General features: G+C 40.2%; 2 protein-coding genes across 4 annotated transcripts; both read right to left on the reverse strand.

The window, feature by feature from the left end:
- Window positions 1-19,219: 19,219 nt before the first annotated feature.
- On the reverse strand, window positions 19,220-31,981 carry LOC147863327 (synaptotagmin-5-like). 3 transcript variants are annotated; one of them, XM_087320879.1, is made up of 14 exons: window positions 31,734-31,981; window positions 29,764-29,868; window positions 28,758-28,808; window positions 27,815-27,935; window positions 27,605-27,726; window positions 26,037-26,138; window positions 25,874-25,948; window positions 23,918-23,997; window positions 23,682-23,832; window positions 23,295-23,528; window positions 22,684-22,986; window positions 22,489-22,602; window positions 22,134-22,307; window positions 19,220-19,571 (listed from the first exon to the last, which is right to left on the reverse strand). In XM_087320879.1, the coding sequence occupies exons 1-13, from the start codon at window positions 31,836-31,838 to the stop codon at window positions 22,155-22,157; spliced, it is 1,716 nt and encodes a 571-aa protein (XP_087177005.1). In that variant the 5' UTR covers window positions 31,839-31,981; the 3' UTR covers window positions 19,220-19,571; window positions 22,134-22,154. The 3 variants fall into 3 exon arrangements, with proteins under 3 accessions (XP_087177005.1, XP_087177004.1, XP_087177006.1); XM_087320878.1 differs by lacking the exon at window positions 19,220-19,571 and adding an exon at window positions 20,180-20,649 and having other exon boundaries at window positions 31,734-31,880; XM_087320880.1 differs by lacking the exon at window positions 19,220-19,571 and adding an exon at window positions 20,180-20,649 and having other exon boundaries at window positions 29,764-29,906; window positions 31,734-31,857.
- A 5,242-nt stretch (window positions 31,982-37,223) lies between these two features.
- On the reverse strand, window positions 37,224-39,832 carry LOC147863328 (uncharacterized). Its single transcript, XM_087321896.1, has 3 exons — window positions 39,315-39,832; window positions 38,584-38,713; window positions 37,224-38,046 (listed from the first exon to the last, which is right to left on the reverse strand). The coding sequence occupies exons 1-3, from the start codon at window positions 39,412-39,414 to the stop codon at window positions 37,341-37,343; spliced, it is 936 nt and encodes a 311-aa protein (XP_087178022.1). The 5' UTR covers window positions 39,415-39,832; the 3' UTR covers window positions 37,224-37,340.
- Window positions 39,833-72,089: the final 32,257 nt, after the last annotated feature.

Genomic DNA, 72,089 nt, shown 5'->3' on the forward strand with positions numbered 1-72,089 from the left:
GTACTCAATGTATATATATAGTAGATCTAACTAAGTAAGTATAGTTAGTATTAACTAAATAAATCTAAGTCAAAGGTCTAAAATTAAGTCTAAGTTAATTTCTTAACTCCAAGTCTATAGTTCGTTAATGGTCAAAATATATTTGTAGTTAGTTATAACCATAGTTAATAGTAACTCACCCTACCCATTCCCTATAAATAGGCACACCCCCTCATTTTTTCCTCCTCACACAAAGCACGAGACCACATAGAGAGCACGATCCCACATGAGCATTCCACCATGTCCACCAAGAAGACATCGAGGACCAAGTCCCGGTAAGTGCACATCAATTGTATAGACAGTTTTCATTTGCACTGTCTTTGCTAGGTTGCACTCGATACAATGCATCAAGTTTCTACTTGTATGTACACAAACTCGATACATTGTATCAAGTTGGTGAACTTTCTCTCTCAACTCGATGCAATGTAATGAGTTGAGAGAGAAAGTGCACCAACTTGATACAATGTATCAAGTTGGTGCACTTTCTCTCTCAACTGGATACATTGTATGGGACCCGAACTCGATACAATGCATCGAGTTTCTACTGGTATGTGCACAAACTTGATACATTGTATCAAGTTGGTGCACTTTCTCTCTCAACTCATTACATTGCATCGAGTTGGGGCCCCAACTCAATACATTATACCATTTTGGGACCCCAACTCGATACAATGCATCGAGTTTCTACTTGTATGTGCACAAACTCAATACATTGTATCGAGTTGGTGCACTTTCTCTCTCAACTCGATACAATGCATCGAGTTTCTACTTGTATGTGCACAAACTCTATACATTGTATCAAGTTGGTGCACTACCTCTCTCAACTCGATACATTGTATCGAGTTGGGACCCCAACTAGATACAATGTATCAAGTTTGTGCATATAAATGCTCAAAACCATTACTTTAGAGACAAAATCGTAGAAGAAAATGTGTTCTTAAAACTAGAAAAAACATGTCATTAAGTGGGTAAAATAGCCATTTAATACCTCTAAATGACTGGAATTCATTGGCCAACTTAATTTTTTTGGGGTATATTAAGCACAAATACAGTTGTCCCTTAAAGTAACATAGCCATGTTTCTTGAATTTTCATATTAGGTCTATGGAACATTAGGATGAATGGCCTATCAAGAAAATACGTCTCAAATATCAAAGCTCCCCTATAGAGAACCCTAAACTCCATGTAATCACATACACCCAAAAAGGCAAAAAATTGTTATTTGACGATGAAGTCGGTAGGCAACCTTCTAACGAGGTCAGTCAAATGAAAATGGTGGGGGCATCAGGAGGGGAAACATTAGCTGACAAAGATATGAATGAATACGAGTGGGCAATGCAATATGTCAACTCGAATAAGAAGGTGGTCCTCTTAACAGGTCGGAATAAGGGACACAGAAAACTAGAGAAAGAATGACCCTTTGGATATGATCATATCTTAAGATTAGACTATGAGGACCCCGACTCCCAAAATTTAATTCTTTTAGTAGATTGCTCAAAGGGGGTTTGAAAAATGTTCGTGTCTTAAGACCGGCTAGTAAAAGATTCGTGTGGTCCTAAATCTTTCAAGGTTGCCATTGAGACAGCCAATAACTTGATAACTACATTGCGGCCATACATACAAGGTCATGTCTCATTAAAGGAGGCTTCTCCCTCTCCCGTAAAGTGACCAAAATGTCTGAATTAGATTCCTCGAGTTCAATAGACGATGAAGACAAACAGAAAACACCAGGGGCAGAGTTGTCGTTCGGTGTCCTTTCTACTAAAAAAAAAAATTAGAAGATAGATCATTCAAAGAAAGGTCGTGAGGAAAGGACAAGTCTTCAACCTTCCCATCACTCACATTCATCGCCCACCGGTCGATAAAAAGATGGGACGTGGACCACTAGAGATAAGAGAGCCTCACAAACTACACGTCCAGAACTTGAAAAAGAACATGAAGATTAATCCCCATGCTAAAGTTGTTCCATTCATCATAGTGGTTGATCCAGATGAGTGTTCGTCTTTAGGGGACTTCGATGTTAGAAAACATGATCAATACTACTATTACGTAATTGGGCGATCACACTCAGTAGAGGCTAGGAGAGAGTTGGTCAGAGAACATTCCACCACATTTTTTTAAAATATGCAGAATGTAAAATTTATGTGGGGCTAACAACAGAAAAGGTGAAGTTGTTAGCATGGAACCATAACAATGACAACGACTACCGCCAGAAGATGTCTTCAATTGAACAAATAAGGTTTTTCCACCATGAATACTTAGACGTCAAACAGAAGCATGGAGCAAAGTTATATCTTGCTCTTCAACGTCAATGCCTTCATGAGGTCAAAATTGTGGTGGACAATCAAGTGAAGTTTGAGGGCATTAGAAAGTATGAGTCGTGGTTCCAATTGGCCTTTGGAGATGGAGAAGTATGGGAGTTACAAGTCCAGATTTTCACAACGTGGGAGAACAAAGAGGTCAAAGGTCAAACTAAAAAAAAATCGAAAGTTGACCCTCAACTTGAGTTGAAGTCAAATGCTGCAAAGAAGATTGAACTAACCATTGAGGAAGCAGCAAACGACATGAAATTTTCTCTATGGAGAGCGATGCAAGGAATTAAGGATGACAACTACTTGTGTTTGTTTTGTCACGAGTCGTGGCCAAAGAGCTTAGCCTAGAAGAAATGGTCACTAAGTTTAACAAGTAAGTATTAACAATTTTTCATGTTGTATGTGATTTACCATTATTTTATGTAATAAGTGCTCTAAAGTTAGCTTTTGATTTTCTAGTCACAAGGTCTACATGAAAATTCAGGAGGTGATAATGAAGCAATTTGGTTGCTTAACTTGGCACCAAGTGACCGAAGACTCCCCCTGACAACTTCAACCCTAAACCCTTGTCGGAATATTTTATTGCATTTAAAGATTGGGTTAGTATTTCTCTATAGTTGGGCTTATAAGTATAGTTTATGGTAAAGGTATTAAGTATCGGTTCCAATGTTTGGTTGGTATTTGTAGAAACCTTGTCAAAGTAAGAAGGCAAGACAAACAAAAGATATACACGACTTCCCCACTTCCTTTATTGCACACCTTGAAAGGGTATGTAAAGAAAAGGACTAGCGCTTAATCAAAGCATACAACGTTGAAGATGACGGCACTTTCAAGAAATTTAGCCGCAAAAAAGATATCACCCGTGATTTATTTTATAATGTTTATTGCGGTGATGTGGCAGATATGGTCCAGAAGCTGCCGAAGAAAGAGTACACACTCATGATCGCAGATATACCATATGGCTTTCATATGGCTGGATCATCGTACGATGATGAACCATTTAGGTTCAAACAACTCGAGAAAATGGTTAAGGATTTCGCATATTTGACCACAACATCCTTGTGGAGAATCGTCCTGTTTCATTCGATGGATCAAGGATACTTTGTGGCTCAAGCCTTGAGATGTCGTTGCCATGGAATTGAGAACCTTGCTTGATAATATGTTTTACTCGACTCCTCCATTGTCTAATTTTTGCTTTCCATTGTTTCTATTACAATTGACATGCACCTTTTGGTTTTTTAATTCTACTTGGCAAGATTGAGACCAATGTCGATAGACGACCGACATTTCAGTTTGTGAATGCCATAGAATATATAATTGTTGCTTATTTCAATGAAATTAAGAAACAACGGATAAAGGAGCACTCAAACGAGGTTGGGGGTTCAAATATGTTGGTTTATCCAGCAGTCACGCGTAAGTTATGACATGTCACCACAACAAAACATGAACTTGTCAAGCCTCAACATCTGATAATGCGCCTTATCAAAATGTTTGGAAGCGAAGGTGATTGGATATGTGATCTATTCTCCAACATGGTTGGTATGTTTCTTTATCTATGTTGATTGTGCTCTACAAAACTAAAATCTTCCCATGAGGCTAAGGCATTTTTTATTTTTTTTTGGTACTAGGTACTACATCTGCATGTTCTTTGAAACTCTTCCGAAATACTGTGGCATTGGAGATGGACGAAGAGCAAGTAAGCTTCATTAACATGAGGATAAACTGCCTCTTGTGAGCCTATTCCTCCATTGGTTGGTGAACCTGGGAAACTTATAGAACTAGATGATGAGCTTTTAGAGGACCCCACGGTAGCCAACCTATCTGGAGTGGATATCCATGCACATTATTTGGATGAGATTCATGAAAAGGATGATGAGGAAAACAATGAAGACACCCTTATTTCCATGTAGATTTTTATAATAGCCCTACATATACCTAAACCATATAAAAACATTCTTGTATAATCATTCTCGTTATAATTATGTTGTATTTTTTTTCTTTATAAGTTTCTTCCTTTTAATTGTTCCTATCTTTTACATTTTAATTGTAAGTTTCATTGTCTGTCTAAAGTTTTATTTTAGAAGAAAGAATTCATTTTTATTAGATTGTCTACCTTCTGCATTTCAATGTTACGGTGTGCAAATATGATTCGTAGTTTGATACAGTTGCAGTGTTGTTAACACATTTAAATGTAATTATTACATGTTTGATACAGTTGGATGTAGATTACGTTTACTTTAGGGCACATCTTACTTTAATTGGAACGATTATCCTTTTCACTGAGCGGATTAATACATTGCTTCATTTTAGAGAATTTTTTATACCCAAATGTTTATGACACACACTGAAGAACATGTAAAGTTGAACGTGCAGAACTAACCTGAAGTTTAATCTAGGGACTCTAAACTGAAGGCATATAATCACCATGGATTACATCCTCTAATAGAAAATCGAATACAACAAATATCAATTCAAAAGCTAGTACCCAAAATGCACCATGAATCTTGAACCTAGTTATCAAATGCGTATACCATGTTCATATGTTGGGATTTGACTACATTTTATATCTAGGCATAATTGACATACTTTCTTTTCCGAAAAGTTTCCTAATTTAATAGTGAATCGAAGAAATTTTAACATGTCTCAAATGCCCAAATGTTTGATTGTGATTGGATTAATTGCATTTGGCCTTTTTAATTCATCAACTTCAAAAATGTTCTAGAAATTACATGTTAAATGGATTTCTACCAACTTCTTGAATTAATAACTCATTTGTGATGTTGTTGCTCAGAAAAACATTTCGTTCCTAGAAACATCAAACTTATAATTAATCATTCCACACTCAGTTTGATTTCAACAACTTGTTAAATGTTATATTAAATTTTGAGTATTATCAAACGTCTTCTTGACAAATGGATGTCTTTCCCTAATCTCTATATTGATTTGACATGCCTCAACTATGCACCACCAACAAAAAGCGCTTCAATCACTGGAAAGGAACATGTGCTTGATTATAGATTGCATGGATCAGAAAAAGACTTGTTTGCCACACTTTTGAAGGTTGCCAAAGGATATTGGAGATGAATTCCTTGTACAAATGCATTTAGTAGCTTCTTTGTCGTATTGTCAGACAATAAGGCCTCAAGTCTTCTTAACTTGTCCCAATATCCACAACGACCCTAATCTTATAGTCAAGGTCATGCAAAGAGTGTTACAGTCTTGGCAAGGTATTCTCTGTTAGATATAATCAATGATCAGCCCCAAGTTGTAAATCTACCCCCATATGTGCTCTTAGAGTGCACATTTTGTGATAGCGCCGCAAATGAGGAGCGGCTAGTGTGCAACTCGACCATATGGGTCGATAAGGTGTTAATCTAGGAAACCGTAGATGCGTAGGACACAATGGATTTAGGAAAGAATGAAATAGGTAATAGGATTGGCTAATCAAGTCAACTAAAATATTTTGTGGGCAAGTTACAATGTACTTAGTCTTGAAGTATGTGCCATTGACTTCAAGATAAGTACTATCTAACACTAGCCTATATCTAGGGAGTTGGGTCATATTAAATGACAAGTCAGTTGACAAAAAAGGAATATCTCCACTACTATCAACTGACATGCACATTTAATGTTACACTCAGACCAAACAGAGAATATAATCCACTCTCTTACACAGTGGTGTATTGAGATCATCAGTCCCCACTAATTTTGTAGTGAGTTGGTCCAGATCCCATCTAAGCTCTAAGGTGTGAGCGCATGGGTGAACTACCATTGTGAGCTACTCTCATATGTAATAGAAGTTTTGTTTTCATATATCTATCTCTGTGGTTGTAACTCTATATACCTATCTAATCGATTCTCAATATTTCTAACATGGTATCAAATCTGAGAGGTTGATCTAGATTAGGTATATACGGGTAGTTGTTGTCTAGCAGCACACACAGAGAGAGACAAAGAGAGAGTATCAATGGCCTTGTCCACGAATGTTGTACCTACTCCATTGCGCATTCGTCCACCTCCATTGTCTGATGGAAAGCTAGATGGAACCAACTACACTCTATGGAAGTTCAAAATGTCTGCCATTTTGGACTTCTACGAGTTGTTGGAGACAATCATGGGACCCACAGGAGGAGACCCTAAGCCCATGGTGACCTTTGACCCTGCACACCCTACTGCATCAATCGCTCCAAATGCTAATCTACTTTGAGCCTGGAAGAGAAGGAATGTTGATGCGTTGTGTACCATAGTCACTGGTGTATGTGACTCTGTACTAACATTAGTGCAACATACAACCAGGGCACATGAATCTTGGAGCATATTGGCCAGCCAATATGAAACCAGAAACTATACAAGGATACAAAACCTCGAAAATCAGCTTGTTGCAGCGAAGCTTGCTGATGGAGAGAAAGTAGAATCCTTTGTAAAAAGGATTGAGGATCTTCAAGATCAGTTGGCAGTTGTTGGAGTAGTTGTCTCTCCAGAGGATATGGCTCGTCGGTGCATTCGAGTACTTCCTTCCAAGTATGATGGCATTGTGACAACATTGAACACTTAAGTTCAACCCACTCCTTTAAAATTTGATGAACTAAGTGCAATGTTTCTTGAAGAGGAGCTTCGGCTGAAGACAAGAGAAGGAACGGAAGATTCGGCATTTGTCTCTAGGACTAAGAGTAAAGGAGCATCCAATTCAAACAATGTGAATAGGATACCAAAGAAGAAGTTCAATGGATCGTGTTTCTACTATGACAAGAAGGGTCACACAATCAAGGATTGTCGGAAGAAGATGGCGGATGAGAAGAATGGTTTTAGTAAGACTTCTTGGAGAGAGCCCGAGTTCGCCAACAATGTCATAGATGAGGTTGAGTTATGGGTCGCAACTGAAGAAGTGTGTTCTTTAGTTGACACTCAAGTTGTCGACGACTCTTGGATTCTCAATAGTGGAGCATCCAGACATATGACCAATAATCGTGACTAGTACAACTCTTGGACCTCTACAAGAGCCCATCAATGTTGCGGTCGGGAACAATGGTCGATGTCCAGCCAAAGGAACCGGAACCGTCTCCCTCAAAGCAACGATCAGCGAGACAAAGCATCTCTCTCAAGTGTTGTACGTGCCAGATCTCAAGAAGAATCTATTATCCATTTCTGCACTGATGGACAAGGGTCTTGATGTTCGATTCAAGAAGTCGGGTGTAGAAATAACAAATTCTACTGGCAAGGTTGTAGGAATAGGGGTAAGACGCAACAATCTCTATGAGCTGAGCACGTTTACAATTTCTACTAACCACAACACAAGTACTAACACAAAGCAATGGCATGAGCGATTTGGGCATCTCAATCTTGTTGTGTTGAAGGAGATGAAGAAGTCGAATATGGTAGTTGGGTTGCCAACCCAATCTAACTTAAGTCATGTTTGTGATGCTTGTATGATGGGCAAGCATCAAAGATCAACCATTCCAAAAGAGAGTCAAAATCAGACAAAGGATCCTTGACAACTAATACACATCGACCTCTCTGGAAAAATGGTGACTCCTGAAATGGGTGGATCTCTCTACTATATGCTAGTAGTTGATGACTTCAGTAGAAAGATGTGGGTTTACTTCCTTCGGGAGAAGTCTGAAGCTTTTAAAATCTTCAAAAGATGGCATAAGTTTGTCGAGCGGGAGTCCGGAAAGTTAGTGAAAGAGTTACGCTCTGATCGAGGTGGAGAATTCTTATCAATAGAATTTTGTGAGTATTGCAAAGAGCATGGAATTAAGCTCCAACTTACAACTACCAACACCCCACAACAAAATGGCGTTGTCGAACGTCGAAACCGAACAGTTGTCGAGATGGCTAGGTGTATGTTGAAGGCACAAGCGCTGCCCAACCCATTCTGGGCTGAAGCAGTGCATACAGTAGTTTACATCCTCAATCGGAGCTACACGAAGGCACTTCAAGGGAAAACACCCCAAGAAGCTTATTCAGGCAAGAAACCTTCAGTGCTGCACTTCAGAACCTTTGGGTGTACGTGCTACGCACATGTTCCGGATGTGAGCAGAAAGAAGTTGGATGATAAAAGCAAGAAGTGTAACTTTCTCGGATATAGTGAAGAGTCAAAGGCCTATCGATTCTACGATCCAGAGGCAAGAAAGATATTGACAAGCCGCGATGTGGTGTTCGATGAGGAACGACCACAGCTAGCTGAGAACAATGATTCTCAAGTTATCTCATCAACCGAAGAAGTATTCCCCCCAATCCCAACCCATTGCCCAGAAAAGGAAGTTGAACCATCTGATGGTAACGGCTCACTAGTTCAGCCTATGCCAGTGCCACATGTAAAGAAAATACCTAAGTGGGCTCAACAACTCTTCAATGACCGTACTTCTAAAGTTGAGTTTCCTGAAACTTCAACTGATGGATTACAAAGATCAAGAAGAATACAAGAGCAAGGGAGAACCTCTGACCACATTGTTAACATGGCTCTGATGGTGGACATCATAGGTTCAGTGAGTGAGCCGACCTCGTTGGAGGAAGCCATGGCTGACCCGAAGTGGCGATGATATCAGAATACGATAGCATCATGAAAAATGACACATGGGAGTTGATAGAGAGGCCAACAAAGAGGAAGGTGATAGGCACCAAGTGGGTTTGGAAAGTAAAGTATAAAGCTGATGGTTCTTTGGAGAAATTTAAGGCCAAGCTAGTAGCGCAAGGATACTCCCAAATTGAAGGGTTCGATGTACAAGAAACATTTTCCCTGACAGCTCGCATGACAACAATTCGAATGGTCATAGCGTTGGCTGCTTCAAGAGGATGGCCGATTTATCAAATGGATGTCAAATCGGCATTTCTGAATGGGCATCTCAAGGAGGGGGTATACGTGACACAACCACCAGGGTTTGAGATGCCGAATTCAGAAAACAAAGTTTGCAAGCTGAAGAAGGCGTTGTATGGTCTAAAGCAAGCATCGAGAGCTTGGAACAAGAGGATAGACAGCTTCTTACAGTCAATCAACTTTAAGCAATGTGCTTCAGATGCAAGTATGTATGTCAAAATGAAGGACGGGAAACAAGCCATCAAAATGAAGGACGGGAAACACTAGGCCGGATATTTGTTTTGTAGTCGGTGTTGTGAGTCGATTCAGCAACAAGCTGAAGGAGACTCATTGGAAAGTTGCACTACATGTATTAAAGTACATTGTAGGTACTTTAAATTACGGAATCTTCTACAAGCCAACAATTGACGAACTTAGTGGATATTGTGACTCCGACTGGGCTGGAGATAGTGATTCCAGAAAATCAGTTTCTGGATATTGTTTATCAATAGGCTCTGGAGTTGTTTCATGGAGTAGTAAAAAACAACCAACAGTGGCACTATCTTCAACGGAGGCAAAATACAAAGCAACATGCATAGCAGCCTGCGAGGTAGTTTGGCTAAGAAGAATCCTTATGGATGTGGCGGTTCCAATAAGGACGGCAACGGTATTGAGGTGTGACAATCAGAGTTGCATGGCCATTGCCAAGAACCTCGTATTTCATGCACGTACTAAACACATAGAGATTCAGTATCACTATGTGCAGGAGCTAATAAATGATGAGACTAGGGAGCTTCAGTACTATCCGACATCAGAAAATGTTGTGGATATCTTCACAAAGGCGCTTGGAGCAAAACAACTACAGCAACACCTTCGACGACTAGGAGTTAGCCCAATTCCAAGTGAACTCAATGGGTTGACCATTGAGGAGGCGTGTTAGATATAATCAATGATCATCCCCAAGTTGTAAATCTACCCCCATATGTGCTCTTAGAGTGCACATTTTGTGATAGCGCTGCAAATGAGGAGCGGCTAGTGTGCAACTCAACCATATGGGTCGATAAGGTGTTAATCTAGGAAACCGTAGATGCGTAGGACACAATGGATTTAGGAAAGAACGAAATAGGTAATAGGATTGGCTAATCAAGTCAACTAAAATATTTTGTGGGCAAGTTACAATGTACTTAGTCTTGAAGTATGTGCCATTGACTTCAAGATAAGTACTATCTAACACTAGCCTATATCTAGGGAGTTGGGTCATATTAAATGACAAGTCAGTTGACAAAAAAGGAATATCTCCACTACTATCAACTAACATGCACATTTAATGTTACACTCGGACCAAACTGAGGATATAATCCACTCTCTTACACAGTGATGTATTGATCATCAGTCCCCACTAATTTTGTAGTGAGTTGGTCCAGATCCCATCTAAGCTCTAAGGATTGAGCGCATGGGTGAACTACCATTGTGAGCTACTCTCATATGTAATAGAAGTTTTGTTTTCATATATCTATCTCTATGGTTGTAACTCTATATACATATCTAATTGATTCTCAATATTTCTAACATCTCCTACCAAATTTATACATGCAACTCAACAATGCGGCTAGAGAAAACAAATCCTTGACTGTGTTTGGTTATTTAAGCATGCTAGTAGAGAGGGGCATATTAAAAAAGATTAAGGTCAACTTCTTACTAGTTGGTCATACCCATGGTCATATAGATCAAATGTTTAGTAGGTTCTTAAAGAAATTAGTGAGATGTGATGCTTTCACGCTTCCTACGTTATCAAAGTTGATCATTGAAGCTTATACCCCAAAGCTAGAAGTACAACATTTGAATAAATTTTATGATTTTAAATGCTTCTGCATGGATGGTGATGGGACTGAAAATAGGGATCTTGCACCGTTAATAATATAATTTTTAACAACGTCTTCCTCATAAAAAGAAGTTCTATGAGTCACAACCAAACAATACTCATCTAGTTCACAATGGGAGCCACAAGAGGGTTGTACGCTCTTATTGCATTTTCCAAATGCAGAAATCCATGGTGCAAAACAAATGTCATACGAGGACCATAAAAAATTGGCCTCGATAGTTTGATTGATGAGCAAAAGATATATTGGATGCAATGCCTTGAAGAGAAACAAGAAATTATTGAGCACACCAAGAAGTACTCTAGTGATCAGAATGTTGAATGGTGGGGTAACTTCTTCAACCATCAGCATACGATTTTAGATAACCACTTTGTCGAATACTGGCCACTCCAAAATCCATTCACATGGAATATTGGAGTACCATCAATGGTGTCCATGACTCGTTATCAGTCACTAGATAATACTAAACTCAATAATCCTGTTCACCCATGACAAAGAGAAATGTGTCGCATGAGCTAGGCAAAGTGCATAACAAAAATACACATTTCAGTTCATCATCCATAGTCATTTTCTAAGGTTGTAATTGTGACCATAGTGCATCAAAATCATTCAAATGAGAGGCGACACTATCAGTGTCCTTCATTCGAAGATCATAAAGTTTTCTCATTAGATAAACTTTATTTGATGCGGTCTCTTTGTTGTAAGTACTACATAGTTTCCATAACTTTTTGGTTGAGTCTCAGTCAAAGACCGTGAAGTATACATTTTCAGCTAGGTGCAATCTTATAGTAGACATTGCCAAGAGATCCAGCTCTTCCTAATCGTCATTGGACATGCCCTCGCGTCTCTTGGCTTCGCCATCTAATGGCCTTAATTCCCTTCTTTGAATCAGAACATCTTTCATCTGATTTTTCCACAAGACGAAGTTGGATCCGTAAAATTTACGTATTTCAAGGTGGTATTTTCCACTCATAGAGCGATTTCTATGGGAATTAAAGGAACCACTGCATGAGGTACTCGAAACCTCTGACATTTCAGAGGCCATTAAGTGGTAAGTAAGCCTAGTTGATTGCAACTCTAAGCACCTAATGATAGTTGGAACGCTACTCACTAGGTGGTCTCAAATACAACTATCACCTTGTTCAAAAGATAATATGTACTATTGTGGGCCCCAAGAAATCAAGAACTATCAATGTTTCCCTAGAAACCACCTCACTCATATTTCAGCCAAAGGTAAATGGAATGTGACTAAGACACAACTTCCAATTTCACAATCTCACATCAAGTGAGCAAGCATTGAAAATGCAAGTCCTCTCTTTTGTAAACCAGAAACGCGTGAATCCTGTCTGTGTCTAGGTTTAGAGAAGAAAAAATACCTTTCAACGGTATATTTCTCACTATCTATCAATTGGTATCAAAGCGAATGTTGGGTATTCCCCAACAATTATCCAGATGGTGCAAAATGAATGCCTTGCACCATTTGTAGTATTGAGGTCGTTGTTGTTGTAGGTGTTGGTATTCGTGGTCTATATAGTGGTATTCATGGTGTGTTGGGAATGTCCCTCCAGTGGGAGGATGATCCGACTGTTCGGAAAGCCAACAATCGAAGAGTCGGAAAATGGGAGCCAAGTTGATAAGGAACTCGGCCGAGGCCGAAACCGGAATCGTGTAAATAGCCAACTCGGGAGACTATATTATGCAAATAGTCTTAGTGTGTGCCCCATGAGGGCTACGTATGTAAATAACCAGAAAGTTGTGTAAGTATATATGCAACTAGGGCAAACATTTGGGATGTGATGAAGGTGCAGAAGTTGCGTATAGTGTGAGAGAGAGTGAGAGAAGGTAGAGTCGCGCCATAGATGTGTGTGTAACAGTAGACGCGAAGAGCCCTGTGCGGCTGATACACTCGACAGAGTGTTGTAACTTTCTTGGTGTTGTATATCCACTATTTGTATAGTGAAGATTCTGTTCACCCATGGTTTTCCCCATTTTAGGGTTTCCACGTAAATCTCTGTGCACCATTGTTTATCTTGTCTACTCTGTCATTTCTGTGTGATTCGTATTTCAACGTAGTTCGTCTATTGTGAATTGAATTCCCAGACGATTTCGCAACAAACTGGTATCAGAGCTTGAGGTGCAAGCATGGAAGGAGGTGTGAGTGGATTCCCAGGCATGATAGTTCTAAACTCTTAGAACTATGCAGACTGGAAGATAAAGATGGAAGACCTTCTCATAGTTAAAGACCTGTACGAGCCAGTCGACAAAGCAGAAATACCCAGGGGGGTATTGGAGTCGGACTGGAAGCTTCTGAATAGGAAGGCGGTGGCCACAATCCGACAATGTGTCGATGTAAGTGTGCTTCAGCATGTGGCGAACGACACGAATGCCCACGAGATGTGGCAGAAGCTGTCGGGTCTGTACAAGAGGAAGAACGCACTAAACAGAACCTCGCTAATGAGAAAAATCGTACGGCTAAAATACAGAGACGGTGAGAGCTTCGTCGAACACATCAACACATTTATGGGGTATATAAATCAACTTGTTGCGACCAAGTTTCCCTTGGATGATGCAATGCATGCCATTCTGTTGATGTGCACACTGCCCAGAAAGCTAGGAGAACCTAGTGGTTGCTCTCAACACCTCATGTCAAGAAGAGAACTTGTCTTTACAGACGGTGAAGACAAGCATCCTGAATGAGGAGGCAAGGAGGAAAGACAAAGGAGTCCTGTCCTAAACAGAGTCGAATCTTACTCAACATATGGACAGAGGAAGGGACTGGCGAAGAAGAAGTCCGTAGCGAACGGACAAATCCCACGGCAGATCGAAGTCCAGAGGTAAGCCTGCGTGCTTCTATTGCAGAAAACCTGGACACTTCCAGAAGGGCTACCGAAAAGACTAGAGTGTCGGAAATAATGTCGAACCCCGGAAAATTCCGGATGAAAAGAACACTTTGGCCATTGCTACGAGCAATGAGGAACTTCTGTTCATATGTGAACAAACAAGTGCAAATATTGCAAGCGAAGAGTGCACTTGGGTGATCGACTCTAGTGCATCCTTTCACATTACTCCGTCGAGTGAGTATTTCTCGACTTACATAGTCGGGGATCATGGCTATGGAAAGATGGGTGATAGTGGAGAGTGCAAGATAACCGGAGTCAGAAGTGTGTGCTTAACGACGTCGACAGGGTGTCCACTAACGTTGAAGGATGTTCGACACGTCCCTGATATCATATTGAATCTGATATCAACTGGAAGGCTTGACGACGAAGGCTACAGTGGTAGTTTTCGGAATGGCAAGTGGAAGTTCTGCCGAGGGAACCTCATAATGGCCCGAGCATAGAAAGAAGGCACATTGTACATTATGCATGCCCGACTATGCAAATTGGAAGTAAACGTGGTAGCCGACTCGGCAGGGGAGATATGGCATAAGAGGCTAGGCCACATGAGTGAGAAAGGAATGCACATGTTAGCAGACCAGAAACTTCTACCGGAAGTCAAGGGAGTTCACCTGGAGAAGTGTTTCGACTGCTTAGCCGGAAAGCAGAACAGGACGGCATTCCACACAAGGCCACCGAGGAGAAGAGATGTTGCACTGGAACTAGTGCACACGGATGTGTGCTATGTGGATGCTCCATCGCATCGAGGAGGACAGTACTTTGTAACGATTATTGACGACTATAGTCGGAAGATATGGGCCTTCGTACTGAAGTCGAAAGATCAAGTATTGTCGGTTTTCAAGGAGTTCTAGGCAAGAACTGAAAGAGAGTCGGGTCGGAAACTAAAGGTTGTCCGAACCGACAACGATGGCGAGTACAAAGGGCAGTTCGAGGAATACTGCAAGTGCCAAGGTATTTGAATCGAATACACAGTGCCAAAGACCCCAGAGTTGAACAGGCTTGCAGAGATGATGAATCGAACAATCATGGAGAGAGTAAGGAGCATGGTCTCCCATGCAAAAATGTCGAAATCCTATTGGGCTGAGGCGATGTACACAGTTGTTTATCCGATCAACAGGTCTCCCTCAGTACCATTAAAGGGTGATGTCCCACCGAGGGTGTGGACAGGTAAGGATGTCTCCTACCAACACCTAAGGGTGTTTGGATGTTTGGCGTATATGCATGTACCAAAGGATCAGAGGTCAAAGCCCAACAGCAAGTCAAAAGCATGCATACTCATGGGATACTTGGAAGATGAATTCGGCTACAGGTTGTGGGACTTAGTTGACATGAAGGTAGTGAGAAGTTGGGATGTTGTCTTTCTTGAAGATAAGACAATTGAAGACTGGAAGCAACAGAAGTCGGGATCGACTCCCCAGTCAACCTCGACTACCATCAACTTAAGGCCAAGTGAGTCGTCACCGACAGCTGTAAGGAGACAGCTGGCCGTCAGAGCCGAATCCGAGTCGGTCGACTTGAAAAGACCGACAGACTATGAGTCAGAGTCGGCAGACCTGCTAAAATCAATTGAGGAATAGGAGTTGGAGTTGTCCAACCTGGAGATGCCGATTGATGAGCAGAATCCCGAGCAAAGAGAAGAGTTGGCAGAGACATCCGGAATAGAGCCAACTGCGAGTGGACGAAGGTACCCACTCAGAGAAAGAAAGGCACCGACTACATATGCTAGTCAATACGTCCTCTTGACTGATGACGGTGAACTGGAGTGCTATGAAGAAGCCATTGCCGACGAGAGTAGAGAAAAATGGTTGAACGCGATGCAAGAGGAGATGGAATCCTTGCACGTGAATTACACCTACGACCTAGTAGAGCTGCCAAAAGGTAAGAGAGCACTCAAGAATAAGTGGTTCTACAAGGTGAAGACTGGAGAAGTCGACAACGAGCCCAAGTATAAAGCCTGCATAGTGGTGAAGGGTTTTCAACAGAGGAAGGGCGTCGACTTTGACGAAATATTCGCACCAATCGTGAAGATGACATCGATTTGAACTGTTCTGATTATAGCGGCTAGCATGGATCTAGAGATCGAACACTTGGATGTCAAAACCGCATTTCTACACGGGGAGCTAGACGAAGAGATCTACATGCAACAACATGAAGGCTTTGAGGAGAAAGGGAAAGAGAATCTGGTGTGTCAACTGAGGAAAAGTTTGTATGGATTGAAACAAGCTCCACGCCAATGGTACAAGAAATTCGAGTCCTTCATGATGGAACATCGGTTCTAGAAAACACAGGCCGATCACTGTGTGTTCGTCAAAAGGTACGAGGAAGGAGATTTCTTGATTCTCTTGCTATATGTTGATGATATGTTGATAGTCGGTCAAGACACAAGGAAGATTGGAAGCTTGAAGAAAGCTCTCAGCAAATCTTTTGCCATGAAACACCTTGGACCGGCAAAGCAAATCCTAGGAATGCACATAACCCGAGACGGAGCTCGAAAGGTGCTATGGTTGTCACAACAGAAGTATGTGACAAAGATCCTAGAGAGGTTCAACAGGTCAAACACAAAGCCAGTCGGCTCCGTGTTGCCGACAAATTGCAGATTGAATGTGAAGCAGTGTCCGAAAGGATAGAAGGAAAAGGCTGAGATGAGGAAGGTACCATATGCCTCAGCCGTCGGCAATCTAATGTATGTTATGGTCTGTACGAGACCAGACATACCATTTGTTGTGGGAGCAGTAAGCCGATATATGAGTAATCCAGGGAGAGAACACTGGGCAGCGGTGAAATGGATACTCAGGTACTTGAAAGGCACCTCGGAAGTGTGCCTAAGGTATGGTGTTGAAAAACCTGTACTGAAAGGTTTTACCAATTCAGACATGTCAGGAGATGTCGACTCGAGCCGATCCACGTCAGGGTACATGATGACCTATGCAGAGGGAGCAGTATCGTGCCAGTCACGACTGCAAAAGTCTATTGCCTTGTCGACTACAGAGCCAAAGTATATGGCAGCGGTAGAAGCTGGAAAAGAGCTGATTTGGATGAGAAATTTTCTCACCAAACTAGGCATGAAGCAAAAGGAGTTATTACTTCATTGTGACAGCCAAAGCGCCATACACCTAGCCAAGAACGCGGCATACCACTCCCGGACCAAGCACATACAGAGAAGGTATCACTGGTTGCGGGAGAGAGTCGAAAATGGAGAGTTTGCTCTTGTGAAGATCCATACTGACGACAATGGATCCGACATGCTGACGAAGAACCTACCTATGGACAGACTCAGAACCTGTCGACAAAATACAGGACTAACAGATTTCCTCCCACAGGAGTGAAGGGGGAGTTTGTTGGGAATATGTCCCTCCAATGGGAGGATGATCCGACTGTTCGGAAAGCCAACAGTCGAAGAGTCGGAAAACAGGAGCCGAGTTGATAAGGAACTCGGCCGAGGCCGAAACCGGAATCGTGTAAATAGCCAACTCAGGAGACTATATTATGCAAATAGTCTTAGTGTGCGCCCCATGAGGGCTACGTATGTAAATAACCAGAAAGTTGTGTAAGTATATATGCAACTAGGGCAAACATGTGGGATGTGATGAAGGTGCAGAAGTTGCATATAGTGTGAGAGAGAGTGAGAGAAGGTAGAGCCGCGCCATAGATGTGTGTGTAACAGCAGACGCGAAGAGCCATGTGCGGCTGATACACTCGACAGAGTGTTGTAACTTTCTTGGTGTTGTATATCCACTATTTGTATAGTGAAGATTTTGTTCACCCGTGGTTTTCCCCGTTTTAGGGTTTCCACGTAAATCTCTGTGCACCATTGTTTATCTTGTCTACTCTGTCATTTCTGTGTGATTCGTATTTCAGCGCAGTTCGTCTATTGTGAATTGAATTCCCATACGATTTCGCAACATGGTGCATATGGTATTCAGTACAAGTGCGGGAGCGAATGTTGCCCAAAGTTGCAATATAACAACCCAAAAGCCTTTAGTAATTGGGCATGTCATGAACCTGTGTCTGCCATCTGCCTTAATCATTGTATAGGATAAACATGAATCATACAAAATATGTCATCACCCAATGCAACCCACCCACCATCACATGCCAAAGAAACACATTCGCACGAAATGGAAACTGAGAGTATTATCCTGCATCTAAAACTTGACACTCCCATGTATCCAAAACCTTTTTCAGTAACCAACCTCTACCTTCAACCAACTTATGGTTTGCATGATTAGCTTGCACTACAAATATCTATTTTTCACTATCAAATGACCAACCTTTTTCGTGATTTCTTTACCATCAACTTTGGAATTGGGGAATCTAGAATAGGCAATGTCATATTGATCACCAAATATAACCATATCCATTTGGTACAGAAAACCTACTTTGCACTGTCTACAAGCACCATCATTTGTCAACATGACTCTAAAATAACACCTCCCCACACTTATCAAGCCAAGCCTTGCCATTCAATTGAACTTTAACTTGACACTTTCTTTATCATCCTAATGTAATAGACTAAAGGTTGTCACTACCTCTATTGCCATACCATTACTATCTTTTCTGCATTTAGGGGTTGGTAGTTGAACAACTTTGAAACAGTCGTTAAGAGAGCATTAATTTTTGAAACATAAGTGATTCTAAACATTTAAAAGCCCAAGTATTATTTTAACAATATGCCACCACGAAACTATAATCTTCATTTTTCCCATGGTATATACCCACCTCCACAAAATGACAATTTATCTATACCCAAGATTGATTGCCTATGCACATACCTTTTAAGATGTTAAATCTTCAAGCAACCATATGATTATCCAAATTTAGTAAGGTTTCTCCCCCTAAATATTTTGAGGTATATATATGGCTCCATGAAACCCTACTCATGCCATGGTAACAAAAAAAATGATCAAGTGACTTCTTTCATAATTCCATAATTGAACCCAACATGAAAACCACCCAGAACCACAGCATTCATTTTCATAACTTGCTTGAAACTTCTAGAAAAACTTCTAGAACCACAACCTGAAGATAGGGATTAACTCCTATTTTTATCAACAAGCTGACAATAACCACAAGAAATCTAATCTCATAAGTCCATGACCTTTTATCTCTACCCTAGGAAAAACTAATTTTACAATCCTTGACTTAATGTTTGAGTGAATTGTTGAGAATTTGGAACCCAACTTGTTCCCTAACAATTTGCCTATTTAAATAAAGCCTCCTAACTTGAAACCTAAAATGTTATTGCTGCTACCAATTTATTTCTAGCTTCATACAAACCATGCCGAAACTTCAGCCCCAGAGAACCAATTTTTCAAATTAGTAACACTGTTTTTTGTCATGATTACACCTGTGATAATCAATTCTTTCATTCCTAGTATTCCAGCATATTATTGATATCAGCATGCTTGAAAATATTGCTACTATTTCTTTACATACAATTGTTTTTTATAAAGGATTTGAAAATCTCAAAAGAATCACCTTTGAATTTCAAATAACAGACAATTTGAAATTCCTACAATCTACAGTCAAATTTACACCCACTCACATGGACATATAATGTCAATACTTATTGGGATTGCTAATTGGGTTCCGCATTTATGCGACTTCAAAGAGATTGTCCAGATTTTTGTGGTTGCTTATTGTGATCACTGCATTTTCAAAACAGTTACTGATCAAACATAAATATTCAAGAATGTGCATAGCTGGATCCTCACAATCTTTCATGGTGACATGTAACTAGTCACAATCTTGCAGCAATTACAGTAATGTTCTTCATCAGATACAACATTCAAGAATGCTGCCCAGCTTATGAGAACATATTGCAGTTCGACATTTCATGTAGTTTTTTTAACAGTTCCATTCAACTACGTGGAGGGTTAATTTTTCACCTCGGAATCATGATTTTATAATGCCAGCATAGATAGAGGTTAGAGAAGACGATTATACAGGTTTCAGGAAAGCAAATCAATTATATGCATTTACTATATCTACTCAACAAAGAGAATTGATGTAGTTTTGGCAAATCAATGCATCAGAAGGGGCATTATCTTAGTCAATAGAATGTGAAATATCTGCTAATTTTCTGTTGATGGGTGTGGTTAAAGTTCGGGCTTCTGATGGATTAATAATCAGTATTGATTGATTATACTCATAGATTCTCTTAATGCGTGATTTTTCCATTTGTCATTAGGATGGGCAAGAGTGACGCTTCCTATATGGCTTACAAGCAAGAACCCAAACCACAAGACCAACTACATTACATTGAATCCTGCCATTAATTATTAGTGTACAAATTAATAAAGTGAATTCAAACTTTCAGCCAGAAAAATGGAACTAAGAAACCACCATTTTCTACAACAATACATCACATGGATTACAACAAGCAAAGGGGATTAATGGCTATATAATAATCATATATGAAACAGTTACATTTGAGTAAATTGTGAAACTTCTCCTATGCTTTTCTATCTTGTATTGAGTTGTTCTGTTAATAAAATATAAAACATTCCCATGGTAGGAAGGGGGAATGTTTTACCTGATGCTGCAAACTTAGTACTCATCGCTGGTATTGTATCCTTTTTCCATTACTTTACTTGAATTTGAAGTACAAAGAGTCAGCATATCTTGAAAACCACACAGAAGCTTATGGCTCAAGCTGCAACAGCTTAATGGTAAAGTTTCATATATGAGCTATTTGATACCTTCATTATTCAAGGTTATTGGTACCTATTAACAAGTATTCCCAAATTTAGCAACAAATTGACATAATAATAATGACTTCATAGCTTTAAATAACGCAGATATTTAAAGTGTCTCAGTGCTTCAAATTTCCTTGTCTTGGGTGACATGGGAAATGCCTTTGAAATGTTCTGAATTTAAGGGGATATTTCATAAAGAAAGAAAGAAAGATATATTAATGTTTAAGAGGCCAAATGGCCTATAAGAACAAACAAAGATTACATCTTTAGAATGGTGTCTGATCTTTGAGGAAACCAAACCAAAAATTAAATTATGGAGCTGCCTAAGATATCAAAGAATCTCGTTAGCTAAAAAGTTTAACATTCTGAACTTAATGGATTGAAACTTATTTTCAAACGGTCTTCAACATGGGCCAATCAGAGATAGATAGATAGATAGATTTTATTATCGTCTTTGAAGGTCAAATATGAGATATAAGACCAAAAATATAACAGAGAGTGAGAGAGAGATTTTATTATCGTCTTCAGAGGACAAACAGATCATCGTTGAGATGGTTGAGTCACATGTTTGAGAACCATGAGGTTATGAGTTCAATACACAATGTGGCATGTGGTTTAAAGGAAAGTGAAATATCGTTTAACAAAGATACATGGAAATCAGGATTTGAACCCAAGCCCTGTTGATAGCCTATTCCAGAAACTATTCCTATGTACTTTTTATTGTGAGACACAAGATTATAAGCCATATACACCAATTTTGCCTTTTGGTAATTACATTTCTCCAATTTTTTCTTCTGTCTTAAGCATCCCACAGGATCAAGTGATTCTGATACTAACTCTAACTAAATGATAGTGACTTTTCAATTCTAAAGCTTTAATGGATGTGGAGAGATGTAAACATAACCTCAAAATGCACTCATTTTCCATGTGCATGCTATGAGCATTAAGCATTTGCTCAATGGTATTCTGCTCTATACAGAATAATGGAAATTTAATCTTGAACGACTTTCTATTTAAGTAAATACATGATATGAACTTTTAGGAGGTCAGAATGTCCAATGAGACCAAATAAAGAGATTACATCTGAAAATTTTGTCTCATCTTGGAGCAGCATGAGCCAAAATAAAATGAGAAACTGCCGAAGCTATCATGGCTATCCCTCATGCATTTGGTTAACAGTATACTCTCTTAGATAAAAGCATCCATGAAACTACTTCCAGTCAGAACATCCATCGTCAATCCACAGACCATAATATCCATAGACACTTCACAAAGAATCATACCTAAAAACCCCCCATTTGTAAACATTATCATCCTGATGATAAATTTCAAAAAGGTTACACAGGGATAGCACAGTTTTAGGTGAAGTATATGTAATATATTGATGATATCGATGCAATTTGATAACAATACAAACATTGTCTACCAATCTAGAAGAAACGGAGCAAAAATATCAATCCAGCAACATCACCCATCTTCCAAGGAGACCATAGGTTATGGAAACAATTTTACCTGAGGTATACATGAGGGCATTTAAATGTATTGAAGATCTGGGGGAAGAGGTTGTATCCATTTGAGATTAAGAAAAATTACACCATTCTGCCCTCCAAGAAGTTTTACTTGTACCTCATATTCACCTTCTCTTAATACTCTAGTCAATGTAAGAGCACATTTACCAAGACGTTTCTGCAAAGCAACAGCTTTAGGTTAGCATGTTGACTACAATCTAATGATATGATCAGAACCATTCATAAAATTACATATGAGTTTGACCTAGTTGATGTAGAAATCTAGAATAGAGAGCCAAATATAAGAACATGTTCAGCATAGAAATGCATAAGATATAACCACATGTCAACCATCTTACTTCAAGAAAAGTATCGTGATCAAACACATCTACCAAAAGCATGTCATGCAGTGCATCTTCAACCATGAAATCAAAGCTTTGATTCCATTCTGGTTTCAAACTTTTCGAAATCACCTGGCAGGAAAGCAAAGCGAATACAAATTACACACTCAAAGATCAAATTTATCAAATCCTGCAAAGAAATACGTTTCTTACTTTGGTTGTCTTACGAGCATCATTTTTCTTCATCCTTAGTAGCACATATGGATCACACTGGTGATTCGAATCGCTTGGAACCAAGTCCTCCGCGCGTATCACAGTAACTTGTAATATACCACGGATGATGGCACCTTCTCGCATGTATGATCTTAATGTTGTGTGCCTTAAACCGTTTGTATTTGATGTGATAACCTTTTCTAAAGACGTGAGTGGCATGGAGGCCATATTGGTTGTATTTAATGTGTCGGCTGCATGGCTTACTTCTTCATCCAGAGTATGATATATAAGTTCAACATGCACCTGCAAGTACTTGAATAGTTTCATACCAACTACAAATTAAAACTTCCAGTTTTATTTCTCAATTTTTTCTTTTTTCTCGGGGGTTCAAGGGATTATAATTTTTCAAACTTGAATATCCCGACCATCTTTCCTTCCTGTAATGGTGAGTACATAAAGTGAAAACTAGCAAAAATATCTGAAGATCATTTCTAGAAGTTGAGGCTACCCAACTACACTGTCAATTTCTCTTTCTTTCTACTTCATATGTTGTGCTTGCAAAAGCTATGATAAAAAACGACTTTCCTTTCTTTGAGAAAACAGTGACATACCTCGCCTCTCTTTGAGGAAGGATCTTTTCCATTTTTTGAGTCCTTATACAGAGCAAGCCACAAGTCATCCAATCTCTCTGGAACCAATGCATTCAGCTCTAAATGAGTGGAGCCAATAAGTTGCGGTTCTTGCAGGCCTTCATCATCGAAAACCTTGATTGTAAGCTTCTGGGACGTTAAATCCTCAACTTCTAGTTTAAAATGTTCGTTCCAGATTGGCTCTATATCATTGTTCTGCCAAAAAACAAGTCAGTATGCTCTAAACAATATCTCAGCACAACATTATCAGAATCAAAGGTAAATAGTACAATGCTTTTCCCATCAAGATCTATATCCACAGAGTGTCTATATGAACCAACAATTCAGAGGTATAGTGACAACACTCACGATTGTTTTAGTCTTCTTGATCCGATTTGGAATTGGACGAATGTAAACTTGTGCAAAGGGATCAGATTTCCCAATAATATCCTTATTTTTAAGTTCTTTTGCTTGTACTATTTTGATTTCCAGTATTCCAACTACTCTTAATTCCAAATCCCTGCCAATACTGACCACATCAATTAAACATAAACAAAAATGAAATATTATAGTATATGAAGCCCTAAATAGACAATTCTGATGACCTGTAATCACCAGGAATAATGGGGATTATGTTGCGAACTGGCCAAAGCATTGAATCCTCCACAGCTGTCTTGATTGTACCCTGAGATATTCTGCTTTTGTTAGCATGCAAGCATTGCATCAGGAACATAATGTATAATAATCATGTATTCATGCACACATTATGTGCATGTTTGTGTGGCTCTATATGTATATATGCATGGAGCATTTCCAGTAAGTGCACCATACGATTTCCTATTTCCACAACTCAGCAACAATGAGAAATTTTTGTAACAAAAACTTCTGAACGTGTGGGAAGAAATTCTCTTAGAAAACCACTCTTAACGATATTTAACTTGCAAAAGGATGCATAGATATCCTGTGGTACTTGAGCATACTTGATATAGAACTTAAAATCAAGATATTCAAACATTCTTTCATCTTTCGAAGGCAGAAAGGGATTTCATGATTATAAAACAGTACCATCAGACGTTACCTCTATGTCAAAACAATAATTATGCAAATCAATTAACTTCAGAGTAAAGTTGTTGTGCAATAGGCATCCGACAACCCAGATGAGTAAAGAATAATTTCGGTTTGACAATCCTAGAATGATAGTAAGGGTGATATAAAGTGCAGTACTTCCAGGACTGTGTTCACTCCACCATCCCTTTCTATCCTAAGGCATGTCAAAAAATGACTACCCAGCATAGTAGGCATATCTTGTGAGTTAATTCCAATAAATTTTCTTTCTTCATTTGTTTTTCCTTCTTAGTATGGATGCAAAACATAAAATGAGACAAATTGTGAGATAATGACAAAATTCATAAACAGAATAGAACATGCTCAGTACAAAATACAAAATAGATAGGCATAAGCAAGGTGTAATTGAAATGATTGACAGGGGTACACATGTCTACAGTATGGATGCAAAACATAAAATGAGACAAATTGTGAGATAATGACAAAATTCATAAACAGAATAGAACATGCTCAGTACAAAATACAAAATAGATAGGCATAAGCAAGGTGTAATTGAAATGATTGACAGGGGTACACATGTCTACAGTATGGATGCAAAACATAAAATGAGACAAATTGTGAGATAATGACAAAATTCATAAACAGAATAGAACATGCTCAGTACAAAATACAAAATAGATAGGCATAAGCAAGGTGTAATTGAAATGATTGACAGGGGTACACATGTCTACAGTATGGATGCAAAACATAAAATGAGACAAATTGTGAGATAATGACAAAATTCATAAACAGAATAGAACATGCTCAGTACAAAATACAAAATAGATAGGCATAAGCAAGGTGTAATTGAAATGATTGACAGGGGTACACATGTCTACAGTATGGATGCAAAACATAAAATGAGACAAATTGTGAGATAATGACAAAATTCATAAACAGAATAGAACATGCTCAGTACAAAATACAAAATAGATAGGCATAAGCAAGGTGTAATTGAAATGATTGACAGGGGTACACATGTCTACAGTATGGATGCAAAACATAAAATGAGACAAATTGTGAGATAATGACAAAATTCATAAACAGAATAGAACATGCTCAGTACAAAATACAAAATAGATAGGCATAAGCAAGGTGTAATTGAAATGATTGACAGGGGTACACATGTCTACAGTATGGATGCAAAACATAAAATGAGACAAATTGTGAGATAATGACAAAATTCATAAACAGAATAGAACATGCTCAGTACAAAATACAAAATAGATAGGCATAAGCAAGGTGTAATTGAAATGATTGACAGGGGTACACATGTCTACAGTATGGATGCAAAACATAAAATGAGACAAATTGTGAGATAATGACAAAATTCATAAACAGAATAGAACATGCTCAGTACAAAATACAAAATAGATAGGCATAAGCAAGGTGTAATTGAAATGATTGACAGGGGTACACATGTCTACAGTAGAAATTTTCAGTAATTACACACATACCGTAATAATGTTGTCAAGCCCTGGAACAGAAGTTACCTCACCACCAACAAACTTCAATCTAAAGTCAATCTTTTCCTGAGTTTCATAAATTTGAATATGTAAATAAAGTTGCAGAATAAGCTGATCCTTCGAGATCCGTTGAAACAATATGTGTTGTGCTTACTATCTCTTTTAGGGAATACACAACTGCTCCAAAGCCAGGAATCTCATCAACCAATGGCTTGAACATGATTCGGAATATGCCAGTAAATGCAGCATCTTTTAACTAATAAGAAAGGGAAAAGTAACGTGTCAATTACATTCAAATAAATGTACGAAATACCTTCTGAATTCAATCCAGAAAGAGCTGAGATATCCAGTTTGAGGAATATGTACTACCACAAGGTATTGCACAATTTTGAGTCTCATGAAACATTTTGGCTTCTACAAAGTTATTAATACATATATTATATATGCACCAAATAATGTACAGGCAGAATCTAGGCACACAGACTGGAGCCAAAACATTAAATACAAAATGATTATGATGTGCATACAACCTCAAGAATAATTATAATTCCCATATTGCATGTAAATATTTGGGACCAATTCAAGACTCATTTGCAGAAGCATTTTCAGGACCTTCCAGGTTAAATATTTCATCCATCACTTCTTTTAATATTGACTGTTATCCAGGGCTCAACAAGCATTTCGACCATATTACGATTGAAATAGCATTGTATCGCTCTTGATGGATTGTATCAAAGCCTATCTAAATGTTGTAAGTAGAAGCTGTGGAAGGTGCAACTTGCACAAGCCGTTTTAAGCAGAAGCTTACAATTCTAGGTCTATCACAAGGCTTGAAGCACAGAATAATGAAGTTTTTGACATAAGAGCTCACAATCTTGTTCTATGAGAGCTCCAAGCACAGAGTAATGAAGTTTTGAACATAGGAACAAGAGAGCTCAAGTGTGTCACCTTGATTTAGGTCTCTAGCTCCGATGAGAATTGGAGTTGTAAGTGTTATGGATTGATTCTGCTGATGAGATCTTGTGAACCTTATGAATTTTTACTACATTGCAACATAATTGTTAAACGCCCTTCTTCATATCTTGAACATTAATTGAATATGTTTGCACCTTCAACCTTGCCTTTGTGCTTGGTGTTGTCTTCAGACTAGCACCAAAGGCATCATGCATAGAATCTTAATACATACAACCTCTGATACCTCTCCTTTTCAACCTATTTGGGTAGACCAGTATATCCCATGCATCACAACAACTTGAGCATAGAGAGAGATAGTTGATTATACAATCTATGACATGATAATGTAATTGCAGCCATGATATAACTGTAATCTATCTCACGCTTTCAACATGTTTGGGTAGACTGGTATATCGCATGCATCACAACATGGGTGTAATAGAGAAAAGATAGTTGGTTATATATGTTATGACAGGATAATGCCATTGCAGACATAATATAGTTCTCATCTCTCCTTTCAACATGTTTGGGTAGATTAGTATATCTCATGTATAACAACAACATGAGTATAGAGAAAGATAGTAGATTATATACTCTATGACATGAAAATGTCATTGTCTCCATGTTATAATTGTCACTTCCTGTAAATGATATATTGAGCTTACAGCATGAGGCTCTTCAAAGGACTTAGATGAAAATTTTATTTGTTAAGTAGCTATAGCCATACATTTCTGAAAAAATAGCAATCAAAATGGGACCGCAGATTACCTGTACAGGCAACGAAAAACCATTTAGAAGTTCCACAGCTAAAATGATACTAGGATCTCCATCCCACTGGATAGCAGTCTCCATGACAATTTCATTATCCCCGGAGTCAATAATTCTTATTCCTACATGTTGATAAATGATATTAAAAACTTGAAAAGTAGCAACCATCAAAAACTTGAAAAATATTGTGGCAAATTCGTATGAACAAACCGGTAAATTGAGGAGCAACAGTTCCCAAAGAAAACTTGCTAAACCGTAAGGATGACAGCACATTTGGTTTGTATTGCTCCAAAATTGGCTCTAGCAGAGTTCTGAGTAATGATGAACCTGCCTGATGCAAAAATCAGCATTTAAGGAAGTTTAGATGTATGAAAGCAAGAAAAGCAGTACCAGTGAAGTTGTCTATAAACATCTTAAAACTCTTTAAGATCCAGCTTCCTCCTCTCTTTCAAGATTTCATTTTTCGATATTTCTCTTTTACAATAGTACAGGTCACCAAGCCAATCCAAGAACAGCTCATCATGAGAATCTACGGAAGCCCATTCAAGCTCAAAATGAGGTGTGGCCTCATATGCCAAGTCTTCATTCAACCCCCTTCAGGTCGGGAGACAGTTCAAGGCATAAATTAATGCGCCCAGCAAAGCCCGGCTCTTATAAATAGAATGGCCTAAGCGATAAACAAAAGGCATTTGCAGGAACTTCTATGGTAGATTGCAACTTTCATATATCTAATAAACCTCTTCTACCCTAAATAGAGATAAAAAATACAGACAATAAGGAAAGTGAAATCCACATCTCTCCTGTTAAAAAGTGAAATGTTTATGAATCCAATAAAACTCATCAAATAAGCAACTCAAATGAATTTAAGCTAATTTCAAGAAACATTGAATCTCAGAGGATCTGCCACAATCTTATGGACACATATGATATGATTCAGTTGAGGCCTGGAAAACCCAAAACCTCAGAAACTCTAATGACTGGATATGGTATCCACATGTAACCTTAAACCAGCGACAGCATGTAGCTTTCCTCTAATATTCCCGTACTGTTTTATTACTTGTCAATCAAGAGGAAAGATATAAAAAATGAAGTTAACCCTGGTACATCAAAGAGGCAATGCTTGACTGAGCAGTAAACCATTATCAAATTAGACCTTATCAATACATGGCCATATCCGATTTAGTTCTTGGTTCAGCCATGATACCTGCAGACATGAAAACAGAATCCACAAAAGAAAAGATTAACTTTATGTAAATGCTGCAAGTCAATCAATGAAACATGAATACAGATTGATTGACATTTCAGGTATTGAGTTACACCACAGAAAGAGTTAACTTAAATGGGTAACCAAAACTGGTAAGATTTGTGCACATGACAGTGTTTGGCTTATATACATTATAGAGATGAAATGAGCAACTCTCAAAAACTAGACCCAAAAAAGAGTATAAACAAATAGACTTGCCACATACTGTGCACCCACACAATACCAAAGGCACCTATATAAAAACTTAAACACTATAATAAACGATGCACGAGTAAAACATGCAGAGTCATTTGAAGAAGAAAGCTCCGCTAAAGAATATTATGAAAACAAAAACAGAAAGTGTGTGTGTGTGTGGGGGGGGGGAGGGGGGGGGAGAGAGAGATATGATATATTAGGCCAATCAGATCATGGTTGACACAGTTATGTCAATTTTTTGGGGACAATAAGGTTGTGAGTTCAATACACAATGTGCGATGTGATTTAGGGAAAGTGATTCTATTTCATCTTTTTCTAGACTGAAATCTTCAGTTGCTTCTTAGCTTCATAAATCTTAACAAGTTGTCTAGTTCCTTTTCCTTTTCTTTTCTTTTTAAATGATGGTTAGGTGAGAGAGAGAAATAAATCCACGATCCACTTCCTGTTGATTATACGCGTGACCATGCTGAAGCAAAAACTAACTGAAAGAATACCAATTCTACATGTTTCTACGGAATCCAAAAGCTCAGAGAGTCAATAGGTACTAAACAGGCATGTTCACAACATGACTAAGATGCCTATAAGAGGTACCCAAAACTCATCTACAAACATGTTTTTAAGAGAAGTGAGTATGCACATAGACAAAATTCTGATTCATTTCTATGGCACTTGAAATGTTGCAACCTTCAAAATGACTTACATTCTCCCATTCATGAAAGACAATCCAAGATGGGGTAGCCTGCTTGGAAAAAATCCGCTTTATTTCAGGTAAACTCAAGCTTGCCATAACTGCAGTGCCAACAGCCTAGAAACATTATTGTGATTAGCACGGCGCTTGAAACCCTATCAATGTTAATAAGTACATATAAAATCAGAAAATAAAAAACTTTGATGGAAAAAAATTAGATATTACTGAGAGACTTATCATCTATCAAGCTGGAATAACAGAAAAAGGTTTTGTGTTAAAATATGTGTGCTACAATTTCCTGCATAAATTTCATGTATATTCTAGGAAAATGAATATTACGATCTCACAGCTGTAAGGATTATAAATTAATGACCAATTCTGTGGGACTTGTGTAAGATCTAAAAGACAAAAAGCTAAAATGTGGCCTTAGATGCAATTTATTTCATTTGTGGATAAGAGTTGAAATGAAGAGAGTGCTAAAATTCTGGTACACATAGATTTGCCACCCCACTAGAACAAATAAGAGAAGTAACAATGATCTGACCTTGAAACAACATCCCAACACGTAACATGGATACAAAATGAGAAATTTCTCTCCCACATAGATTTGCCACCCCAGCATCAGAACAAATAGGAGAAGTAACGATGATCTGACCTTGAAACAACTCCCAACACATAATATGGATACAAAATGAATTAATTTCTCGCCCACATAGAGTTGCCACCCCACCATCAGAACAAATAGGAGAACTAATGATGATCTGACCTTGAAACAACATCCACAAGTAATATGGATACAAAATGATTTTGTGTGCATTTGAATGCCTTTCGAGTGATCACTAAGAGTTCATGCTTTTGATGCTATTTTCACAATAATGGAAATTTTCAAATAATAATGACAAGGGGCTTAAATTCCTTGTTCCAGTACATATGCCACTCCACCCAAATATAGAAGTCAGGAACTCTGGGATTGCAGCAACAACCCAGCAAGCAATGCGAAAAATGAATCAATTGTGTGTGCATTTCAAATGATCAATGGGAAAGAACTTTAATCCATTTTAGAGCACCATGTAATTTTCAAAGTATCTGCTAAGTTTAAATAAGATGTAGATGAAAGGAGTGCTAAACTTTTGGTACAATATTGGAACCACCTAGTTTTGGTACAATTTCAAGACTCTTAAGTACATTTTAACCACTTCTGTACGATAAACAAGAATGCAGTTATGTTACTCGCTGGTTCAGTCTTAGAGGATGCATTTTGATCCATTTTTGTTGCTATCCTCACAAGAGTTGTAAGTCTTGTCACATGCTTATCAGCTGCCTCCATCGAAAAGGATGCATCTGAATGCTTTTGATTACAACTTGGAGAGCTTTTTGTGTGATAATGTTCATTTTGATCCCTTTCAATGTGATTGTGCATTTTGATTATGAGAATCTGGAATATGCTTACCAGCTAGTTCCATCAACATGAAGGCATCTTGATTCGTTTTGGTACAATTTTCACAATTCCATCCAAATTTGAATGGTTTTTGAATGATCAAAAGAAAACCATTTTAATCCCTTCAGGTGCAATTTTCGCAGGAATTTGACGATACATTTTGGTCCTTGTTGGCGCAAATACACAGAATATTGATCATCATACATTTGATTTTGTATGGTGCGATTTTCACATGGTAATATTGCCGATCTAGGCGCTACTAGTTAGCCTCATAGAAAAATAATTGATTTCAGTAATATTTTATGCCCGTTCAAAATGCCTTTTGTGTGATCACTTCATTCGAACGCATATTGATCTCTTTTGGTGAGCTTTTCAGGGTAGTTTTACCGAGCTAATTGGAATTAGGCTTACAAAAGCATTATCTTGATCATTTTTGGTACAGATTCCGTGTACATGCTTCACAGAAAATCAATTGTACATTGGATCCCTTATGGTACAATTTTCGTAATAGTTTATAGCAATTGATTTTCGAATAGAGGCTTACCAATTGGGTCCGCCGGAGAGCTCGCACGTTTTCAAGATAGACAAAAGCCACCATAACAGCAAGTCCGATCACAATTCCAAGAACCACGCCAGAAATGAAGGCCATACTGGAACGAATACAGCTAAATTCGGAAAACAAGAAGAAGGAGGAGGAGGAGGAGGAGGAGAAGATTAGGGATCAAGCTCTCATGGTTCGGTTTTTGCAAAGAAAGACGTCGGGAGCTTCTGAATATCTCTGTTCTGAATATGCGAGGCGGAGGGGGGAGGAGGAGGAGGAGAAATGGCGTTTGCACAGAAGAAGAAAAAGGAGGCAAAGGAAGAAAGTAGTGAAGACTAGCGATGGAAGAAGGAAGGAAGGAGATGAAGAAGAGAGAGAGTAGAGAGAGAGTAGAGAGAGAGAGAGAGAGAAGAGAGAGAGAAGAGAAGAAAGAAAGAAAGAAAGAAAGAAAGATGGGTTGGTGTTGGTTGAGTCTGTGTGAAGAAAGAGAAGCTTTGCCTCTCTCTCTCTCTCTCTCTCTCTCTACTCTCTCACACACACACTCTCTCTCTACTTCTCTCTCTCACACACACTCTCTCTCTCTCTCTCTACTTCTCTCTCTCACACACACTCTCTCTCTCTCTCTCTACTCTCTCTCTCACACACACTCTCTCTCTCTCTCTACTCTCTCTCTCACACACACACACCTGTGTGTGTGTCTGTCTCTCTCTACTCTCTCTCTCTCACACACACACACCTGTGCGTGTGTGTCTGTCTCTCTCTACTCTCTCACACACACACACACTCTCTCTCTCTCTCACACACACACACACACTCTCTCTCTCTCTCTACTCTCTCTCTCTCACACACACACACACACGAGGGGGGGGCCGGGGGAGAATGTTTCTGGGATTTTTTGTTATTTCCCAAAATACCCCTCCTCATCCTCCCCCCCCCCCTTCCGCTTTTGTTATTTCCCCAAAATGCCCCTCCTTCCTTCCTTTCTCCCTTCCGTTTCATATATTAGTTATATTTTGTATGTGCTTGTTTGCAAAGTATTCTCGAATAAACTCTATCGAAACGAATCTTCACTAGCGTCAAGCGTCTTTTTTCAATGACTTAACTATGTAGCAAAGATTTAATGTTTCTGGGAGTTTTTGTTAATTCCCCAAAAATGCCCCTCCTTTCTCGCTTCCATTTCATATATTAGTTATATTTTGTATGTGCTTGTTTGCAAAGTATTCTCGAATAAACTCTATCGGAACGAATCTTCACTAGCGTCAAGCATCTTTTTTCAATGACTTAACTATGTAGCAAAGATTTAATGTTTCTGGGAGTTTTTGTTAATTCCCCAAAAATGCCCCTCCTTTCTCGCTTCCATTTCATATATTAGTTATATTTTGTATGTGCTTGTTTGCAAAGTATTCTCGAATAAACTCTATCGAAACGAATCTTCACTAGCGTCAAGCGTCTTTTTTCAATGACTTAACTATGTAGCAAAGATTTAATGTTTCTGGGAGTTTTTGTTAATTCCCCAAAAATGCCCCTCCTTTCTCGCTTCCATTTCATATATTAGTTATATTTTGTATGTGCTTGTTTGCAAAGTATTCTCGAATAAACTCTATCGGAACGAATCTTCACTAGCGTCAAGCATCTTTTTTCAATGACTTAACTATGTAGCAAAGATTTAATGTTTCTGGGAGTTTTTGTTAATTCCCCAAAAATGCCCCTCCTTTCTCGCTTCCATTTCATATATTAGTTATATTTTGTATGTGCTTGTTTGCAAAGTATTCTCGAATAAACTCTATCGAAACGAATCTTCACTAGCGTCAAGCGTCTTTTTTCAATGACTTAACTATGTAGCAAAGATTTAATGTTTCTGGGGGTTTTTGTTAATTCCCCAAAAATGCCCCTCCTTTCTCGCTTCCATTTCATATATTAGTTATATTTTGTATGTGCTTGTTTGCAAAGTATTCTCAACTAAACTCTATCGAAACGAATCTTCACTGGCATTAGGTGTCTTTTTTTCAATGACTTAACAATGTGACAAAGTTTTATTTATTTATTTCCCGGCCACGTACACCGTTGGATCGAAAGTCATACAATTTGAGAGAACCCAATTTCAAGCCTCACCATGGGTGCTAGGCATCTATAACGTAGATCGCAATTGATATGTCATGGACATTTAAAACGTATAGATCTATCTATCCGCTCCCCTCCCTCCTAGGTTAAGCTTCTCGATAAAGGGAATAAGATCGAGTGTATGCTACTCAAAATATTCTTCAAACATTGGTCGTGGTGGGTGTATGTGTTGCTCAGAAAATGGGCTTGTCCAAGTGCATCTCCCTGAAAGACCTGTAAGGCATTCAAGAACCCCGTGTGTGTTTGTGTGCTTATATTTGCGTTTCTTTTTTCCATAATCAACTTACCCTAGCAATAAATCGTTAGAATGCCGAGACAACGCCTCGGTTTCCAAGCCCAAATTTCATGAATCTCTATCATTTTTCCTAATTTTATTTAGATGCCACTTTGGAATTCAGGGGGTTGGACGCATGACTTTTCAGTCTCTATCACACACAATCTTACCAACTAAGCCATATTCTTTTTCAAGGGTGTGAGAGAGAGTTTTGTTCACTCGAGGTATTTTTGGGAATTTATTAAACACAAGAGCATCTCAAGAAATAGTTATAAGTTATAAATATAGGCACGTTTCAGAGTTTTCCCCTTAATTTAAATAGCCTCCCATATACCTAATTATTAATAAGGCATGATTCTAAGTCCAGAAAATGTGCTCGTACAAAATGCCATGCGATTATGTGCCCAAAAGGATTGTCGAAATCATAAACAGGTAGACAAAGACAAAGAATGGTAGAGCATTTTGGCATGCCCCCCCTTTCTCCTCATGTTTCAACAACCTCGTGCAAATGTCCACAAGTCATGAAATCGTAAAAACATCTATGTATATGGACAGAAAGAGCCAAAGCATTTCGTAAATGGATGGAAGTCCATTTCAAAGGAGGGAATGAACATATCCATGAGATGAAAAGGTAATGGAAGGGACAAATTATTAAATGATAGAGTCACCATGATTGATATTCAAACAAGAAAAACAAATACAACAAGAGATTCCCTAGTTTTCACTAAGAAAAATAACTATAATCCACTAGTACCATATTGCATAAATCAATGGGTAGAAAGGAGAAAAGAACAAAAGTCCCAAAGTGGCATCTATATATCATTTTCATTGTTTCTCTCCTTGACAATTCACATCACTTACTCCGATTCCGTCAATGAGCAAGAGATCACACAATAAACGATGGCTTCTGTTAAAGGGATGAATTTCGTTGACTAAAATAATATAAGGGGCCTTGATATTTCTAGAAAGTAAATGCACAAAATGTAGGCATATGTTTCAATTATAAGAATCTTAAGAACCTCACCATTATTCTCTTTTGATTGGCAATGATTTGGTTTATCACCTCCATGTCCCAAATGTTTCTGTTTTATCTAGTTTTTGTATTGTATCCATAGGTAAATATAAGGGAAGTTCCTAAATGTCATCCCATGGGTACAATCATTTCTTTGGTTCCTTATCTATCTAATTAGGTTAGAGTATGTCGGTATCACTTTCCAATATTTGATAAACGATTTCAATTGGTCTTCGTGATAAATTATCGTCATGATCAATTGATGCTTTTTGTGGAAATCTTTCTCAATGACATTTTCATAATTCTCTTTCGAAATTCCAACATTCAAATTTTTTTTTTCGCAATTGAGCTGCATTAAACATTATCGTATAATAATCCTGAATATTCCCGCCTACTTGAAAGTTCAAAAGGATGAATTGTCCATACCGAGCACCACATACATTAGATTTGTTGTTTCAGTTTTGCATGTCAGTGTTGTCATTACATATTGTACTATTCTGACTTTTTTCCCCCTTTCACATTGTTGAAGAACCAAGATAACCAATGCCCTAGTTTGGAGGACGTTGTATTTGTAGGATGGAAACGGAGCATCTCATATCAAACCTTCTCTTAACTTGTCTGTGTATTTACTAGAGAGAAAGGCCCTAGTATTATTTATTGTATGTGTGTAACCGATCTACTTTAAACGTGCAAGGATCATTAGAGACACTCAAACTTATATGATATCAAACGGATAACACCAAGAAAGAAATACAAGATCCTCAGTTACAAAAGACAAATACAATAAAGTGAAGGAATCATAAGAATTCATTCAACACAAAAAGGAAAGACATACATATATCATATATGTATATAAAGTCTACATTCAGATAATGATCACAAATAATTTATCAGAATTCCTTCACTATGTAATGATTTAGTAAGGGGTACAATGATACACGTGTTGATATCTCTATTCATGTAGTCATCACATGATCATTACCACACTCTACAAGTATACAATCATCATGCATCCCCTTGGTATGCCATAATTGAGCATTACTGAAATAACATTTCCTTGAGATTGTTCTCACTGCAATATAGGTTCGCTAAGCTTCAACATGAGTCGCATTTAACTCAATAGAATATGCAACAATGTAACAAGCCCCTACTTGGTTCCACTTGTGATATATGAACAAGTTTATGATGCCACAAAACCATCTATAAATTGGTCCACAAAATAACATGAGTTGATTGAGCTGAGTTGGAAATGTAGATCCAGAAATTAAATATCCTAATCATGTCATTAGGCGAATATACACGAATTAGTCATCCTCCATAGGGATGTTCATTGTTCATCATGTGTTTGAACTAAATTTAAAGTGTCACTAAAAAGGGTGGCCAATGGTGTCTTGATCTATGGGCAAGACTCATGGCATGTCTCATAGCATCCATCAAGTTTTGAGCTCCCATACCTTGTAGTGTGTTTGTGGTTGGTGAACATTTAAGTCACAATTGAAGTTGTTATTACCATCATCACCATCACCATCTTCATCATCATATTGAGATGCTTGTAAGCATGTAATAGATATATAATTTTAATTACAACCTATTCTTGAGTGGCTTCCAAGTTCAACTCCAAACAACAATATATAACATGGCATGTGAGAGGTCGAATTGAATTATTTATGAAAACAACAATATATTGTGTGATCAAAGTCCAATGCAAAAAGGAAATCTTCACTTTAACTTTCGAGTTCTTAAAAGCATGTTTGCCTAAATTCACGTAATCTCCTGAAAAAGCCTAAGCATGCTTTGGAGATTGACATTGTCATCGTAGGTTGCTTACTAACAATTCAAAGATCCATAATTTAACAAACAAAATTGAGCAATGTGACAAATGTATTGGTCTTTTAAAAGAACATCGAAAATGCCATATGCATGTTAATGATTTGATTAACCTATGACAAGTTACAACTATAAAACTTCACACAATTGCCTTGTCATTTTTTAAACTAGTATGTATATGTATATCTCTATGTATGAGTATATATGCATGTGGATTTGATTAGATGGAACCACTACAATTAGTAGAATCTAAGAATGCTTCATGAAAATCCGAATTAACTAATGAGAGATAAATATCCAATATTATGATATTGCATTCTATTCATATCAATGGCTCATCCACATAATAAATTCTCGGTTAAATGCGATCACGAGGTCAAGAAGTATTGTTCAAGCATCCCCAAATGATTGAATGCAACCCTTCGCGAGCCTTAATCATGCCGGTATGTACACCAATATGATTCGTATTAATGTGATCTTCCATGGGATAGAGTGGGCAAACAGAATTAATACCTATGCTAAAATCACTACTTTTGCTACTAATCGAGCTCATGGAAACATCCTCCTCAAGTACTAGTGATGGGTGACAAGGCCTCGAGGCTCGACTTGCATCCGCAATTTCACGCTCACATATAACCCTTGCATTGCTACGATTATTATTATTATTGATACTTCCATCGTCATTTACATTCAAGCCAAATTCCTTATGATACCCAACAAGTGCGCGAGAAGTGTCCAAAAGTGTCGTAGCTCCATGGTCCGGGGAGGGATCTTTATTCCCTCGATTTCCTGTGACTCTCGCGGGATCTATGGTGTAGGACCTTTGATCCTTGGACATGAATTGCAGCACATTATTGTTGGTACGAATTACGGTTGGTAGCAATTCGATGTGGTGCAAAGCTCCATCAATCTCCTCTTTTTTGTTGTCATTGTGAGGCGTCATCCGGGATTCGAACATGAGATTGAGCCAATCCTTCTGTTGTTGGATTCGGATCTGGTGATTGCTTCTCATGTAGGAATGCCAGAAGTTCTTCACATCATTGTCGGTTCGCCCTGAGAAATGAGTTGCGATTTTGGACCAGCTGCCCCCACACCGATATGTACACGAACGAATCCATTGTGACCATTATTCAGGATTAATCAAATAGATGTTAGTACACCAATATATATGCATACAAATCCATTGTGCCCATTATTCAGGATCAATCAAACAGATGTTAGTACACCAATATATATGCATACAAATCCATTGTCATTATTCAGGATTAATCAAATAGATGTTAGTACACCAATATATATGCATACAAATTCATTGTCACAATTCAGGATTAATCAAATAGATGTTAGTACACCAATATATATGCATACAAATTCATTGTCACAATTCAGGATTAATCAAATAGATGTTAGTACACCAATATATATGCATACAAATTCATTGTCATTATTCAGGATTAATCAAATAGATGTTAGTACACCAATATATATGCATACAAATTCATTGTCATAATTAAGGATGAATCAAATAGACATGTCACATTAACAATGGTGTTGATTTAATGCCTTTGTTCCCCCCCCCCCCCCCCTTTTGTTATTAATCCATATTTTTGTTTTTATACCTGTTCCCAAACTTGTTGTGAAGATGGATAACCCGCCTCATTTCGTCGGCCGAGAAAGGTCCTCTCCTCAAATCTGGTCTCAGATAATTGATCCAACGGAGGCGGCAGCTCTTCCCGCATCGATCGAGACCTAGATAGATTAAATGATTTGTCAGATCGATATGTATATACATTCCATCCCGAAACAAAAGCAATATAGAATGAATGCAAATAAACAAGAATAAAGGCTTTGCAATCTGTAATTTAGAGACATGAAATAGATAATAATATCAATAATAATCACACACTTCATCGAATTGTCTTCATAGTTCGATTCCGGAATCATCAGCATAATGATCACTTTTTGGTGTATGACTCCAAATTAGTCTGTTTTGATTTGATTCACTCATCATGTTTGAGGTTCAGATATTATATGGATATATATCAAAATTAACACCACAAATGGAAGGCCTAGAGTATATACAACACCAATGTATAAACATTGATATGAATGTGATGAACTTGATGCATTTAAAAAGAAATGCAGCACACTATCATGGAAAAACATGATCATCATGAAGAAGGTTCCATAACTCTTCGACGAGAATACAACGTTCAAGAAGTAGATCGTCATAAAGCCCTCGATAGACTTAACAAAGAAGCATCAAACTTGCTTTGAAATGTGTTTTCAACACTTACATAACATGATATTTCAAACATATAGGTTTTGTTTTGTTTTGTTTTGTTTTTACCAGTTTGCTTGGCAACATGAGCCCAATTGCCACAACCATGCATTCTCACATAATTCCGGAGCTTCTCATCTTCCTCAGGAGACCACAATCTCTTTTGCATGATGAAAGATCAATGAGATGATTGTTATAAATTATATGCAAAAAAAGATGATAGGGATGGTGTGTGCTGAGCTCACTACAAGCTACTCTAGTTTTAATCCACCATTCATGGAGCACCTTATGTCTCTAAAAAGTGAAACAAAAGCACAACCTACACACCACTTTCAATGTACCACAAAAAGATGAATAAAAATGGAAAGAAAGGATGAGACAATATCTAGTAGGGCAATGCTATGAGTTGTTTCAATTCATTTTTGTTGCTACCCAATAAAGAGAAAGAAAGCATTATACTCTTTGCTTTAAGACCAGAACAGCTAGATTCATTGATGATTGGAGTATATTGTCTAGTAAATGCAACCCCGAGGATGGATCTATCGACAACAATATATTTGTTTCTAGTACCACCTAATGCTTGTAATGACAATGGATAGAATCAGCCTTCGGCCCCCATAGCCGTGTGTGTATATATATATACCTTCAAATTTCGAGTTTCATGGCATTCGGTGGATGTAAATACGATCCCCCCTCTCGTACTTGCATTTTTATTCTCTTCATTTTCTTCCTTGACATTACTAGGCATTGAATTGCATGAGATAAAGCAAAGATGTGGATTCTTTGGCCTCATACATCATTCTTATGACCTCCTCATGACTAGTAATATGACAATTTCACCTCATTTTTTAACTCCCTCTCTCTCTCTCTCTCTCTCTCTCTCATTTTTTTTCCAGACATTTTGATTTTCTTTCCATGCACAAGTAAACAAACAAAAAAAACACACATCCCAACAACTGACTTCCTTCCCTTCTTTCTCCAAGTTTCCATGTGCAATGATGGTGACAACTATTTCTTTGTCCCTATTACCAACTTCGATTATGTCGGCCTCTCTTTGCTCACTAAACGCATTGCATTTACTTTTATCTTGATTGTCATGTTTGAGAAATATTAATAAACGAGGGTACCTCTTCATGAAATGCACATGCTTGCTTTTGACCTATCTTCATTAGACAATAGAAGATTATGAGAAGAATGCCATGAATTATAGGAACTTAGCAAAAATTATGTATATATTTCCTTCATAAAACATTTAGTCCAACTAGCAAGTTTAAATATTTGACTTACATTTGAGTGAATGAGAGTATTTCTTTCCCGAACATTGTGGTTTGCTATTGTGAAATCCCCATAAGTTCTGTCTAATGATGGCAATATCCTTGTTATGTATAATGGCTCCATGTCTTATCTTATCTTGGACATGACACCTTTTCTTTCATTTTGCTTGCTATTTGGAATGCTTATAAGTTCAATATCTAATGTTAATGTGCTCTCTTTCTCTCTCTCTTAGACACACACAGTCAATTTGGACACCACATGAAATTTGGACACATTGGTCATATTTGACCACCGGAGGATGATAATAAAATCTATCCATCTATACTTTTCCTTCCCTTTTCTTTATTTGTTGCAAAACTGTCAGTAAATAAACAAAGTCAAGCTAGCATAAATTGAATGTCTTCTTCAATATTCAAGAAGGTAACTAGTTTTGTATTCTTTTTTTGTGCCTAAAAAACTAGTTCCCTTTTTAAAACCAAGCATGTGGATTTGGGGGCGTATATGAAGACAAGGTAACATAAATTGAATGGCCTCTTCTATATTAGGGATGATAACTAGTTTTGTATTATTCTTTTGCACCTCATTTTTGTTTGCCACCCAAGGATATGGTAAATAAATCTATCTCTATCCTAATGCGAATGATATTTCACTTTCTTTCCTCTAGCTAGCTTTCTTTGTATTGGTTTTCGGATCATATTTGTTTATATATATATATATATATATATATAATCTTTTTCTCATTCTAAATTCCCTCTTTAATGTTTTCTCATTGCGTATCTAGCTTTGTATTGTCGTTTTTTGGTCCCATGGATCATATTTAGCCTTCCGAGGATGAGCATCTCTCTATCACACTCCAAGTTCCACCTCCGATACATCATCTCTCTCCCTCATTCCCAAAGATTACATCTATAATGATAATGCATCTTGTGCTCAACATTGACATTGTAAAATTGAGTCCAATCCCTAGACACACTTCTCTCACAATCACAACGTGCACTCTTAATTGCAATGTTTATCACTAGGATTTTCGAATATTGAGAGTCTCTACTCACTCCATGCAAATAGCGTGTAAATATTTTACTTCCACTTCCATAGGTCCTATATTTGACTTCTTGAGGATAATAATAAAATCTCTCTATCACACACACACAACACATTCTATTCACCCCTAGAGCCATAATCATTGTTATATAGTTTGCAAAAGTACACCTTACTTCACCCTTTCATTTCACCCCCAAAAATGCTCATCATATGTATCTTCCTCCTCAATTTTCCTACTTTTTAACCTCAATGCTTGATCTTTTAACTTTGTTTTGTTTTTAGGGAAATTATTGTTATATACCCCATTATAATAATAGGAATCTACTAAAAAACAACTCCCAAATTTTTGGGTTTTCCCCAACTCATTGGATCTTTTTTCACACCATTTAATTAACACCAAATAAGTGTATATACTCATATGTCTCCCTGAGTATACTAGGTAATAATGGAATGTGCATAATTAGTTGGCCACTTGTGTGAACATGTACAGAACTAACTATGCAATTGATTTATTGTATACACTTTTGCTCTTTATACATTAGTCTTGGCAATAAACACTAATGCTTTAATTGTCACATGATTAAGTTAATTCAGTATAAATCAAGATTTGGGGGAAAAGAAAGATGTGTTTTTGGTATCTTTCCAAATGTACATGATCTCATGTAAGCAGCACTTATAGATTTCCCTTTTTTCTCTTTTTTCTTTTTTCTTTTTTCTTTTTACCTTGACACCACCACTTGGTACTTGGTGTTTATCATCTTTATGCCAAATTCCATGTATTCCCTCAACACAAGAATATTTGTGGGTCTTTCTACTTTCTATTTATATTACTTGTCACTCAATCAAATCACACTTTTACATTGTTTTCAGGGTCTTAGGCTCGTACTTCTCTCGTTCAAGATGCATACCAAGGTGTAACAATGCTTCTTCTTTCTATAGCTATCTATTGTCAATCAATCAAATCACACGTTGTGTCAAAGTTGTGAACTCGTCCTCTTGGTCAGGATAACAAAGTGGAACAAAGGTTCACTTGTATAATGTGAGGATAACTATTACTCTGAAGAGAGAAATTAATTAATGATGGAGGTCTTGTCAGGTAACAAGAGGAGACGGACATGAAAAAATGGCAAATCTGTGCACAGAAGTGCAAGAGATAGTTGAACAAATGAATTAACAATTGCTACAAATTATAAGTAACAAGGGACGGGAATGGATTCCTACAACAAACACCAACAAACACAATCTAAGAAATGGGGAAATCCTTTGACAAGGATAAATTTCATTTCTGTGAAAGGGAGATATTTATGAAGCATATTCAATTATTGAATTGATATTACCCTTTTCCTTAGTAGTCATGAGACCTTCTATGTTTTGTTTTTCTATTTGGTTTATTAAAATGATACTCGCTACAAAAGCAAATAGATAGACAAAGATCCTTGTGAAACCGAGATATGACCCATGAGAGACAACAAGAGAGTAAAAAATGAGAAGACATTGCATCAAACTTGGAAGTCTAGTTCACTAAAACATAGATCACTTTTTAAAACTTGTTTTGAGTGAAAACATTTTCTTATCATGAATGGGATTTTGCATAAGTATATTGATTGTCTCTAAATTTCCTATACTTATCTTAATTTCTCATTACTCTTATGTATTGCATGCATGAAACAAAAATTTCCACATCTAGGTATGGAATAAAATTCAATTGAATGTACAAATCAAACAATGATATCAATCATTATAAACAAGAGATCACTTTTTTAAACTTTTTGAGTGAGCATTTTCTTATCGTGAATGAGATTTTGCATGAGTATATCACTTGTCTCTTAATTTCATACAATAATTTGAGTTTCTCATCAATTCCATGTATTACATGCACGAAATGAAAGTTTCCTTGTCAATTGTACTGAAAAAGTCAATTGAATGTACAAATCAAACAATGATATCAATCATGAACAAGGAGAGGTTTAAACATATTAGTAATTAAGAAGGGACAAGTCATTAAATGTTATAAATCACTACATTTGTAGAGGAAGAGAGAGAGAGAGACAAATCAGCCAATGATTTAAATTCATTACGTGAATACTCACTCGAAAATGAGAAAACAAAAGTATAAATGCATAAATTTCCCTAGGACAAATAATTGCCAGATGGCACTACCAAATGATGCCTCCTTTGGGACATGGATTGTACATCAATATATTTGATCATAGAGTAAATTCTTCAACTTTCGGGAATAGGGATTTGTCAATACTGTTTTTTAGTGCAATTTTGTTGATGATGCTATGTGCATGTGTCTTCTTAAATTAATATATTTAAAAACCACAAATATTGTAAGTTGAGCCAAAACCTAATGAATTAAACTATCTCGTGAGAAAATAACCGCATCAAATAACAATGTGGAAACATTGCCTCTAATCATTATACATGAGACTCTAGGCTTTCCTGCCACTCGCTCTAACAAACATTTGTTTATTGTTTTAAACACGATGGTGGCATTGACATTACACCCTTGAGGTTTTGGATCATCGTTGTGGATCTGTGATATTATGTGTCTACTTTAGCCAGAGCTTGACTTCATATATTGATTTGCCAAAATCTCTATTTCACCTTAACACCACTTGGTACTCCTATCACTATGATAAATGCCAAATTCTTTGTTTTGCCCTTTATCCTTTCTGTTCTAACTTCTTATATGTCTTGTTGTCAAGTAACACATTTGTTAAAGTTGCATACTCCTCAAGGTAAAACAAGATGGATTATACTTGGCGACATTAAATTGGAGGATAACTCCTCTAAATCTAGGAACATGGGTTTGTAATTATGGTGTTGACAGGGGCTTTTCATGTTTCTATGGAAAAAACATATATGGAAGACATCTTCTTATGTAAAATATACTCATAAAACTCTCTATAGAATTCACTTCTAACCATATCCAATGTGATGGATAAATATGCCCTCCTATCAATAGGTAAGGCATCTCAATGCATTTATTGATAGAAAGGGAATTATTCAATGCATGGATACTCTACCAATTGATAGAATGTTACTGTGATGTGAGAAGCCACATGAGGAAATGATTTTAGACTAAATATATATATAAGATTGAAGGATAGTGCAGAAGTATGAAAAGAAAGTCATAAGACAAAGGTATAATCAAACACAACAAAGTAGTTGTGGCATAAGCAACAAGAGTTTACACTAGGAGCGGAAGGTCAGGGGTTCAAGTCTCAATTGAGCTATGAGAGATCAAGCACGTCTTGATTGGATGAACGTTTGGAATCCACATGGATGGACATGGTAATCTTATAAAAGGGAGTCCAAATGGATGGACATGGTGGTCCTATAGAAGGGAGAGGAGAGCTTGTTCAACGGGGTCAGATTTTTGGAATGAAGTGGAAGCTCAAGATTGACGATGACAAAAAGTGACAAAGTTATCATTGTTTCATCGCTTGTGGGTTCGTTGAGCTGAAACTTGAGGGTCTCCTCTCGAAGTTCCGTCAAATCTCACATCTCTAACTACTCCCCTAATTTCGACGCAAAATGGATGAACGACGAGTCTTGAAGCTACCGTCTTGGAAAACTCGCGTTGAGAGTTGCGAAGGAATTTCTTGAACTCAATTTCGATCACCAAATAGGAAGTTACTTGATTACTTGACATCACTAAGTCTCTCACCCAGCTCAATTTTTTCTCTTCTAAAACACCCATCCTTCCTTTCACTTGAATTTTAAAGAAACTAAAAGGAATCTACCCACGAGTTTGGAGGAAACAAATTAATTTCCTAAATACCCCCCCCTACCTACCAACACATTACACATACTTATATATATATACGCACACATTTATCTATCTAAACAATAATTTTCCAACACACAAATTTGCATTTGGTACTTAAATACAAATGCACACGTACACCTCTTTGCATGGTAGTCCACAACTACAAATCTACACACTAACAATCGGCAACACCGAACCGAACCGCGAAACTGCGGCTTAACGGTTTCAACGGTTCGGTTCAGGTTTAGGTTTTTTAAAACAGTTCAGTTCGGTTTTAATAGCTAGAAACCGCGGTTTAAACGGTTTAACGATTTTTTATTTTTTTTAAAAAAAGTTTAAAATTTGTTTTTAAACAATCTTTTCATTTTTAGACCTTATTCTCACATTTTAGGAACATCTTAAAAATTTTAAAAAATGAAATATTATAAACTTTAAAAAATTAAAAATTTGACTTATGTTGAAAACTGAAACGGAACCACGAAACCACAATTTTTACGGTTTAATGGTTTGAAATTTTTTTAACGGTTTCGTGGTTCGGTTCGGTTGAGTTCAAGTTTCAAAATTTTTAAATGGTTCGGTTCCAAACCGGTTCGGTTTGGACCCTCTCAAATTGAACTGAACCGAGCCGAACGGTTGCCGATTGTTACTACACATGTCCCCTCAAATGTATACACATAATTAGTGCACATATTAACTTATACATGCACAATAGTACTATATATACCTATATTTGTTCACAAACATTACCTCGCACATCAATATTTGACCAAACAAAGACAAATTGCAAGTAGCACAAATAGTGACATACATATACATTTCAAGTCACACACAGACAAACACTTACGTCTTCATAGATATTCACACATCAAATATGCAAATTAAATTTGGGAATAACCTTCATACTCATACAACCTTGCCCGAACATGAATTCCCGAAGGAAGTAAATGTACTCCCCATGTCTAGAGACAATAACTCAAACGTACTCCACCCTCTCTAGTTCAAGTCCCTGAGGGACCCGGACTCGTTTCACACACATGGGTATTATTTCGCGATAACATTGCTTATCCAATGCTTTAAATAAATCATTGATTTAGGTTGTATATCGTTTTAAACTTACCTTTCAATATCTCTCCCTAAGTGGTTCACATATGTCATCAACAATAAACCATTTTTGTAAATTGTAATTGATCCAAAAGGGGCAACTTTACATAATTGTCATGTCTAAAAAAGACTTCAATAAGGTAACCACATGGATCTACTAACAATAATGTGGAATGTCTAACCTGTTGTATGAGCATTATAAAGAAAATGATCTTGTGTGGTGTTATAACATGTAATGCCTTGTTGTAATTGCAAAATAGGATTTTCATATTAAATTCATGTGAGATGCCATACTATAATTATTAATTATTATAACAATAAAATGCTCTATCATATTGAGAAGACACCAAATACCTTGTTGACATTTAGAAATTCAATAAAGGTCTAATATTGGAATGACCATTGACAACTAAAGCAAAAAAGTGAAAAAGAGCCCATGTAATCTCTTAAACTTGCTTAAAGGTTGTTTTCCCTAGAACATATTGCGACCAACACATCCAAGTTTCAACCATAACACCATTGGGTTTGTTTTACATAAACCATATGTTATTAAAGAATGAAATGTGAAGCCCATTAGATAATCTTGGTTCTGACACAAAAAAGGTCAAAGGGACATATCTCACATTATTTCCTTGGTTCTCAGGTTATATAATTCAAGTTTGTAGAGGATGTTATTCTTGCATCTATCTTTGTTTCTTAGTATGAATTTATATCCAATACTTTATTAATATTTATTTAGTTCTTATGATATTCATCTCATTGTTGTCCTTGTGTTCTCTAATGCTAGCTTCTCTTCCTTAGAACGATAATTTAAAAGAACACTTAATTGCAAAATTCCAAAATGGAAATAATTCATAACAACTAAAACAACTTTGCCATTATAGCAAATCATATAGTTTTTTGAATCCAAAGAGCCTATTTCATATTTTTAATTGTCATCTCATATGAGAAATAAGACTAGATTTTAGTATTGTGTCATTTTCTCTCTTTTAGAGCAAGAACTTCAAATGCAAACAGTTTCTCTATGCATTTCGTTTATATGATATGTTAACCATCGTTGAACTTTGAACATGTTCTTTTTCTTATGAGAAATCTCCAAGAATATAAGTAAACATGTACTATGTATAGTTAGATATATGAACTAACACTTAATAGAGCCCATGTCTTTATTATCCCATTCCCATGTGACAAGAGAACTACATCCATACTATAATTGAGCCAACTATTATTTAGACACTCCAAATTTCTCGCCACTTACATTATGCATTTATATAGATTTGTTTTTATAAGGCGTTCTCAAGTTTTAATAGTTGCATTTTAGCATCAAGGACAAATAAAGGCAGTTTCAATATGCTTTCATCGTAAAACGTTTGGGTTTGTAGACAACAAAATATGTTCAAATCCCATTATCTCGATTCTAATGTGTCATCGTCTCTTGATTTCTTTTCATTTTATAAAAATTTCACCTATGCGATGGTACATAAAAATCGATGTTGCTGATTGGTAACATTTAATTGGTCTTCTTCTCATGGTGTGAGTTACTTACAAAGACCTTCATAACTATTATGTATACAATGTAATGATTGACTATATCTTGTTAGTAAGAGGGCTATGATACTCCCACTACTTAACACTCCCCAATGAAAATGGTGTTTTGCAAGTTCTTCACGCTATGCATGTGAGGGAAGCTCCATTTGCGTGAGGTTGACTTCATTCCAAAGTTGTGGTAAACACATTGAACCATGTCCCCAAGCATGATAAGATGAACAAAAAGTTTCCAAGTTAGTAAACCATGTTACCAATTTGTGTACTAGTTATTTCAACCATGTTATGGGGCTAGTTAACCCATTAGGCCTCTTCAAACTACTAGTACATTTGAGTCTTGAACATATATAACTATGTTAGTGCGTAAGACTCTAGTCATTAATGCTCCCTAATGAAAATGGTGTTTTGCAAGTTCTTTAAGCTTTGTGTGCGAGAGAAGCTCGATTTGAATGTAGTTGATTTCGTTCTAGAGTTGTGGTAAACACAATTAACCATTGGCATAAGAATGATAAGCTGAATGAAAAGTTTTCAACTTCTTAAAACATGTTATCAATTTGTGTATTATTTATTTCAATCATTTTATGGGCTAGTTAACCATTAGGCCTCTTCAAACTACTAGTACATTTGAGCCTCGACATACATAACTACTTCTGTGTACGATTCTTAGTGAGATGGTTGGAAATTTAAACTTCCATTCACTATGGAGCTTGAACAACTTATCCGAAAGGTTGGTTCTAAGTGGAAGAGTCTTCCACATATCACCAATTCAATCCATCACATTCAACTCTAAAGTAGAGTGAATGATTATATTTCTCACACTCTAACAATAAGGTAAAGTGGGATTGATTTACATGACATGAATGTAATCAAATTACAAGTGGGCATACTTGTTTATTCAAGACTTACACATGAAGTTTAATTACTCATTGCACACCTCCAAATGTTATTATGTTAATTGTATATAAAAGCTTTACATAAACAATAATAAAGAGAGTGTGACGACACAATGACATAAAATACATAGTTGGTGAAGATTAAACTTGCAACCTCTCTCAACAAGATATCATGCTGAACCATTTTGATATGAGCATTTATTTATATATAACGTACTTGATCTAGAAATACTCTTTAGTTCCATACCTCTAGAAAGTTCTAGAACTAGCAGGTTCTAGAGGGTTCTAGAATATTCTCTAGAATATTCTAATGTAGGTACTTCAATGTCGGGAAACATGTCCCTACGGATGGGAAGAGAAATAACGTGTTAGTGAGTATCTCGGCCGAGGCCAAAACTGAAACTGAAACCGAAACCGAAAATCGAAAACTGAAAACGTTTCGGAAGACTATAATTGTAAATAGTCTAAAATGCCCTTGTGGGCTATACTTGTAAATAGCCAGAAAAATGCTTTTGTTTATAGGCAACTAGGGCAAACTTTAGTAAGTGTAGTTGATGTTAGGAAACAGGTCCCTCCGGATGGGAAGTGAGAAGAACGGTACTGATGAGCAAACTCGGCCAAGGCCGAAACCGGATGTGGAGTACCCGGCTACGGAAGACCCGGTGAGAACCGGATGACAAGTACCCGGCAACGGAAGACCCGGTGAGAACCGGATGTGGTGTACCCGACAAGTGCCAGATGACAAGTACCCGACAAAGGAAGACTCGGTGAGAACCGGATGTGGTGTACCCGGCAAGCGCCGGATGACGAGTACCCGGCTACGGTAGATCCGGTGAGAATGTCCCTACGGATGGGAAGAGAAATAACGTGTTAGTGAGTATCTCGGCCGAGGCCAAAACTGAAACTGAAACCGAAACCGAAAATCGAAAACTGAAAACGTTTCGGAAGACTATAATTGTAAATAGTCTAAAATGCCCTTGTGGGCTATACTTGTAAATAGCCAGAAAAATGCTTTTGTTTATAGGCAACTAGGGCAAACTTTAGTAAGTGTAGTTGATGTTAGGAAACAGGTCCCTCCGGATGGGAAGTGAGAAGAACAGTATTGATGAGCAAACTCGGCCAAGGCCGAAACCGGATGTGGAGTACCCGGCTACGGAAGACCCGGTGAGAACCGGATGACAAGTACCCGGCAACGGAAGACCCGGTGAGAACCGGATGTGGTGTACCCGACAAGTGCCAGATGACAAGTACCCGGCAAAGGAAGACTCGGTGAGAACCGGATGTGGTGTACCCGGCAAGCGCCGGATGACGAGTACCCGGCTACGGTAGATCCGGTGAGAACCGGATGAGGAGTACCCGGCTAGAGCCGGATGGTGAAGGCCTGGTGAGGAGTGCTCACCGGATGAAGGGACATATTCGTAAATATGTTTTCTGAGAGTCCATCGGGACTATATTTGTAAATAGCCGAAATGTCATATTAGTATAAATATGACTTAGGGCAAACTGATTATATGCTGGTTGTCATTCTTGTTGGTGCAAGACTAGAGAGCGCGTAATAATGTACAGAGAGAGAGAGAGAGAGCAAGAGGAAGTTGCCTCTGTTGTAACCGCCGCCTGTGGCGAAGATCGTGAGCACGAGGTCGTTGCCTCCATGAGCTCACTGTTGTAATCATTGTGATATAGTGATAGTTTGGAGTTTGTGGACTCCCGTGGTTTTTCCCTCTCATGGTTTTCCATGTTAAACATCCTGTGTACTCTTCTCTCCTTTGTGTCGTGCGTTTCATTATCCGTTTTCTGTGTTCGATTTTAGACTCGGTTGTGGCCGAGTGTTGTAGAAAGGGAGCGTGCGTTCCTGTCAGTTGATCATTATTGTAAAGTTAGAATGAGGTAGTTGCCTATGTAACCGTGAGTGAGAGAGTGAGAGTGTAACTCTGTAGTCGTCTATCAGACGAAGGAGAACTCGAGGTCGTTGCCTCCAAGTTCCGTATTTGTACTTCCTCTCTACTATAGTGATCTGTTTTCTCGGGGTTTGTGGACCCCTGTGGTTTTTTCCCATTTCGGGGTTTCCACGTAAAATATCGGTGTCTCTGTGTCTTCACGTTTTTCGTCTATGTATTAGTTCTTGGTTTCTACACATGAATACGAACGTGAAACTGGTAGTGACTAGTCGATTCCTAACAAAGTGGTATCAGAGCGATGGAAGACTCGTTCCGCGGCATGTTTAAGCTAACCGACTCCAACTACTCAGTGTGGAAGTCAATGATGAGAGACATGCTCGTGTGCAAAGACCTCTAGCTGTCGGTGCAGTTCGGAGATAAAAGGCCAGACAAAATCAATGCAGTGACTTGGGAAGTGTTGCATCTGAAGGCGGCTGCATATATAAGGTGTTTTATAGACATGAGGCTATACAACAACTTCAACGAAGAAACGAAAGCAAACGTCCTACGGAAGAAGATCGACGTCATGTTCAAAAACAAGAACGCCGTGAATCGAGTCTCAGTATTTCGAAAAATCATGAGGCTCCGGTATCAGGATGACTCTAGTATGGCGGAGCACATCAATGCCCTCCAAGGATTGATGAACCAAACCACCTCTCTAAAAGTACCTCTGGCCGACGAGGTATTAGCATTATTGTTGCTGGGATCCCTTCCAGACAACTGGGAGATGCTCGTTGTCACTTTAGGCAATGCCAGGCCGGAAGGGAAGCATATATCCCTAGAGCAGGTGAAGTCTAACTTGCTGAATTGTTGAGATACAAGCTCAACATTGGGTGCATAAACCGATGAGTAAACCGGGTGTGCAACGAGAGGCCGTTGGATAGATATTCCATGGAGGAATATATTTTTGGGAGTTAGTGTAGGGGCTCATTGATGAGCATTGAAGTACGTGTCAGTACTTTTGTCAGTCCGTATGGACTTGTATAAAAGTGCTCTCTTAGCACATCGTATGTACAGAGTTTTAGAGTATTGTTCGGAATAGAGTTTTTCTGTGTTCTGCTCTCTTTGTCTCTCCCACGTACGTTGTGTTGATTAAGGTTTCCATTAAACCTCACTTGTCTTTTGTCTGTTGTTACCCAGTTGTGCCGGTTAAGCTTCCACACATTCTTTTACATGGTATCAGAGCGCGAGGGTTGAGATCCTCTACTTTCGAGAAACAGACAAACCCTAATCACGGTGAAGAACAGAAGAAGGAAAGAATGGACAGAGGAATGGGTAGCTCGCTTCTGACGGAGAAGCTCAATAGAAGCAACTACGCATCTTGGTCGTACCAGATGCACCAGTACCTGCTCGGGCATGGCTACTAGAGTTATGTTGATGGAGCTAATGACGCAACACCCGAATCGACACACAACGATTCCCGGCATGGGAACAAACGGCAAGCAGAGTTCTCTACTGCTTCACATCCTTTGTGAACGATCAACTTTTGAGCTACATTCGGGATGCGAGGACGCCGAAGGATGCTTGGGGAAATCTGAAAAAGATTTTCGCCGCGAGCACCACAACCAGAAAGCTCCAACTCAGGCAAGAATTGAGCAATGTTCGACAACGGGATATGTCGGTGGCTGATTACACCTCCAAGATCAAGGACATCTGTGACTCTCTCACCTCCGTCGGTGTAAACGTCGAGGAGGACGAAATGGTGCAGGTCTCCCTCGGAGGGTTAGCGTCGAAGTTCGGAGGATTCCGAACTGCGGTTTGTATGAGGGAGAATACATTGTCGTTTTCGACTTACAGTCGATGCTCCTAGTAGAGGAGAACCACGCGGGTGCGTCAACGAGTACGCACACCGACAACAAGATGCTGTACATGGAGGAAGATAGGACCCGTGGTCGTGGTCGGCGCGCAATGGAGGAAGCCGACAGGAGCAAGATGGAAGGCATGGTCGTAATGCCAACAATAGTTCTGAACCCTTTGGAAGCATGGCAAGTCGAGGCGGCACTAGAAACCGGCAAGGAAAGCCTGCCACGGAAAGCTGGTACTGTGGCAAGAAAGGCCACAGGGAGAGCGAGTGTTGGAAGAAACACACTGATTCGGAGAAAACTACATCCAGCTACGGGCAGATCGAACAAAGAAATTGGCAGCGATCGCACTACGCCGAGGGCTTCGAATGAGCCGAAAATGGATCGGGTCCAACCTTCGTGATGAAGCACAAAGACAATTCGATGGCGATGAACACCTTGAAACCAAACGAGGTGTGTGTTGGGAAGTCGGTCCCTCCGGATGGGATCCGATTATGAATGAAGAGGACCTGGTGAGAACCGGAAGAGAATACATATTTGTAAATATGTTTTGAGTACTTGCCTATTGAGGCTATATTTGTAAATAGCCCTAAGTTCATATGAGTATAAATATGACCTAGGGCAATCACAAAAGTAAGTGTTGTCATATTGTTGTACGTGCATAACTGTTGTATAGAGAGAGAGGAGATACAGAGCGATACTCTGTTGTAATCGCCACTTGGCGAAGATACAGAGCTCGAGGTTATTGCCTCCAAGTCTTTGATTGTACCTTTCATATATAGTGATAGTTTGGAGTTTGTAGGCTCCCATGGTTTTTCCCTATTAGGGTTTTCCACACAAACATCCTATGTACTCTCTATTTCTTGTGTGTGTACGTGCGTTCACTCTCTATTTCCCATTTCTGTGTTTCATTCTCATTGAAGTGATTCATTACTCCGTTGTGGCCGAGCAATATTCCGCGTTGTTCTCTTCAATTTGGTATCCGAGCGAATAACACAGGAAATGGGAGAATCGTTTGGCGGCATGTTCAAGCTCACCGGCTCCAACTACTTAGTGTGGAAGTCGAAGATGAGGGATGTGCTGGTGGTTAAAGATCTTTGGTTGCCGGTTTAGTTCGGAGACAAGAGACCGGATAAGATCGACGCCATAGTGTGGGAGGTGATGTGTTACGGGCATGACCATATAATATCCCGTGGTGAGAATTTACCGTAGTATTTTATACACGTGGCCATGCCCGTAACATGATGCACATGAAGACCATGGCATACATCTGGTGCTTCATCGACATGAGCCTGTACAACAATTTCAATGAAGAGAGCAAGGCTCATGAACTCTGGGAGAAGATTGGCATCATGTTCCAGAACAAGAATATTGTTAATCGGGTTTCGGTATTCTGGAAGCTAGTGAGGCTCCGATACCAGGACGACTCCAGTATGGCAGAGCACATGAATGCCTTCCAGGGACTGATAAACCAAGAAACCTCATTGGAAGTACCTCTCGCCGATGAGATACTCGCATTACTCCTGCTCGGTTCCCTCTCGGATAGTGGGAGACGCTAGTTGTCACGTTGGGCAACGCCGAGCCGGAAGGAAAACAGTTGTCCCTAGTAAGAGTCAAGTCAAGCTTGCTAGATGAAGAAGCTCGCCAGAAGGACCAGGAGTCCGGAACCGATCTGAAGGCCTTGGACCACAACCGGGGAAGAGGCCAGTATCGGAGTCCCCAAAACTGGGACAAATCGGGGACAAGGTCAAAGTCAAGGGGGAGGCCTACTTGCTTCTATTGTGGGAAGCCGTGGCATTTCCAGAAGAACTGCTGGCATTTCCGGAAAGAGAAAGAAACCGGCAACGCCGATTCGAAGAAGTGTTCGAATCGAAATGGTTTGGACCGGAGAGGCCCGGATCGGAAAGGAACGTCAACAATCGCGACAAGTGAAGAAGAACTGATGTTCATTACTGAGGAGAATGAGTTAAACCTTGTGGGCAACGAGACACCATGGGTTGTCGATTCCGGAGTGTCGTTCCACCTGACACTGGACCGGAGATGCTTCTCATCCTACCGCATGGTTGTGTCCGGATGGGGAATGAAGGGATATGACGAATTATCGGCATAGGAGATGTGTTGTTGACGACATCAACTGGATGTAAGTTGCTGCTGAAGGATGTCCAACACGTTCCGGAGATTCGACTGAACCTGATATCAGCCGGTAGGCTAGATGATGAAGGCTACACGGGTAGCATCCGGAATGGAGTCATGAAATTCAGCAAAGGAAGCCTGATAGTGGCTCGGGCCCGGAAGATCAACACGCTATATCTAATGCATGCCCGGATATGCTGGGAAGAAGGGAATGTAGCATCCGACATTGCCGGTGAGCTGTGGCACAAGAGACTATGTCATATGAGCTAGAAGGGGATGAGAAGACTTGCCAAAGACAACCTCATTCCGGAGGTGAAAGATGTGCATCTTGAGAAGTGCACCGATTGCTTGGTCGGCAAGCAAAACCAAACCTCCTTCCGGTCAAGACCACCGATGAGACGGAATGCACCACTGGAGCTTGTGCATACCGATGTGTGTCAAGTGGGCACGAAGTCACATGCCGGATCACAGTACTTTGTGATGTTCATAGATGACCACAACCGGAAGCTGTGGGTCTCACTGTTGAAGATGAAGGATTAAGTGCTATCTGTCTTCAAGGAACTCTAGGCGAGAGTGGAAAGAGAAACCGGTCGAAAGCTGAAGGCGGTTCGAGTGGACAATAGAGAAGAATACTAGGGGCAGTTCGAGGAGTACTGCTGGTCGAAGGGAATCCGGCTTGAATTTACCGTGTTGAAGACACCAGAACTAAACGGGCGGGCCGAAAGGATGAACCGGACCATAATGGAGAGAGTCCGGAGCATGCTTGCACATGCCAAGTTACCCAAGAAGTTTTGGGCTGAGGCGTTGATGACGACGACTTACGTGATAAATAGATCACCCTCAGTACCCTTGGATGGAGACACACTACAGAGTATAGACCAGTAAGGAAGTGCCTTATCGGCATCTAAAGGTGTTCTGGTGTCTCGCATGTGTGCATGTTGCAAAGGACAAGAGAGCAAAGTTGGATCCGAAGTCCAGACCATGCATATTCCTTAGATACGACAATGATGAGTTCGGTTACCGGGTGTAGGATCTGGTCGACAAGAAGGTGTTCCGGAGTCGGGACATAGTCTTCATGGAAGACAAGACCATTTCTGACTGGGAGTCGGAGAAGAAGATGACATGAACTCTAGATCATCCAATGAAAACCGGTTTGAGGACACAAGGATCTACCCGGTTGAAAACCAGATGTTAGTCGGAAACTGGATGACGCTCGAAGAACCTGCCGGATTCGGAGCAGAAACCAAACAGACCGAAGAAGAAGAAGAAGAAGAAGACACCGGAACCGGACAAGATCCCGAATCGGATTCGGATGAAGAACAAATGGAGGAACCGGTAGTCAAAAACCAAGGACGGAGATATCCTCTCCGAGAGAGAAGAGCCCCCTGTAGATTTCCGGATGTAGAGCACGTATTGCTGACTGATGAGGGGGAGTTGGAAAGCTTCGAAGAAGCACAAAGAGACACCCACAATCGCAAGTGGTTGAGTGCCATGCAGGACGAGATGGATTCCTTGCATGAGAACCACACGTATGAACTGACGGAGTTGCGGAAAGGAAAGAGGGCACTACGGAACAAGTGGGTGTACAAGTTAAAACTAGGAGATGCCGGAAACCAACCAAGATACAAATCCCGGATTGTGGTGAAGGGGTTCCAGCAGAAGAAAGTGGTGGATTTCGACGAGATCTTTGCTGCGGTAGTTAAGATGACTTCCATCCGGACGGTGCTGAGCATAACGGCAAGCATGAACCTCGAGGTAGAGCAATTGGACATCAAGATGACATTCCTCCATGGTGACCTCGAAGAGGAGATCTACATGCAGCAACCAAAAGGATTTGTGAAGAAAGGGAAGGAGCATTTGGTGTGCCGGTTGAAGAAGATTTTATACGGACTGAAGCAAGCTCCTCGGCAATCGTACTAGGTTTTTGATTCCTTCATGACCGACCAAGGGTACCACAAGACGTAGGCCAATCACTGCATGTTTGTGATGAAATTTGATGGAGGAGATTTCCTGATACTCCTCCTATATGTGGATGATATGCTGATCGTCAGACGAGACCAAGGCAAGATTCAGATGCTGAAGAAGGCTCTAAACCAGACCTTCTCAATGAAAGACTTGGGTTCGGCAAGACAAATATTGGGAATGCACATCATCCGGGACCAATCGAAGAAGTTGTTGTGGCTGTCACAGGAGAAGGATGTGACAAAGGTGCTTCAACGGTTCAACATGTCAGAGGCGAAACCGGTCGGATCGACACTTTCAGTAAACTGCAAGCTATCCGAAAAACAAAGCCCGAGGACAAAGGCGGAGAAGACGGATATGATGAAGATACCATCTGCCTCTGCCGTCGGAAGCTTGATGTACACGATGGTATGTACCCGATCGGATATTGGATATGCAGTCAGAGTGGTGAGCCGGTTCATGAGCAATCCCGGAAAAGAGCATTGGAAAGCGGTGAAGTGGATACTCCAGTATCTGAAAGGCACCTCGAGTATGTGCCTCCGGTTCGGCTCCAGTAATCCCCAACTTGACGGATTCACGGATTCAGATATGTTGGCTGATGCGGATACCAGCCGATCTACATTCGGATATGTCATGACTTATGCAGGGGGAGTTGTTTCGTGGCAATCGAGGTTGCAGAAGACGGTTGCGTTGTCAACCACGGAAGCGGAGTACATGGCAGTGGTGGAAGCCGGCAAGGAGATAATTTGGATGAAGGATTTCATCGGAGAGCTAGGGATCCAACAGGAGGAATACCGGCTCTACTGCGACAGTCAAAGTGCCATCCACCTTGCAAAGAACGTGGCCTACCATTCCCGGACGAAGCATATCCAGCGGAGGTACCATTGGATCCGGGAGAGAGTTGAAGATCAAGAGTTCGTGTTGACGAAGATCCACATGGAGGAGAACAGGTTGGATATGCTGACCAAGGTGTTGACAACCGACAAGCTAGATGCGTGCCGAAAGCGGATCGGGCTGACGAGACATCCCATGCCGGAGTGAATGGGGAGATTGTTGGGAATTTGGTTCCTCCGGATGGGATCTGGTTATGAATGAAGAGGGCCCGATGAGAACCGAAAGAGAAGACATATTTGTAAATATGTTTTGAGTAAGCCTATTGAGGCTATATTTGTAAATAGCCCTAAGTTCATATGAGTATAAATATGACCTAGGGCAATCATAGAAGTAAGTGTTGTCATATTGTTGTATGTGCATAACTGTTGTATAGAGAGAGAGGAGATACAAAGCGATACTCTGTTGTAACCGCCATTTGGCGAAGATACATAGCTCGAGGTCGTTGCCTCCAAGTCTCTGATTGTACCTTTCATATATAGTGATATTTTGGAGTCTATGGGCTCCCGTGGTTTCTCCCTATTAGGGTTTTCCACGTTGTCGTAGTGTAATTTGCACACTACGTGAAAAATTACATTTTTGGTCTCTCCGGATAGGACATGGAGTACCCGGTGAGAACCGGAAGGAGGAATCGGTAAGGAGGTCTCGGTAAGAACCGGACAAAGAAAACGGAAGAAGGAACCGGTAAGGACCAAAACTGGTAAGGAGAACCGGCAAGAGCCGGATGAAGAAGGCCGGTGAGAGTCGGTGAGAAACGAATGAAGAGATTAGTAAGGAGGTCCCGGTAAGAACCAGACAAAGAAAACTAGCAAGCACCGGATGAAGCAGAACCGGAAAGAGCCGGATGAAGAAGGCCGGTGAGAGTCTCTCACCGGATGAAGAGACATATTTGTAAATAGAAGAAAGTATAAAATAAATATATATATATATTACATGCATAGGGCAAGATTCGAACCTTGCACCTCCATGTTAATAATGTTAAGCCTTATCATTATACTAGAGTATTATGAATTTTAAAGTTATACTAAACTTTATCCCATGTAAAATTTCTAGACATGCATGGTACAAAAAGTTATTCATGCATAGACACTCAAGTTAAAAGAAAAGATGAGATAGAAAGCTAATCATGCACATGTAGTGTGCATGAAAACTAAAAATAGGAAAAGCATGATGCTTGCATGTGATAAACTTAGACTCTTCCAAACACTATATAAGGAAGAGAGAAAGATGTATAGAGGTTGTTGATTATTTTACAAGGGTTGATTAATATAATATAATCGTGGGATTCACGAATTTGCTAACTATTTTTCTCTCTTAATTTGATTACTCACTAATACACTATACTCGTGGGATTCACGAGTTTTTGATATCTTTCTTTCTTACAATATATTTCATATTCTTAATTGCCTTAGAATTTTCTTTCCTCCTAGTCCAAAACCCCAGCGGTTCCCACCCGACTCACGCAACGATCCGGAGCCGTAAGGCACGACAACGTAAACATCTTGTGTACTCTCTATTTCTTGTGTGTGTACGTGCGTTCACTCTCTATTTCCCATTTCTGTGTTTCATTCTCATTGAAGTGATTCATTACTCCGTTGTGGCCGAGCAATATTCCGCGCAGTTCTCTTTAGTGTGGTATGTTGACTCCGGAGCGTCAAATCATATGACAAGTGACGTGGAATGATTCTTCTACTTGGAGAGACCGGAAAAACAAGGAGTGATCGAAATTGGAGACGACAGTCCGCATACCATCGAACATGTCGATGAAGTTCCCCTCAGCCATGTCAGGCAGAAAGGGAATGTCATGAACGTGCTACACGTGCCGACAATAACGAAGAACATGTTGGGAATATGTCCCTCTAGTGGGAAGAAGAACCAATTGATCGGAAAGCCGACAATCGATGACAGGGAAGATCCGACTGTTCGGAAAGCCAACAGTCGAAGAGTCGAAAACAGTGAGTCGACTATTTGAAGATTTGACTATTATTATTATAGTAATAATAATAATGATGATGTGTGGAAACAAGTACCTCCAGATGGGAAAGAGAGAGGAGCCGCGTTGATGAGTCGAGAAACCAGAAACGTGTATATAGCCAACTCATGAGGGCTACGTATGTAAATAGTCCAAGTGTGCGCCCCATGAGGGCTACGTATGTAAATAACCAGAAAGTTGCGTAAGTATATATGCAACTAGGGCAAACTTTTAGTATGTGACGAACAGAGTAGAAACAGAAGTTGTAGTGTGCAGGAGTGCGAGAGAGAGAGAGTGTGTGTGAGCCGCACCATAACTGTGTGTGTAACAGCAGACACGAAGAGCCTTGTGTGGCTGATACACTCAATAGAGTGTTGTATTCCTCTCAGTGTTGTATATCCACTTTGTATAGTGAAGAAATCTGTTCACCCCTGGTTTTTCCCCATTTTAGGGTTTCCACGTAAATTTCTGTGCACTGTTGTGTGTCTTGTTTTTTTGGCATTTCTGTGATTCGTATTTCAGCACGTAGTTCATTTATTGTGATCTATTCCGCAACAATTTCTCATCAGAACATGGTGTCGTTCGGACAGATCGTCGACCAGGGGATGCAACTTCGATTCACGCATCTCGGTTGTTACATCGAAGAGGAGGGCAAAGTCTTTGCGTAAGGGCGCTGAGAAGGGAGGATGTTCATCCTCAATACCAATGACGTCGGAACCGCGTTGTTTGCGAAAGGACAGAAGGTCGAGTCGGACATCGACCTATGGCACAAGCGGTTCAACCATGTTAATTTCCCGCGGCTTCGTGAAATGGAGACGAAGAACATTGTTTTCGGATTGCCAAAATTTAGTGGCCAGAACAGCCAAGTCTGCGAAGCCTGCCAGCTTGGGAAGCAACACTGACTTCCATTCCCCAATGAGCGTAATCGGAGTCGAAATCCGCTTGATGTGATCCATTCGGAGGTATGGGAACCGGCACAAAACGTGAGCATCAGAGGAAGCCGTTACTTCGTAACCTTCATCGATGACTTCACTCGGCACACTTGGGCATGCTTGATCGCGAAAAAGAGTGAAGTCTTCGCATGTTTCCTGAAGGTGAAGAGCCTTGCGGAAAGGGAAATCGGGCGAAAAGTCAAGTGCCTAAGGTTCGATGGCGGGAAGGAGTACTTCTCCGACCAATTCTCGAGTTATCTACAGAAGGAGGGAACTCGACGCGAATTCTCATGTAGATACACGCCGCAGCAGAACGACGTGGCCGAGATGAAGAATCAGATGATAGAAGAGGCGGCAAGGGTGATGCTTGAAAAGAAGCATCTGCCGAAGTTCTATTGGGCTGAAATGGTCAGAACAACCGTCTACCTTCAGAATCGGGCATTTGCCAATGGACACCAGAGCGGAGAAGTGTATCTTGGTTGGCTACTCGGACGAACAGAAGGGTTATAAATGTTATAACCCCCGAACCAAACAATCTCGCGTAAGTCGTGATGTTGTGTTCGACGAGTCCGTGTCGTGGTACTTGCCTTCGCCTCCAACCCCTGACAACTCCATTCCGATCTTTGACGAAGAGGTTAGCGAGGCTAAAATGCCTCAGAACGAAGGAGACATCGAAACTCTTGAAGAAAGTTCGATCTCATTCAGGCTAAGTGGGCTGAATGAGCAACTGAGTCAGCATGACCAGTCAGACACAAAGGCGGTGAGTAGTGGAAACTCGGCCGTGCATTCCCCGTGCAGGAAGCTGAGGAGACGGTTTACGCGCAAAGAGAAGGGAAAGAAGAAGATGCCGGAGTATGGCACCGATAAAGACGAGTCGGATCGAAGCGAATCTAACTTTGAGAAGAACGAAGACGGACCTTCGGAAATGAAGTCCGCGTCGGCCAAGAGGGCCTCAAAATCGGCTAATGAGCAATTACGCCGATCTACTCGCTAGAAGAACCCCGTGGTGCGGTTCGGATACAACGAGTACATGGCGCATCATTATGCGTACATGACGCATCATTATGGCGGAAGTGCGTGAGCCGGAGAGCTATGCGGAACCGACGAAGGATGCAAATTGGCGTGCCGCAATGGAGGAAGAGATGCACGCATTAGCGGAAAATGAAACTTGGGACCTGGTTGATGCCCCGAAGGATGTAAAGCCGATTGGATGCAGGTGGATGTACAAGGTCAAGTACAACACCGACAGCTCTGTCAACCGCTACAAGGCTCGGTTAGTGGCGAAGGGATACGGACAACACCACGACATCAACTACGATGAGACCTTTGCGCCCGTCCTGAAGATGACAACCGTCCGTGCTTTGCTTGCGGTAGCCGTGGTAAAGGGGTGGCATTTACATCAGATGGATGTAAAGAATGCATTCCTGCAAGGAGAATTTGAGGAGCAAGTGTACATGGTACAACACCTCGGATTTTAGTCCGGAAAGAACACCTCGGTGGTATGCCTACTGAAGAAGTCCCTCTATGGACTAAAACAAGCCCCACGCACGTGGAATGCGAAGATCACGCAGCGCCTGCGTCAGCTAGGGTTTGCAACATCCAAATCAGACTCTTCATTTTTCGTCCAGCAAGGTCCACATGGACCGGTTAGTATTTTACTTTATGTTGATGATTTAGTCATTGCCGGCGCCGACCTAGATGAAATCGGTCGTTTAAAGTCCCAGCTTGCGACATCATTCGACATGAAGGACCTGGGGGACCTTCATTACTTCCTAGGGATCGAAGTGATCCGCACCCCCAAAGGCATACTGATAAGACAACACCATTATGTGCTGAGTATGGTCTTCAAATTCGGGATGACAGACTATAAGTCTCGAAGGGGATGTGAAAGCTTGCTGAGGACAACCTCATTTCGGAGGTGAAGAACGTGCAACTTGAGAAGTGCATTGATTGCTTGGCCAGTAAACAAAATCAAACATCCTTCCGAACGAGGCCCCCGATGAGGAAGAAAATGCCGTTGGAACTCGTGGATACAGACGTATGCTATGTGGAAACGAAGTCGCATGGTGGTTCACAGTATTTCGTGACCTTCATTGATGACTATAGCCGGAAGTTGTGGGCTCCCGTGCTAAAGACGAAGGATCAAGTGTTATCCGTCTTCAAAGAGTTCCACGCGAGGGCCAAGAGAGAAACCAACCGAAAACTGAAGGCAGTCTGAGCGGACAATGGCGGACAGTATCGTGGATCGTTCGAGGAATATTTCCAAAATCAAGGAATCCGACTCGAGTATACCATGCCGAAGACGCTAGAGCTTAATGGGCTGGCTGAGAGAATGAACCATATCATAATGGAAAGGGTCCGAAGTATGCTTGCACATGCTAAGTTACCGAAGACGTTTTGGGCTGAGGCGCTGATGACGACAACGTACGTGATAAACCGATCACCCTCAGTACTTTTGGATAGTGATATTCCACAAAGGGTGCGAAGTGGCAAAGACGTTTCGTACCGACATCTGAGGGTGTTCGACTGTCTTGCCTATGTGCATGTGGCAAAAGACCAAAGGGGAAATTTGGACCCGAAATCTCGGCTATGCATATTTCTGGTCTACGACAATGATGAATTTGGCTATCGGCTACGAGACTTAGCTGAGAAGAAGGTGATTAGGAGCCGCGACATTGTCTTCATGGAGGAAAAGACAATAGTCGACTGGGAGATTGAGAATAAGTCTCCAACTGTCGAATCGAACCGATTCGACGCTGGGCCAAATAGAGTAGAAGCCGATTCGATCTAAATCGAATCCGAGCCAATTAGCCGAGTTAATACTTGGCAAAATCGAGAACGGACTAAAGAACGAGTGGAAACGACCGAACAAGGAGCTAAATTCGAATGGGCCGAAGAAGTCGAAGAAGAACCGACCGTGCCGAACGGAGGCTGAAAATATCTCCTAAGAGAAAGGAGGCCCCCCCGAAGATTTCTGGATGAAGAGTGTGTATTGCTAACCGATGAGGGGGAGCCGGAAAACTTTGAAGAAGCTAAGGAAGATACCCACAACCGAAAGTAGTTGAGTGCCATGCAAGAGGAGATGGATTCCTTGCATGAGAACCACGCATATGAATTGACCGAACTGCCGAGAGGAAAGAAGGCACTTCGGAATAAATGGGTATACAAGTTGAAACTGGGAGATGGCGGGAATCCACCCAGGTACAAAGCACAAATCGTCGTGAAAGGCTTTCAACAGAAGAAGGGTGTCAATTTCGACGAAATATTTGTCCTGGTCGTAAAGATGACATCAATCCGAACTGTGGTGAGCATCGCAGCCAGCATGGATCTCGAAGTCAAACAACTGGACGTCAAGACTGCCTTCCTCCATGGAGATTTGGAGGAAGAGATATACATGCACCAGCCCAAAGGATTTGTGGAAAAAGGTAAAGAAAATCTGGTATGCCGATTGAGGAAGAGCTTGTATGGGTTGAAGCTCCTCGGCAATGGTATTGAAAATTCGAATCCTTCATGATCGACAATGAATACCACAAAACACAGGCCAATCACTGTGTATCTGTGAAGAAATTCGACGGAGGAGATTTCCTCATCCTCTTGTTGTACGTGGACGACATGCTGATTGCCGGACAAGACCATACGAAGATCTGAGTGCTGACGAAAGCCTTGAGCAGATCATACACAAAATCAAGCAGATTTACCTTAGGGGGACTTGTTGGAATTTGCGCTAAAGTACTTTCCCCTCCAATATGGTTGTTGAGTTGGTGAAAATTGTTACTAGTGTTGTTTTGATTACTTTGAAATTGATTCATGCCTTGAACCCAATCACCTTGTCATCACGAAGGGCATCGTGTAGATATATGTCCCTCCACACCACATGTGTAACACAGAATCACTCTCCTTGGTTTTGGAGCATCTTGAGTTTGACTTACATTAAAATTTGCTTGCATGTTTTGGATTTGTGGGGTAATTTCATTGAGACGTTGATTTACTTGCTTCAAGAAACCTCCTTCCACCTTAGATTGAGTAGCGTCTTGCATCACCGGAACATTAGGTTGATATGTCGTAAAAACATTAGGGAATACTTGATCTCCATACACAATTAGTGATTGTTGAAGAATAGGAGATTTAAATGTTGCAACCATTGAATCCACTCTCGCTTGTAGAACTTGGATTTGTCTATTATAGGCTTGACAAGTTTGGATAAGCGCTTGGAAATTTGTAGGATCCTTTAGATTTTCCTCCAATGCAAAGTGTGGGCTTGCTTAATCCCACTTTGAAGCGGTCTATCTTAAACCATTCATCCTTCGTTCCACCACGTAGTCGAATCCATGTAGTTCAGAGGTTAGTAAATTCCCTCTCATAATCGATATACTCCATTGTTGATGACATTCGTAAACGAAAGAGTTCCTCTCGCACTTCCATCGCATTTTAGCATCGAATATACTTAGCTTTAAATTGTTTTACCAATAATTGGTAATTCAATTGTTGGTTTGGTAGCAAGGATTCATACCAATCCCTTGCTCGTCCATAAAAAGTAGCCACCAATAGAGGAAGTTTCTCAAAATCCTTCATCTTCCCTATTGATATTGCATGATGTTCAAAGGTGGCCAAGAATGCTCCCGCATCTTGAACCCCATCACCTACAAAAGCAAATTGAAAAGCCATATTGGCTACAAATAGAACATGTCTTCCCCCTGATACGGAAAGAATCAACCCTCCCTGGAGCACCAAAATGATGATGAGAGAAAGAAAAAAGATAGAGAAGAGAAAATGAAGAGAAAAGAATACTTCAATATACTATTAGGAAAACAATACAATCCTCTTAGATTCCAAAAGTAACAACCCCAAATAACTACTTCAATATACTATTAGCCAAAATAGTCTTTCCTTGTTCTCTCTTTCTTCAACTAATCTTCTTCTCACTTCTTCTAATCTTCTTATTCTTCCTCACTTCTTCTTGTAGATATTCTACTCCCTTTTTCTCCCCCAATTGCTAAGAATACCCTCATATTTATAGGTTTTTAGTTGCGTTATTCTTGTTTTTTACTTTTCTTTTCTTTCTACATATCCTCGAGTTTGTGTGATATGTTTTTCATATCATTATTTCTGTTTTGTCATCCAAATTGGTCATAAATGAAAGCTCTCTTTTTCAGCTTTCTTGCAAATCTTTTCTTTTGAAAATTGGATATGAGATGAAGAAGTTATGATCGTTTTTCTCTGCCTTGCTTTTTTTGCCTTTTTTATGCGTTTTTTTCTTTTTTCTTTTTTCCTGCTTTTTCTACTTTTGGAAAACGCCTCTAACTTCATATACCTTCAATTTCATTCTTCTTTTAACTCTTGAACCTTTCATATTGTGCTTTATTCTTATACACCTTAGCATCCGATGTATTTGCCATGGTCTTTTCTTACGAGCAAAAATTGACTTCACAATATGTACCAGGCCGGACATAGGATACGCAGTCGGCGTGGTTAGCTGATACATGAGCAACCCTGGAAGAGAGCATTGGGCTGCCGTGAAGTGGATACTTCGATACCTAAAGGGCACCTCGAACGTGTGTCTTCGTTTCGGTTCGGGTAACCCCACACTGAAGGGTTATACTGACTTGGACATGTCGGCTGATGTGGATACCAGCGGATCCATGTTTGGGTACGTAATGACTTATGCAGGGGGAGCTATTTCATGGTAGTCGAGGCTGTAGAAGGCCGTGATGTTGTTGACCACGAAAGCCGAATATATGGCCACAACGGAAGCCGGCAAGGAAATCATATGGATGAAGGAGTTTATCGGTGAGCTGGGAATTCGACAGGAGGAATTCCAACTTGCGATAACCAGAGTGCCATCCACCTTGCGAAAAATGCCTCCTAACATTCAAGGACCAAACACATCTAGAGAAGATATCATTGGATCCGAGAGCAAGTAGATGAAAAGGAGTTTGCTCTAGTAAAGATCCACACAGTCAAAAATGGATCGGATATGCTGACGAAAAGCTAAACGCTTGCCGACAAAGAGTCGGTTTGATGAAGTACCCCATGCTGGAGTGAAGGGGGAGTTTGTTGGGAAACATGTCCCTCTAGATGGGAAGAGAAGTACCGTGTTGGTGAGTATCTTGGCCAAGGCTGAAATTGAAATTGAAACCGAAAACTGAAAACCGAAATCGTTTCGGAACACTATAATTGTAAATAGTCTAAAATGCCCTTGTGGGCTATACTTGTAAATAGCCAGAAAGTTGTTTTTATTTATAAGAAACTAGGGCAAACTTTAGTAAGTATAGTTCATCATTATTGTAAAGTTAGAATGAGGTAGTTGCCTCTATAACCGTGAGTGAGAGTGTAACTCTGTAGCCGTTGGCGAAGGAGAACTCGAGGTCGTTGTCTCCGAGTTCCGTATTTGTCTACTATAGTGATATGTTTTCTCGGGGTTTGTGGACCCCCGTCCTCATAAAATATCAGTGTCTCTGTGTCTTCACGTTTTTCGTCTGTGTACTAGTTCTTGGTTTTTGCACACGAATACGAATGTGAAACCGGTTGTGGCCGATCGATTCCTAACATTCAACTCACAGTATAAAGACTTATAACATACTTGGTCCCTTTTAAGGGATCCAACACTAGTCATCGACACAATGATCTAGTATTCTCATTGTAGAGACCAGACCGTAGATCTGTGAGAAAGGTAGACTGAAGATGCACAGTGTAGTGTGGCAGAAATCGGCGGCTTGCGGGTCAGCTTGGGCGGGACAACAAGGGTCTCAGACTAGAGAGAGGGATGTTGATGGGTAACTAGGCTTCGTCGGTGATGACTTTCCTGACTAGGCTCTGGCCTAGTCATCGTCTCTTCGTGGTGGCTACTAGTCGGCTTCACCTGGTTTAGCTGGCCGACTCTCTTTCGTCTTTCCGGGTCGGTCTCACTGGATCACCTCCCGATCTTTTGGATGGGCGCGCGGTCCCGACCTACACTCTACAACCGGATAGGCCTCTCTTTCGACTACCATGACGCCGGATAGAAAATTGGGTGGTCAAATATTCCTCTCTTTTTAGAGGAGATATCTTGCCTTGATTTTAGGAGAGGTACATCAAAGCTCCTCTCACTTTCACCCTCACCCTCACTACCTCCTACGTGTGCGTGTGCACTAATGTACACATCACATTTATTCCCTCACTAACTCCTCTGGTGCACTTTAGCACCTTACCTTTACCCTTTATCTCTATTTACATTTTCCTATGTACATGTGCAATCGATGCACATATCCGTTCTCGCCCGTTCCATTCGACTTCCCACCGTATGTGCCAAGAAAAGGGAAGATGTGAGATTTCGATGATGGTGACCAATTGGCTTCGTCATCTAATCGGCATCCGACTCCCGCGCCGACCGTTGCCGGTTTTGAATCGTCGGTTCTCGGGCCAACCATGTCCTTGGTCGCGAGCTCGTCTCCTATGTCGTCTTTGTTCCTCCACTTCAAGTTCGTCCAACCTTTCCACCCAAACCTCTATTGCCACCCGATCCACCATATCTGCTATCTACCATCGAACCACTGGCTCCATTTAACCTACCATACTCGGCACTCGCACCTTCCTCTTTGGCCGGTCGTAGCGGGTATGCCAAATGATGTTGCCGACCCGTCCCCTCTTCCTTCGTTCTCTGCTCATGTGCTCTGACCGAACCCCGATCTCTCTCAGATACCGTCCCTTATGCACCTCGTCTGTGCCCATTTCGATCTGACCATTGCCTCGACCCGATACTTCGTTGTGCCGTCCTTCTTCCTTCCTTGATGGTTGCTCGTCTCACCCTTCCATGTAGTGTTCTCTTCCGTAGAGTACACCACCATCCCGACATCTGTGTTGGTGTTCGCCGCTTCAGTGTCCTCCATAGCCTCTGGTATCGCCACCTTGTCTTGAGGAATACCCATTCAATCCGATTGGCTTGCTTGGCCTCCATTGTCTGTCGTAATACTCCTCTCATCTTTTCCTGCATCCTCACCCACTTCAATCTCCGACTCCTTTCCGGCACCCTCCGCCTCTCCGGTGTTACGTTGATCCACAATTGTCGAAGTCTCGAGATCAGGTGTGGAGGATCCTCTTCATCCTCGCTCTTTCTCCTCGTAGACATTGTGCTCGCTCGGCTTCCCATTCTTTGTGTTTGCCATCCCTGGCTGCTTCGACCCCCGACTCGGCTGGCTCGACTTCTATCTGGATTGGTCTCAGCCGAGTCGGATTTGACTGAACAGTTTTGACTGAGTCAACCTCCACCTAGATCGGGTTCGGCCGATTGCTCGCAACCGAGTCGTATGTCAGCTCGGTTTGTCAGGTTTGGTTGACCGACTCCCTTCCGGGTTGGCTTCAACTTGGGTCGGAAAACCGACCAGATTGTTGTTCTTCCAGGTTGAATTGCTGGCTGAATTGTCTTTTGCTCGGATTGGCTTCTGACTCTCCCTTCCTTGTTGCCTCTTGCCTCTCCATCAGTTTCGACCGCAACTTCATCCTTCACCTCCTTTCCTTTGTGAATGTTGGCCTCGTGCCATGCCTCCTTGCCGCCACCTACCATCTCTCTAGTCTCACACTAGCACACTGGCACAATTGCTGAAGTCTCCAGAATCGGTATGGAGGGATTCATTTGCCCGATCTCTCCCGCCTCGTCGTCCTCGTTATCGTCTCGGTTCTTCTCTTTCCTGCTGCCACCTTCTGTCTCCCCAGTCTCACGTTGGCTCTTGAGCACAACCGTCTAAGTCTCTAGAACCGGTGTGGGGATTGTCTCGGCACCATCACTCGTCGACAACTTGTCCATAGCCACCTCCGCTTGGACATTGTTGCCCTTGGCTAGCTCCTCCTCTCCTGCCTCATCCCGATCTCTCCTGCCTCGTCGTCCTCGTTATCGTCTCTTTTCCTCTCTTTCCTGCCGCCACCTTCTGTCTCCCCAATCTCACGTTGGCTTTCGAGCACAACCGTCGAAGTCTCTAGAACCGGTGTGGGGATTGTCTTGGCACCATCACTCGTCGACAACTCGTCCATAGCCACCTCCACTTGTGACGAGAACTGGTCGTTCCTTATGCACAACGCTCAGCCACAACCGAGCTTAGAATGATACACAGAAAACGGGAAATAAAACACGACAAGAAGAAGAGGAAGATACATAGGAGGTTTACGTGGAAAACCCCAAGCTAGGGGAAAAACCACGGCAGCCCACAGGCTGCAAATTGTCACTATGTAGGAATATACAACACTGTCCTTTGTACTCGCCACAATTGTCGGTTCGGACAACCTTCAGCTTCCGACCTAACTCTCTTTCAACTCTACTCTAGAACTCTTTGGAGAACGATAGTACTTGATCCTTCGACTTTAGTACGAAAGCCCACAACTTTCAATTATAGTTGTCAATGAACGATACGAAGTAATGTCTGCCACGATGTGATGGAGCATCCACGTAGCACACGTCTGTGTGTACCAGTTCCAGTGCAACTTCTTTTCTTTTTGGTGGTCTCGTCTGGAACGCAACTCTATTCTACTTTTCGACTAGGCAATTGACACATCTTTCCAAGTGCACTCCTTTTACTTCTGGAAGAAGTTTCTGGTCAGCTAGGATGTGCATGCCTCTCTCGCTCATGTGGCCAAGCCTCTTGTGCCATAACTCTCCACTCAAGTCGGCTGCTATGTTTATTTCATCCTTGCATAGCTTGGCATGCAACACATACAAGGAGCCCTATTTCTGTGCTCGGGCCACTATGAGACTTCTCTTATATAACTTCCACATGCTATTTTGAAAACTACCACTGTAGCCTTCATCATCCAATCTTCCAGTTGATATCAGATTCAACCTGATATCGGGAAGATGTCAAACATCTCTCAGGGTCAGTCAACGTTGTAAGGCATACTTCCGATACCGACTATCTTGCATTCTACATTGTCTCCCATCTTTACATAGCCATAGTCCCCGTTTGTGTAAGACGAGAAGCCCTTTCTCGATGGAGCTATATGGAACGATGCACCGGAATCGATCACCCAGGTGCACTCTTCACTTGCAAGGCTTGGGTTTGCCTACTCACAAATGAACAAGAATGATTCTTCACTTGTAGCGACAGTTGAAGTGCCCTTCTCCTTAGAAATCCTTTTGGGTTCGACATCATGCGAAGCACCTTTGTCTTTCTTAAGGTGTCGGTAGTCCTTCTGGAAGTGTCCAAGTGTTCCGAAGTAAATGCATCTGAGCTTTCCTCTGGACTTGGACCTAGCATGAGACTTGTCTCTCTTTTGTGGACTTCTTTGCTTGCTTCTTCCTCTGTCGGGCTTTTGAGACATATTTGCCTCCGACTAGGATAGGACACCCTTGTTCTTCCTTCTTGCCTCCTTGTTAAGGATACTTGTCTTTACCACTTGCAAGGACAAGTTTTCTTCTTGGCACGAGGTATTGAGAGACACCACCAGGTTCTCCCAACTGTTTGGTAGGTTACATAGAAGTAACAAAGCTTGCATAGCCTCATCTAATGGGAACTTTGCTGCTGCAAGTTGATTCACCAACCCCATGAAGGTGTTAATGTGCACAACAATGCTTTTTCTCCATATTTGTACTTCAGTCTCACAATCTTTCTCATCAGAGAGGTTTTGTTGAGGGCATTCTTCCTCTTGTACAATCCTAATAGTTTGTGCCACATTTCGTAGGAATTTGTGTCATTAGCCACATGCTATAGAACACTCACGTCTACACACTGTCTAATGGTGGCCACTACCTTCATGTTTAGGAGTTTCCATTCAGACTCCAATACCCCTGTGGGTATTTCACTTCTGTCTTGGGTTCGTACAAGTCAGAAGATCCTCCATCTTGATCTTCCAATCAGAGTAGTTGTGCAAGTTTAGGACTATCATACCTGGGAAGCCGCTCACACCTCCTTCCATTCTTGCATCTCAAGCTCTGATACCAATTTGTTGAGATCGTACCATAGATATATGAGAAAGATAGACTGAAGATGCACAATACGGAAAAACAGAAAACAGAAAATCAAATAGAGAATGCACACTACAGAAGCTCTAACTCGCATCATCAACATAATGGGTTGCCCTAGGTGTATTTATACTCTTACATAGTATGGGCTATTTACAAATGTAGTTGTTATTAAATTATTTGAGAATCAAACTCAACTTTCCTATTGTAGGAACACACCTTAGGAATACCCAAGTGTGTGAACACCCCACCTCCTTGTATTATAAACTAAGTGTCATAGAAGTTAAGTCCTATGACACATATTCTGTAGGTAGTTAAGTCTCCAACTCTTTTCCAAGTCGTGGTTGTAGTGAGAGAATGTAGAGAGAAGGTGACTACATAAGCACCTTCTCATTCTCTTTGTAACTGTTGGTTCATTTCTTACTCCTTGTTAATACAATTTGCTATTTTTTGTATACTCCGTGTTTCTCTCTTTCTCTTTCTCTCTCTCTCTCTCTCACACACACACACACACACACACACACACATATTCCGTTGCACAATTATATCCAATTCTTTACATGGTATCAAAGCGCTTGGTAGCTTGATCCAAGCCCATCACCTTCATTGTGTTGTGCCTAAGCCCGCGTTCACAAAAAACTGGCCGATCACTGTAGCA

The sequence above is a fragment of the Azolla caroliniana genome, unplaced genomic scaffold (assembly GCF_043228905.1).
Source record: "Azolla caroliniana isolate FFs.n. ecotype wild unplaced genomic scaffold, voAzoCaro1.0.p SCAF_6, whole genome shotgun sequence".
Taxonomy (NCBI): Eukaryota; Viridiplantae; Streptophyta; class Polypodiopsida; order Salviniales; family Salviniaceae; genus Azolla; species Azolla caroliniana.

Excerpts from the sequence above, each read along its gene's own strand:
- LOC147863328 (XM_087321896.1), bottom strand. The coding sequence starts at position 39,414 with ATGCAAAAGAGATTGTGGTCTCCTGAGGAAGATGAGAAGCTCCGGAAT. Across the intron at positions 38,714-39,314 it reads TCATGTTGCCAAGCAAACTG|GTCTCGATCGATGCGGGAAG; the intron begins GTAAAAACAAAA and ends TAATCTATCTAG. Across the intron at positions 38,047-38,583 it reads CACAACAAGTTTGGGAACAG|CTGGTCCAAAATCGCAACTC; the intron begins GTATAAAAACAA and ends GTGTGGGGGCAG.
- LOC147863327 (XM_087320879.1), bottom strand. The coding sequence starts at position 31,838 with ATGGCCTTCATTTCTGGCGTGGTTCTTGGAATTGTGATCGGACTTGCT. Across the intron at positions 22,987-23,294 it reads CTTCCTCAAAGAGAGGCGAG|GTGCATGTTGAACTTATATA; the intron begins GTATGTCACTGT and ends AAGTACTTGCAG. Across the intron at positions 22,308-22,488 it reads ATCACGATACTTTTCTTGAA|AAACGTCTTGGTAAATGTGC; the intron begins GTAAGATGGTTG and ends GTTGCTTTGCAG.